Raw genomic sequence first — 60,948 nt, 5'->3', positions numbered from 1 at the left:
TAGAATGTTTTATTCTTGCATTGCAAGGTCTTGACTTTTTGCCCATTGAGACAGGAGTGTGCACACATGCGTGCTCATGCGTGCACACACATGTGCACACATGCATGCTGTTACACTGAAGCTTCCATGTATGATAAAGGTCATTGGCACTGTCTATGAACTGGCCAATGGCAATGATCATTTCTAGCAGGGGTACATGGCACAAAGTCCACCAGGAATAGTTTGGTCACACAAACGGACTCGGCCTGGCTTTCTTTTGTGGGTGAGTAGGCAGATTAGCAGGCCTGGCAGTGTTTGTACTTTTAGATGAACCACCATGCCATGTCCATGAGCGAGGGTGTAAATGGAAAAGGAGAGTTGTGAGGGAGGGGAAAATGAGGACAGTGGGAGAGTAAGCTGATGGTGTGAACAGGGGGGAGGAACAGGGAGAGACATCGGGTCCAATCACAGAAGCTGTGGGTGTGAACATCCTACCGGAGGTAGGAAAAGAGAGACACATGAAGTCCAATCACAGAAGCACCCCCCCTTGCATTCCTCCTCCATTCGTTGGTCCCTCTGCACATGCCTTGCTGTTTCTGGTTTATGACTCTGCTGTTTGAACGGTATGGACAAATCCAGCAGCCCAAGTTCAGATGAGGGTAAGCCCCTGGCTCCTCTCCTGGAGATGTCTGGACTCATTCTGTGTATTGCATGTGTAATTCCTTCTTGTTTACTTGGAGGCTTTCACTCTCTTGCGCTGTTGTGTGCATGGAAATGTTTAGATGTGTGTCTGCAGTGCAGATGCTGCAGGTTCTATACTGTGATTTATTGAAGCTTTCATTCATGTCTCCTTGTTGCCCTCTCATTTTAGTACAGCTTATTATAGTCTCGTAGTCTAGTTTTGTTTTTTGTTTTTTTTTTGTATGTATTATACAAACCTACATTTTAGCCAGGAATGGTCAGCACTTTTGTTCAGTTGTCATGATGCTGGTAGTGCCTGGCTTTCTAATGTGTATAACATGTTCATACTGTCCGAACCCTACTGTCCCTCCTCTCTCTCTCTCTCTCTCTCTCGCTCTCAGACACACACACACACACCGTCATCATCATAAGCCATGGGGCAGTGGTTAAGGTACTTGCCAGTTCAAGCCCCACCACTGCCAAGTTGCCACTATAGGGCCCTTGAGAAAAACCCTTACCCCTCAACTGCTCAGGTTTTGTTCAGTCATAATTGGGCTGCTTTGGACAAAAACAGGCTAAATGCAGTAAAATCAAAATGTAAGCTAAAGCTAGAGGTGCTTACTAAGACTTAATAAGATGTTATTGTACGCTGAGATAGCGGTCTACTTTTAGAATGTTGGCATATTCACAGAATTTTTGTTTGAGAGGAACTTCTTGTTAATCCAGGAAACAAGTTGGCGTCATATTGTCATGGAGGAAAAAAAAACAATAGACATAATTTGGCATGGACACACTCTTTAGCATGCTATCATTTCATTGATGGTGGTGGAGGAGAGTTGGTCATAGTCAGTGTCTGAGAATTGATGAGCATCTGACAAATGTGGACAGGGTACTGCTGACTCAGTCGAGAAGCAGCTAATATGCAACACCTTGTTGTGGGAAACTGGATCACTGTATGACAAAAAGAATGGATTTGGTAATGGGAGCTATTTTGAGCAAATACAGACCCACAAAGACCAGAACTATACAGTGAGTCAACTTTGTTTGTTTTTGTGTTGGTAAGAAATTCTTTGCACTTGTGGAATCCTATGCAAAAACAAAAAGAACCTACTTAAAAAAACTGACTAAGCATTCACCTACCCTGAACATCAGACAACACTTCCTGTCCCAACTCTTACTCCAGCACAGCAACTCAAAATGAATGATTTCACCACGTTGTAATCAATACCAACCATGGCAGGAAATTGTTCACATTACCAAATAAGAATATAATCTTTTGGAATGAGAGTGGTAGAGTTTCAGGCCACTCCCACAAAGGCTGTGTGTTTACACTCCAGTAGGACTGAATGATTTGGGGGGGATATTTACTTGAGATTTTTCTAATTGATATGCTAAGTGCTAATGACTATGATGATTATCTTGAAGCTGCAGCACCACCATTAATAATGTCAGTGATTTGTCAAAAATAATTGCATTTTTAACAAATTAGCTATGTATCACTCTTGTAATAACTTGTTTTTAAAAAGTGCCTTATCCACTTGACAAACTACAAGGTCATGTAATTTAGTTCAGAAGCAGGATTTATTTTATTAATTTATTTAGTAACGTGGTTGAATACACAAGCTGCTTTCGTGGTTGCTTTGATATTTGATTAAAACACACTTTGTCATTTAACATGTTTTTTGTTTCTCTTTCTCTCATTCTTCACCTGTGGTATCCACTGTGACAGTGATGGACAGTAAAGCAGTGTTTTCAGCCCTGTATGAGATGTGTGAGGAGAATGCCATGTTCTTCAGTGGAGGCCCTGAAAGACCAACCGGAGATGCTGCTCAAAGGCTGGTGGACACCATGGTGACCATCCAAGAACACGCTCGCAGTCTGGAGCCTGTTCTGGCTGGCTTCTCCTCCATCTATCACCACTTCGACTTCGACCCTCACGTCCATGCCAATGGATACCGCTCATTAGTGAAGGTAGTAATTTTAAATATTAATCTAATTAAATAGTCATCTAATTAATCATATGGATAGATGTTTTTGCCATTTATATTAGACCTCATAGGTGTTTCATTTCAAATCCAATGTGTTGGGGTTCAGAACCAAAACAACACCAAGAGGAGAGGAACAGGATCTGAGGCTAGCTCTTGTGTTATGGTTAATTCTGAGAAAAAGTTTATGATAAAATTGGTGTGTTTGCTGTAGTGGCATGTTGCTTCTATAGTGAGGTTTTTTGTTTTTTCCCCCCCCTCCCCCTGTTCCTTTCAAATACAAGAAAACAGTTTAATATAACACTTGCTCAAACATCTGCAAATCATTCTCCTCCAGAAGTAAGACATCCACTGTCTGTTGGTCGTAGTGGGTTCAGTTGGTTTTTATAGGACTTGGCCTTGAAGCGAGCACATGAATGTCTTTATTTCTAAAATCTTTTTACAAGTTTGCCTGCTTTACCCTATATTTTAACATTGCATTCTGTAGCCTTGTTGCTGTAAATCCAACTTTAGAGATCTTGCTCACTTTGATTTTAATGATTTTCTTGATTGTGTCTGATTTTGTATGTTGATTTCTGACTGACTGTTATAATTTTGCTGACTGACTGTATTGCTCTCATTGTCTATGTTAATTTTATCTGACTAATGTGACTAATGATTTTGCTGATGGACTGTAATGACTCCACTAGTTGTGACTGAAATTCTCAGATTTCTCCATGTCTGCCTCTGGTTTCTTCAGGTAGTGCGCTGCTGTCTTCTCCACATTATCCAAAAGGGGCGCTACATTGCCTCCAACAGGCGGAGCATCTTTTTCCGCATGGCCCACAGTGCTGGTGAGATGGAGGCGTACTGCAGTGCTCTATGTCAGCTCAGGGCTCTGCTCTACCTGGCCCAGCGCCTTCTCCATGACAACAGCCATGGCAACCTCTTCTTCCAGGAGGAGAGCGGCCTCAGTGAAAGCTTTCTGCAGGAGTACGCCTCCATGCACAAGGCCTGTTTCTATGGCCGCTGCGTCGGGTTCCAGGTGTGTGCGCATCTGTGGGGCTGTATGTCTATCCAGGGCTGGCTGTTGGCCTATCTGTTTCTGTGGCCATTTTCGTTTCCATATAATAAGCAGTGTGTTTATGTATGAGAGGATTAATTTTCATGCTTTTTTTTTTTTTTGGTAATGCTGTTCACATTGTATGAATGCTGTGGTAAAAGGGAACTGATAAAAGGAAACTGGACTCTTAAGAGCCTCATTTTAGTAGCTGTGCAGTTGAAACATCCTGTTGAACTGCAGCTCTTTGTGTGTAATGTTTATGTTGCACTCAGCAGGTGGTTTATGAACCACATAGAGACACGTTGCTCTGGTCAGTTTGAGGAAAAACTGCATGAACTGCTGTCTAGCAATAATCTTTAGTTTTTAATACCCATTATTTCATACACTGCATTTTATTTAGCTTGCTACTTATTTAATTCCTCCCCCTCTTGTTTATTTGTCAGTTTACTCCGGCCATCCGACCGTCTTTGCAGAGTATTACAATAGGCCTGGTTGCCTTTGGAGAGAACTACAAGAAACACCAGTCTGGAATAGGTCAGTTACTTCCTCAATTGGTCAAGCACTTTAGTCCTAAATTAACTGAATCGGGGAGTATATTGTCTTATACTCAATGCTGCACTCTAGTGGAGTCAGATGCTATTATGTCATATGGTGAGTCTTGTACTTAGGTATTATTAGAAAAAAAAAGACTGAAACAACTGCTGCACTTTTAGTTAAATATCTTGCCAGAAACCTATAAGAGGTTACAGTTGATCTTGATGCATCAGACTATCCTGGAATGAAGAATGTGGGGTTTATTGGGTGTTGCAGGGGGAACAAAATGCATGCAGCATTATTTATGGTCCTGCTTAAGTGTGATAAGTGCAGAGTCTAGAATGTTAGCTCTCTAAAAGCCTTTCTGAAGATGAGACAGATGTTTTGTTCATTTCACACATTATCCCATTGTCCCAAAAATGCACTTTAAGTGAACAATCCACATGGCCAGGCTGTTTAGCACTTATCATTTAGAACAGGCTAAGCCAAACCTTAAATCCAGTTCGAGCTGAATTAAAATCCATCTTTGAAGGCCAGCTACAGATGGGAGCTTTTATTCATCATGCACTATAATGCTTTGTATGAGTTGATATCATCACCAGTAGTCCTTGTAATTAGAGGTTTTCATTAGCACTCTAACAGTCCGACCTCAGTGTGATCTCACATCATTTCTGGCAGTATAATTAAGTTGGACTGTAGGCTGTTTCCCTCCTGACATCACACCTTTGTGTTGCTGAGTGGCGAGAGGTCATGATCCAATGTGAATTGGATCTGCAAATGGCAGGGTCTGACCTGGGCCTGCTGCTGTGTGTCTTTCACTAGAGCAACATCAGGTAATTCAAGTGCCTCACGATGACTGAAGTCATCCTGCCATGTTTGTGACTATATAGTATAATCTGAATGGTCCTCTGGTTTTAGGATTTAATTTTAGAATTGGCTTCTCAGGTTTTTCTCTGAGTTCCGGTTTCGTTTTTCTCTGAATTTGGCTTCCATTTTGTGTGTGTAGTTATTGTTGAAATAAGCACCACCACCAAAGCAGTTTTCCAGGACACCTAATATGCAAGTGGAGCAGAACAATGGTTAAAGCAACGCTTAGATCACACACTCTGGTCAAGCACAAGAGAGCTTCATAGCATAAGCCAGTGGTCTTTCAACATGGTCAGTAGTGTTCCACATCTTTGAACATGAGTACAACATGTCGTATGGTGTTAATGGGGAAAGTGGGTCCTCTTGCAGGTGTAGCTGAGATTTTCATTAAACAGGAGAATCGGCGAGCACAGGCATGAGGGCTCCCTCGCATCTCAGCTGTTTACCAGTCACACACGCTGATGTTTACACCAAGTCAGGCCTTCAAAGTCAACTGTCATTCATTCTTACCACAGATTTGTTGAATGGGGAATGAAAAATATAGTTTCTCTAGGCCTTGGTACTATATATTAACATTTAAAAAGCAGCAGACATCAATGCAGATATGATGAATACAGACAACAGTGCAGATAGACAATAAATACAATAAGTTATCAGTAACGATTCTAGATCCCTACCTTTTGGAGCTAGCCTATCCTGAGGTACAGATCAGGGACTTCCACTCTTCCCTTTACTGTTTATTTTAACACTGGGACTGCAATCTTTAACAATTACAGAACAACATGCAGTAACAACATGAAGTCTCCAAAGCTCAAATGTCGTTCTTGTAATACCACACCGACTGGCCAGTAAGTTTATAATAACCACAGAATCAAAGAGACTTGCTTGGTGCCATGATGTACACAGTGAGATTACAAAAGAAAAAATGGAATAACCTTTTTGCTTACATGCTCCTAGATCTTCCTTAAACATGCACTTCCGATTGATCAAATGTAACTGATTAATGAGAATCTATACCTGAGAGGTTAAACAAAATTAATTTAAACATTACAGATAGCTACATGTGTGAAGGGGGGGAAAAAAACCCCTGAAGTGAGATGATATTTATTGTCTTGGTCATCACCTTGGTTCCCAGCATGCACATGCATGCACTCATTCATTCACTCACTCACACACTCCTGCTCTATGTTCTGTACAGCTGTCTCATTCACTGACTTGTGAAATTTACAGTTCATCTTCACTTTTTTTCCCCCCTCATTACTGAATACAACTAATTCCACATCAACTTAATATTGACCTTATAATTCTTCTTGTGAATTTCAGTGGTAAATTGCTGTTCTATCTGTACCCCACACACTAAGTGAGGGGCTATCTGTACTAAATCTCTCTTCACTTGACCTCTGCTTAAAACCAATAAAGATACAGTCTGGAAAACATTACAAGATGGTTATTCTTTCTAGCTGAAAAAAAAAAAATCTATGGATGGAGTCTCCAGCTACCAATTCATATTTTCCAGTCCACATCGGGAAACTTGGTAGCAAACCCAATAGCTTTTGCACTGTGTTATGTGGTATGAATATACTAAAGCAATAGAACAATTATGTTCATGAATTTGGAGAAGGAAAGAGTTTTACTTGTTGGGCTGTTCTTTTTCCTCTCCAGCTCTGTTTCTGTCAGGTTTCTGCTGCTCTTTCTCCTTTGTGACCCTAAACTTTTACGCTACTTCAGGGCCTAACTGGAAACGTATAAGTAACGGATTAATAAATAAATCACTGTTTGCCGATATGTGGTGGTAAACAGTACTAAGACATTTATTTATGCTCTCACAGATAACCCCCCCCGCCCCTCTCCAATACTGTGTTATAAAAATGACATGATGGCAATGCAAGTCATCACACCATTCTGAGGTAAAATCTAGGTCTTTGGACAACCGGGAGCACATTTTGTACTAGGCCTTTTTAAAATGTGTTTATTTTTTAATTTTTTCCTCCCTTTTTCTTAGTTTCAAGTCTATGATGGTATCAATAAAGTGTTAGTGGCAACTTTGCATTTCCCAGCAACATTAGTTGGCTATACCCAAAATGAGATCTTTCTCACACATTGAACCCTTTTGGCTATGATTGTCCAATTTTTGTGCAACTTCTTTTTTTTTTTTTTTAAATAAAGGTATTTTAAAAAGATTTTCTTGCTTTTTAATTATTTAGATAATAAAATTCCACTGTACATTTCCTTCTCTAAACGTCATGTCATTGTAAAACATTCATTTGAGTACAGGCTCCACATGATCAAAATGAGATCTATAAGCAAAATACCAAAAATGCAGATTTACCTTTTAATTAGCTAGTTAGCAGGAGTAAAATGGCACATTTTAACATACTTTTGTTTTGCTTAAAATTCATAGCATCGCTTAGTTTGATTTGTTTTTGGTACAACCATTTACAGGTTTCACATGCAGGCTTTTATTTTGACAAGTCATATGCCTTTTCAGCAACTATTGCTCATTTCACGGATCTTTATAAACTGCTCATATTCTCACTTAACCTGCTCAAACTAACATGGCTGTTATCATGTGACCTGCGGTTACATGGAATTGGTTTTCTCCTGTTGGCCTTTTTTTTTTAGCTGATCTGGAAGCAATACATGTTGCTTTGGTGCCATGTCGTATAGAAATACTAGTCTGCCCCAAATTATGTATTTTAGTCTTCTCTCTCCTCCCCCGCCCCCCTTCTCAAAAACCCTATTCCTTAAGAAACATGGAAAGGCACTAATTAGATCTATGCAAATCCCATGAAAACATGCAAAATTTGGTATACACTGAAGAAATAATTGTGTACCTTTTTAAGTGAAAGGCTAAAGGAGCCATCATCGTGTTTTAATCTTAGGAAAGAAATACAGTGGGTACAACAATCACTAAGCACGGGAGAGTAGACTAGACAATAGGCAGTAGATAATGGGTTGGGTGGATTTGCTATTTTACATATACAGTGCACATTGATGGTTGATGGTAATATACCATAACGGCTTCAACCTCGTCTGAGGAGCAGAAAACGTGTACAGATTAAAGTGCGGGTGTAAAGTGAGTGGGTGCAGTAGGTCGTGCAGGCAGATGAGAGTACAGCTGAGGTAACAGTTCAGTTTGAATGTGCCTGTCTGGCAAATCTGTTCAGCAGTCTGGCTGCCTGCGGGAGGACACTGTGTGAGTCTAGAAGCCTTGGCCCGTAGCCTTCATCCAGATGGGAGCATCGTAAACAGACTGAGGGGAGAGAGAGCCTTCCTGATGCTGCTGGCAGACATCTGTTTTGACATACTGACATTCAGATAGAGATTGTCCTTGTACCATAACTACAGTCTGTACACGGTCTCATCAATGTTGTTAGTAATGTGTCCTGTGACTGTAATGTCATCAACAAACATAGTGATGTGATTGCTGTGATTTGGTGAAGCAGAGTTAAATTAATATCCTGGTTTCTGAGTAATACCCAGAGCCTCTTGCAATGCATTCAGCTTTGTATCCAGGATTCTGACTAATGACTACAGCCTGGGTAATATGCTAGTTTTGTATGCCTCCCCCACAGCCAGTGAGATGAGAGCAGTGTTTACAGCTGTAGCCTCAGGGGCCATTAACAACAAGTACACTTCACGTGTAATACAAGTGTCTGTGAGAGACGACTATTATAACAAGCATGAATTTCATTTACAAAGCCTGGTTTAGATTTAATGAATCTTGTATTCATATCCAGATGTAAGGCTGGCAGTCTTAAATGTGGTGATCTGTGTTAGTGAAGCAAATATCTGAGGTTTTATGCCTTATTACTGGAGTAATAGACACCCTCTCAGTAGGATGGAAATGATGTGACCTCTTGAGGCAACTAGCAGATGGTCTGTTTGGCTGTTTTGGTGCCTGCCAGATTCTGAAGTAGTGTGAGCAGATGGAGCAGATTCCATGCGACATCTCGAAGCAATTGTGACTAACAAATGCAATACTCAAATTATGTTCCTTTTTATTATTATGTGTGGAAAATGTGACCATTTGAAAAGCAAATCCTTCATTACGGTGGTCTCTAAATTGAAAAAGCTACTAGCAGGGAATTGTTTTAAAATAATGGAATGCTTAATTCAGAAGTGAATGTAATCTATCTTGAAAAGCAATTCAAGCAACTATATTGTACTTTACTGTGTGGGGCTTTCAACATGTTAAAGCTAAATGAAATGCATCATTGTCTTTTTCATATGACCCCATAGTCTCTGTGTTTATATTTCCATCAGGCATGTGTGAGTCCAGTCTCAGGCCTCTGCTGAACTCGCATGCATGGTTGTAATCGATTTTAGAGTGTGAAGATGTGATAAGGTGTGGATTGCTTCTAGAGTTGTGAATCTGATCCAAGGTCAGTTTAGTTAGTTTGTCCAACACCAGCTGTCTGGCAAAGGTGCTAAAGGAAGCTCCCATTTGCCCCAAAGAGAAGAACTTGGCACCTCCAGGGCAGAAGAAGCAGCCACAGGGATTGGAGAGTACAGAAATTGATTAGAATTGTAATTTTGTTGTGATCCACATGGGGGAGGAGGATTTATAAGCAGCACTCAGAAATCGGGCAAGTACTTGCATTGACCCCTCTGTTCCTTTGTCTAATTCAGTCTGCCCTCTTTATGGCTCCCTTCCATCACTCTTGGAGCACAAGATGGAAAGAGTAAGATGATTGAGATGATTAACATTTGTGTCTTTCAAATGGTTAACTAGCTGAATCTAAACACTTGTGGAGGAAAAGACTTTTTGTTAATTAAGTTTTGTCCCAAATTATTCTAGTCCTCACCCCTATTTCTCCATCACCCCTAAGTTATGTCCAGCTGGAGCTCTGTGCATGACCAAAAGTGTGTCATCTCGCCCTTTTATTTATTTATTTTTAAAAAGCTTGTAGCCTCATTAAGTGACACACCTATGACCTATTTAACTGAAGGAAATTCAAGCTCTTGGCTGCTAAGGAATTATTTCCCCCCCCCCCCCCTTTGACCATAGTAACGTGAGACCACACGTTGCTGTCACCACTGTGGCTATTATAATTCTATTGTAAATGTGTGCTGTGAGAAGAGTGTAGCTACATATTTGTAATAAAGGGAAAGTTCTGGGTCTGACAGGTTTGTACTTATTCTTTATGGTGCTAGGACTCACTGGCCTGCACAACTTCCCCATCTGATCTGACTGCAATCCAAAACCTGATCTAACTTAGTCCATGTTCGGTAACGAGGTGATGAGTTGCATTCTATGTATTTAAAATGTACAGCACGGTTTAAATCCTGTAGTATTTGAGAATGCCATACACACATCTTTCCCTCACTCACAACTCATATGGATGTTAGAATGTAATGGATTGCAGACAGGAATTCATTCTTTGTTGTGTCTATGCGTCTTGCCCTTGCTCAGGTGTTGCTGCTGGTTCCTTGTTCACTTCTGGGAAGTATGCCCTTGATCCTGAACTCAGGGGTCAAGAGTATGAGCGCATTACTCAGAACTTGGACATTCATTTCTGGAAGACCTTCTGGAATATCACTGAAACCGAAGTTCTGGCGGTGAGGGTTAACATAACATATTAAGCATCACATGTCTTGTACTTAATTCTGTGTCAAGTGCTGAAAGTGAATTCTGATTATTGTTTAAGCATGACACTACTTTTATAGAATCTAGAAAAATTACCATATGGTTTGAGAGAACAACATGAAAATATGATTGCTGAGTCTCTTTGTCTCGGTAATAACAGTAATAAACACTGTGCACTTCATCAGGGCTTGGTCAGTATGACCTCCGTCCAGGTAAAGGTGAATCGTGCCCTCTCGGTGTCTCCTGAGCCCTTTGACCTGCCGATGGTGTCTGACCCCACACGTATGGTTACGATTTGCCCTCCGGCTGCCCACATCGGCCCTGCCCAGATCCAGATGAGGCTCATCTCCAGTGAACTGAGGGAAGGGCAGGTAACGAGTCACAATGCCTTGACGCATCTGGATCTGAGCCCGTTTTAATGCATGCCTTAAGTCAGTGATGATGGTCAGGGTCCTGGCTCAGGTTACACTTACTGCAGTGTGATTAATGTCTACATGCTCCGTTTTGTCTGTGTGTTTTGTCATCCCCTGCCGCAAGCCATATTGTCTTTAATAATATTTGCCCCAGGACAGTGAGAAGCTGCTGGCGCTGTGTCGTTCTGAGGGCGGTCCCATCTCACTCTCGCTAGGTCTGAAGGCTAAAAAGTGCCCCCCCTCCCCCTGGCTGGTGGTGCACTACCACGGGGGAGGCTTTGTGGCACAGACGTCCAGATCGCACGAGGTATCGGACCTGGGCTTTTCTCTTCTCCCAACTGAGCTTGTGATCTGGAATCACTATATACATCTCCATTCCAGTCAGCCACTCCCTCTAGCAGAGTCTGTTCCCATCCAGAGAAACAGATGGAGGTAGTGGAGACTGATCCCTTTCAGAGCAGCAGATGGAGGCAGTAATGACTAGCTCAGGGAGGAACTGATGTTGCTTGTCTCAGTGACTCATTGATCCAGATGCAGCATAATTAATGAGCTCAATTTAATCACAACAACAGGTTTGCTCTATGAGGTTTACCCTCTAGGAAGTCCATGCAGTCTGCTGGCCTTCTCAGCAGACTTGGCTTTGTTAGACAACTTCTGTAAATAATGTTTATTTATATAAGGCTTTTTATACAGCTGTTGTATCAAATGTGCTTACAGGAAAAGAAGGGTAAAAATAGACAGACATGACATAAGAAGAATTAAGACATTTAAAACCAAAAGTATCGAAGAGATAAACAAGCTATGATTGAATATTATCCCGTAGAAAAGAAAAGACACTTAATTAAGGAAAATTTATGTCTTGGTAATGTTTTGGATACTGCCATTCCTAAAATCCTCTATTTGCTGGCATGATCACTTCTATTTCTTTCAAGAATAAAAATGTATCCAGAAAATCTCTAAATCACACAAAGAACCAAAATTTAGTTTTCAGGAGTGATCATCACAACTTCTAGTGATTATAATGGACTTCCAAGTCCATTATATCCAAACCATTCAGTGTTCAATATATGCAAGTTGATATTCAATACCTATACCAGTTGCAGCTTGGTACCATTACAGTCCAGGAGAATGACTTCATCTTGCATAAGGTTGTTTTTCTGTACCATCCTGTATCTAGTGGAGAGACGATGTGCCTTGCACAGAGGTCTCTTACACAGGCCCCTACTCTGTACACAGATAATATTTATAAGGATCCTTTGTTTTGTTGTTAATATTTCTGATTCAATGTTTAAACCTCTTTTTCCTGTGAACACACTTTAATACTTCAATACCATGCAGCAAGACTGAAGAAACAATGACCTTGTTCACAGAGGATCTAATATGGCCCAAAACGCACCAAATCTAATCACTTAAATTACAGTAGCTATAAATTGGTGAGCTAGTGATGTGTAACTTAATTGTTGAAGTTGTTGTTGAGTCCATGGTTGTTGTGTTCTTTTTTTTTTTTTTTTGGCACTTAGCCCTATCTGAAGAGCTGGTCGCAGGACCTGGGGGCCCCACTGCTATCTGTAGACTACTCTCTGGCCCCAGAGGCCCCATTCCCCCGAGCCCTGGAGGAATGCTTCTACGTCTACTGCTGGGCCATCAAAAACCACAACCTTCTGGGTATCTCTCTCTCTCTTTCTCTCTTGTTTGCTTCAATACACAAGGCTATGTGAAAGTCTGTGGAGTCTGATGGCATCTGTGCACTTTTCTGCCTAGAAATGTGTTTGGCCTCATTGCTAAAATTGTTCGATATTTAGGCCGAATCTCAGTCCTGCAGGCTGGCGTGTTCACTCCATTCCAGATGGGGAGGGGTAAAGTTACCTGAGTGCTCTCTGGAATGTCAGCTGACGGATGTCACTGTTGTGTGGGACTGCAAGCCTCAGGTCCCTGCTGAGTCTTGTATGTTTTATATACCTCCTCACTAATGAACTGTCTTACAATTTCTGGAATTGCCAAGTCAAAACCTCCAGATTCCAGAGCCTCGAACTTCAGTCTCACATACTTTGGGGTTATGTTCTGTGACGTTGAAGATCTCGACGACATCACATTGAATCTGCAAGGTTGCATGGCTGCAAGCATATAAAAAGTTGTAGAACACTTAATCTCAACTTGTTTCTATAGCCAAAATAGGACACTGCCGTTGGCACTCAGAAGCAGAGGGTTTGATTACCTGATCCTGTTGTTCAGGCTCTTGTCCTCCAAGACCACTTAGATGTATGTAATTTATCTTAATACAGATTACAGTTACACTCTTAGCCAGTGGACCTACTGTCATCTAAGATAAAAAGTGATAATACAGTTGAATCCACCCATCATCCCATATGTAACGTGTGCTAATTGAATGAAAAATCTGTGATGAAATCAATGAAAGGAAGAATTTATCACATCTGTTTTCAGGTAATACCACGAGCAAAGTTAGCTAAATCCTCCACCCCCACGTAGACTAACTGGAAGTTTGCAAAAAGCATTACCCCTTTACCTAGATGAAGAGGCAATGTCTAGAAAAGTTCAATAAGCCCATTGGCCTTGTGGACATTTTCAGGAACTTGCACATTAAGTCCACAACCTTGCAAGTCTGGAAGGACAAGTCTCACTCCCACTGATCCTACTACACACACAGACACTCTCTGCTGCAGAGAGGGCAGGAAGTGCCAGCCTTCAGACAGAATTAGTAGTTCTATCAGTCATTGAAATTGAGTCATATTTATGGAAATTAAAAGGATCCAACAGTAGAAGTATCACACGACTTTGGTCTTGTGCTGTCTGCATCTCCTCCCTCTCTCTCTCTCTCTCTCTCTCTCTCTCTCCCTTTCCTTATGTCAGGCTGGACAGGAGAGCGTGTGTGTTTGGCAGGCGACAGTGCAGGGGGGAACCTGTGCATCACCGTGTCAATGAGGGCGGTAGCTCATGGTGTTCGCCTGCCTGATGGCATCATGGCAGCCTACCCAGCCATCCTGCTCACCATGTATGCCTCGCCTTCCCGCCTCCTCAGCCTCATGGACCCTCTTCTGCCTCTCAGTGTCCTCTCCCGCTGCCTCAGTGCTTACGCAGGTCTCTCTCTCTCTCTCTCTCTCTCTCTCTCTCTCTCACACACACGCACGCACTCACACACACGTGCACACACATGCACACTGTGCCCCTCCCACCCCACCACCCCTGTATGTTAGACCCTTTTATCTAGACTTGCATATATTTACCAGTGTTATCTTCATCATGTCATGCAATAATTGTTGTAGGTTTGTGTGTATGTAGGTATGGACACACAGGTAGAGAAGCAGGTGGAGAAGGTCAGCACTCTGGGGTTGGTGCGGAGAGACACAGCACTGCTGTTCAAAGATTTGAAGCAGGGAGCCTCTAATTGGATCCACTCCATCCTGGAGTCCACCAGGGCAAGTGCAGGTATGTGGTGGTGGTGGTGTCTTATATTCCGAGTGTTTTTCTGCTGTGGGTGTGTGTATTTGGCATTTTATTATTATTACTTATTAATAATGAGGAGTTTCTTATATTTTCAGTGTTTTTTCAGGTGGGTATGTGCATGTGCGCATTGGTGGGGACTGTGGGGTGGGGTGAGGTCGTGCATGTGTTATGGCGTTGTAGGTGTGTGTGTGTGCGCATGCGTGTGTGTGTTCCCCTGTGAACCCTTCTCCTGCCCCTGGCTGTAAGAGAGATGTATGTTTGTGCTGTGCTCTCCACCCACCTGGTTTAGCAGGCTAATGTTCATGAACTATTGTGATTTGCATCCTGGTACCAATGTGCATTGGAGTTCTTCTGCAATGCTTATTTAGATTTTCAAAAATATCACATCCAGTGTTCCTACTGCATAAAAACTGGCACTTCACTTAGCTTTATGACCATTAACTTCACCTTCATTAACACAGTAGTAAAATGTGTGTTAACAGACTCTGTCCCTTCCTGCCTCCCTTCCTGCAGAGACTGTGAGGAAGAGTGCGTCAGAAGGCACTCTGATGTCCCCCGACTCCGACCCTCCAGTTCTAGTAGAGTTCTCAGTGAAGAGCCACACTTGTGAAGTCCTGATGAACCATACAGCCAGCACACCAGGCCACAGCCAGCCTACTGTAGACAGCCCTGTATCTGACCAAAACACCACGCACTCTGATCACAACAGCACCCTCTCTGCCCTCCAGCATCCCATCCTTGGCTCCACCCCACCTGCTGAGAGTGAGGTACCTACTGAACCTCACTCACTCATGAACGCAGAGCTGTCAATATGTTTTAAAACTCAGGACTACATTTACATTTACGACATTTAGCTGACTACAGAACTACTGCCATGTATTTCAGTACTCCTGACTATGGAGCTAAAGCTTCTCTCACTATTTTTCACTACTCCAGTCTATGGAGATACTATCAGTATATTTCAAAATGAATCTTTGTGACAGCAGCCCTAAGGCAGATCAAGAATTCAAATTGAGGAAGTTTTTTATTTATTTATTTATGTTTTTTAAAGGTTTGGCTCTGTTATTTATGCATCGTTCGTCATCTCAATACATTAATGTGTGTGTGTGTGTGTGTGTGTGTGTGTGTGCGCGTTCTATACTCTTATACCATTTTCCTTGGTATGGAGACTGTAAATTTTTTAATCTCTAAGGAAGTGGATCCCACAGTGAGGGATACAATATCATCCGTGGCCATACCTCCCCCTAGCAGCGAGCAAAACTCTGAAGGTCCACGCGAGTTTCCCGCCAGCTTTGAGCCTCTTCGCTCTGAGCAGTGTGCCGAGATGAAGATGGACTCCTCACCCATCTTCAGAAATCCCTACATGTCTCCCCTTCTGGCTCCAGATCAGATGCTGAGGGGACTGCCTCCTGTACACATAGTGGTAAGACACAGCCATCCTTGGTGGAGAGACTGTAATGGTCTAGGAGCTTCTTGCTGCATCACGGTGTGGATGGCTTATAAACAATGAATATTAAAACATGTGATTGAAAACTTCAGAGTTTGGGTCATGCACCATGACCATCATCTACAATCCAGTAGGAAATTAACCAATCCTGAAACAGGAGTAAATGAACAAATCTGCAGAGACTCAGCATAAGAACCTCTGAATGGGTTCTACACCTGTATACAATAGCCTGTTCCCTCACAATCCCCAAAATGCATGTGAACTGAATAGAGGAATGAGACTGCACACCTCCCACCATTAGCCTGTATTGAGCAGTGGCTACAGAATGGGTTTGGATGTTATTGCCAATAAAGGTGGTTTCATTGGCCACTTAATGAGTTTTTCCACCAGTAATGTCCAGTTTGTACACCATTTGTCCAATAAAGATGTGTGACTGTAAAGTTGTTTGTGTAATAAGACACTCCTTATTTTTGTGACCTGGATAAAGACCAGTTCACATGCTCTTGGGGAAACTTGAATAAGTCAGTTTACAAACCTTTTACCTCAAGTATACATTTTATATCCCAGATGATGCCTTTTCTTGCTTACTGCTGTCATGAAGTTTATGATGTTTGTCCCACACTGTGAGGGAATCCTTAACCGCTTGGGTTCTTTTGAGAAGTATCTGAAATATAATTGCAGCCTGTTTTGTTTATTAAAACATTCTTCTGAGGTTTATGGTATGGACGGGAGTAAAAACATGCATCTGGGTAGGTGGGTGGTGATGTGGCATTAAAGTTGTCTGGCCTTCTCATTAGTGTCAGTCTGTGACAAAATGTTGGAGAAAATGTTCACACTGATGGAAAGGATTAACATGCATTGGTTTCAAAAATGATTTTGACTTCCTAAATGGACTAAAGCCCCTTATTGATTTGTGTGTACCTTTTTAGGCGTGTGCTCTGGACCCCATGCTGGACGATTCTGTGATGTTTGCCAAGCGCCTGCGGAATGTCGAGCAGCCTGTGACCCTGTGTGTGGTGGATGACCTCCCACATGGCTTCCTTAGCCTATCACAACTGTCCAAAGAGACCCGTGAGGCTTCCAACGTCTGCCTGGAGAGAATCAGAGAAATCTTCACCTCGAAAGACCCACCTCTGGAGATGCGTGAACACCGTAAGCTCGAAAGGACCAATCACGGGGCTTCAGGTGTTAAGGGAGATCCTGCTATGCTGTTTGAAAGGTCCAGTAAGGAAGAACATGGACAGGCTGTTGTTTAAAGGCATTAAACAGTGCTGCACCCATGCAATAAAACACTGAGGCACTTTAAAAATTTTTTAAGGATTTAAGATAAGCAGATACTGCCTATCCTGGAGAGAGAAAAAAGCAGAATCCCGGAACATAGAGGAAGGTAGGTCTTAAGAAAGAGAACAGAAGGCTTATTAGGATCACTGTACAAGGATACAGTAGCTCGAGGAGTAAAATTGTGCAATAGTGTAATTTTGTACTTGAGAACCAAAGCAGCAATATGTATATAGAAGGAAAGATTGGAGAAAGTGTGTTAGATGCATGGTGAGCTCAATATTCCATTATTCTGCTGCTTACATTTCTGCTTGAGACAGCTGCAGCACATTAAAATTCAAGCTTGCATAAACATGTACACCCTTTAACATGAAATATTACCAGTTGCCTTTTCAGTGTTGCTTTGCTGGATAAAAAAAAAAAATCTGAACTTGTGGAGATACTGTAAATACCCACACAGACAGTGATGTCTGCTGCCTTTATTTCTGTAGCTGTGCTTTGATTCTCCTACTGTACTGCTTAATTCAGGTCTTTAACAAGCTTTCTTCTCATTTTTAGTGGGTCAGCCAAGTAGAAAACTGGTTTAATGTAGTATACACGCTCTCTCACACACACACATCAGCCATAATATTAAAACCACCTGCATAATATTGTGTGGTCCCCCTCATGCCACCAAAATAGCTGACTGAGACATGGACTCCACTAGAACTCTGAATGTGTCCTGTGGTGTCCGGCATCAAGATGTTTGCAGCAAATCCTCCAAGTCCTGTAAAGTTATATTTGGGTCTCATGGATTGGGCTTTTTTTTCCAGCACACACACTCGTCAGCGTGACCCATGATGTTTTAAAGAAAACATGATTCATCAGACCAGGGCACCTTATTCTATTGCTCCATAATCCAGGTCTGAAGCTTGTGTGCTTGTTGATGGAGCTTTTGGCAGAGGATGGGTCAGCACAGCCTTTTTGCCTGCTCAGCTATGCAGCCCCTTTTACATCAAGATGTAATGCACTGTGCATTGACGCCTTTGTCATAGCCAGGATTAACTTTTTCAGTTTGCCGGTTGTCCTTCCTCGGACCACTTTTGGTAGGTACTAACCAATGCATACTGGAAACACCCTTACCGTTTTGAAGATGCACTGACCCAGTCGTCTATCCATTATAATTTAGCCCTTGTCAAAGTCACTCAGATTCTTGCGCTGGCCCATTTTTCCTGCTTTCAAAACACCATCTTCAAGAACTGATGGTTCACTTTCTGCCTAATATATCCCAACCCTTGACATGTGCTATTGTAACATGAGATTACATGTAATGACCGGTTATCCATCTGTTACTGGTTTTAATGTTATGGCTGTGCGTGCGTGTGCACGTGTGCATGCATACATGTGCGTGTGTATTTGATAAGAAAAACACTGATAATATAACTGACCATAACATCACGATTGGGAATTTGTGCGCCAATTTTTCAAAGTAGGTGTTGAATGTGGTTGTTTTTTGAGCACTACATGAATATTTGAAATGTTTATTAGAAAAAGAGACAGTCTGGACTTTCTCCCAGTATTGCCTCCAGACTGACCATCACAAGAGCCTTGCAGTCCTTCTGCCAAGGGAAGCCATAACATGTCACTCATTGTGCCTGGTCTACTTGTACGTTTTTATTCCACCCATTGCGATGTTTACTAATTAGTCATGCAAAGGTGAATTTACATTTACTTTACCTGGCAAGGAGTCCTACTGCCTCAGAACACTAGCTCGGGTTACGTCATTATATCAAAAGCCTGTTGAGGATACACGAATAGTAAATGTTTTATGCACTTCAGTTTATCATGTTCTTCCCTTTTTTATTTGTTAGTACATCCCCTCTCCTCTCAAACTCTCTCTCTGTCATCATAGTCGCAGGCCGAGACCTCTGCACACTGACCCATTTCCAGTATTTCCATTTCCCTTATTATCCAAGTGATATTTTAAGCCAAACCTCTCAACAACCTTGGACCAGTGATCCATTTCACCATGTATGAGTGCTTCTTCCTCGGTATGCTGGCAGAAAGGACTGAAATCAGGTCATCACATTTCTGTGGTATAAACCATTTGCTTTTTCAAAACCAGTCAGATTTTAGTCAATTCAGTTGCACAGTGAAACTGCAGCAAATCCTCTCCAACCAAAATATTCCTTTGGGTGAAGCCAAAAATTTTTTCTCCACAAATGCTAATTCAAAGGTTGAACTTTAGCATTAGAAGTTTTGGGAATGCTGTTTATTGGTTAGTACAGACTGTTCTTTATCCAGCTCTCTGGAATTTATGTGGACAACTACTGAAGTCCTATCATCTGATACTGCTACTATAGTCAAATACACTTCAGAGATTATAACTCAGTAAGTGACTATACATGTTTACATTTGACCTCAGATCAGACACGGACATGGTAATGTAGGTATGCTAGTCCCCTGTAGGACCAGCATGGGTCCATCCTGTCTCTCTTTTGTCTGTCCATTTTCATGATCAGTCTCTTGCTCTTGTTACTGTGGTGCCCAATTCAAATCCCCCATACCTCTTCACTGCCCAGGACACTGCATGCTGGCTTATGCAGTACTGCTCACATCAATGAGCATTAACTCCACCCTCATCTTTAGTCTAGAGTCTTTAACTCTGCCTCATGTTTAGACTACAATAATTAACTCCACCTTCATCTTTAGACGATAAATTAGAGCTAGGCTGCTAATCAGGGGTGCAGACATGCTCCAGCAACAGCAAAGCAAATTAATAGAGCCTTGTTGCTGGAATGGCTATTCACTGAACCAGAACTGTCTGTAAAACAGTTCAGTCTGTGAAGCAGAAGGGCCACATGACTGGAGTTTTCACTCTGAGGTTGCTAAGCTAAATAGATGTGTGCATTGTATGTTTAATAATACAAATCAGACATTTTGCCAAATGCCAAACAAACTGCACAATCAACTCTGTAATGAAGACTACTGTATTTCCCATTCTCCCATGAGAAGAAAATTTTTTTTTTAAATCACATTCAAAATGCATACTTCAGTATTTGACCATATAGCTTTGACCATGAAGTGCTTGTTTTCTAAAGGTCTATAAAAATACAAGTACAAGTGTGTAATTGGAATGCATAAGCATAAATATATTGGTTGGAAATGTATATAAAGTATTTTTAACTTCTCTATTAGATTTATATTCTCCTCTGAGACTGGTTTTATGCTGAATTCACTTGTATTGTTTTGCATATATTAGACTAACTTTTCTATATTACATACTTTAAAAAAATATTTTGATGCTACCCAAGTTATTTTCTTATCATGAACATTTTTTGTAATTAAAATTTTTTTTTTCAAAATGCAGAGTCTACGCCACTGTGTCAAAGCTCATGTTGGTTACATTTCTAAATGTTCGTGCTGGTCTAGGATCAGTTCTGTCCATGGGGAGTTACTAGTAGTTTTTGTTTAAAACGTGAATAAATAGTCTAAATTAAAAATGTGCTCAAGCTCCTCATTTCTGATGTGTTCAAATGCCTGATATTTTTTCAGTATCTACGCTGGCAGAATTATTTTATTTTATTTTTTTTTTTCCCCCCCAAGAGAATAATAATGATGATGATGATGATGATGATGATAATACAACTTTTCTTTTATTCATGTTTAGTTGATGGGTCAAGCCATTTATTATCAAACAATTGTTTTTGCCCTTTTTAAAATCATAATGACAACAGAAACTACCCAAATGACCCTGATCAAAAGTTTACATACCCTAGTCCTTAATACTATGTATTGTCTCCTTTAACATCAATGACAGCTTGAAGTCTTTTGTGGTACTTTTCCCAGATGGTAAAGCTACCCATTCTTTATGGCAAAATGCCTCCAGTTCCTGTAAATTCTTGGATTGTCTTGCATGAACTGCACATTTGTGATCTCCCCATAGTGGCTCAATGATATTGAGGTCAGGAGACTGAGATGGCCACTCCAGAACCTTCACTTTTTTTCTGCTGTAGCCAATGACAGGTTGTCTTGGCCTTGTGTTTTGGATCATTGTCATGTTGGAACATCCAAGTGCGTCCCATGCGCAGCTTCTGGGCTGATGAATGTAAATTTTCCTCAAGTATTTTCTGATAAAATGCTGAATTCATCCTGTCATCAATTTTAACCACGTTCCCTGTGCCTGTGTAGCTCACACATCCCCAAAAACATCAGCGATCCACCTCCATGTTTTACAGTAGGGATGGTGTACTTTTCATCATAGGCCTTGTTGACTCCTCTCCAAATGTAGCGTTTATGGTTGTGGCCAAAAAGTTCAATTTTGGTCTCATCACTCCAGATAACTTTGTTACAGAAATCTTGAGGCTTGTCTCTCTGCTGTTTAGCATATTGTAAGTGGGCTTCTTTGTGGCATTGTCGTAGTAAGGGCTTTCTTCTGGCGACTCGACCATACAGCCCATTTTTCTTCAAGTGTCTCCTTATTGTGCATCTTGAAACAGCCACACCACTTTTTTTCAGAGTGTCCTGTATGTCAGCTGATGTTATTTGTGGGTTTTTCTTTGCATCCTGAAAAATTTTCCTGGCAGTTGTAGCTGAAATTTTGTTGGTCTACCTGACCTTGGCTTGGTTTCAACAGAATCCCTCATTTTCCACTTCTTAATTAGAGTTGGACCACTGCTGATTGGCATTCTCAATTCATTGGATATCTTTTTATATCCTTTTCCTGTTTTATAAAGTTCAACTATCTTCTCCCAAAGATCCTTTGATTATTATTTTGCTTTCCCCATGTCTTATGCAGGGGTCTGTCAGGAGCCCAGTAACTTACTGACTCTTTATACACACACACTGACAAGCAAACAGATCACAGGTGATGCTGGTTACCTTTAGTAGCCATTTAAACCTATGTGTGTCAACTTGTGTGCATGTTATCATGCCAAAACAACATCCAGGGTATGTAAACTTTTGATCATGGTTATTTGGGTAGTTTCTGTTGTGATTGATTTTAAAAAAGGGCAAAAAACAATTGTTTGATAAATGGTTTGACCCAACCACTAAATAAAAGAGAGGTTTTTGCATTATCATTATTATTCTCTGAAAAAATATCAAAGAAATCACAAATTCTGCCAGGGTATGTAAACTTATGAGCACAACTGTATATGTATTCTTTTAATTATATTTTGAGTGTTTATAATTAATTCAATACATTTTAGTGAGCATATATTTTCATGTGCCACCGTTCTGATTCTTTCTGCACTACATCTTTGAGCTCTGATCATGTTGCATATTACACCAGTACAACCCCAGTAGCCAGTTGTCAGACATCATGAAGGATTTCTAAACAAGGCATACAAGCCTAAAAAAGTCTTGACCATGATGGGTCAGAAGTCTAAACAGCAATTCCATTTCAAGTACCATTTCATTGTGGATAAATAATTACTCAATTCAGTAGTCATTTACAATTATTTTATTAATGATCATTTATTTCCATAGAATATCCTCTTATGTCTTATCAGTTGAGTAAGTATTTAGTGGTGACTGGGTAGGAGAGCTACACAAAATAGTTCATCCCAGCAAACAGCCAAAGCACTCAAGGTTAATATAAAAGGATCTACTAGGATTTCTTGCCTTGATGATAAATCAATGTGAGTTAAGACCCACTTTATTTACCACTGAACTGAACTCTTGGGCTAACTGATGTTCTTTTATGGTTAAATGAAACCTTTTTCCTCATTAATGTGAAGATATTGTCCACATGAGCAAGAAGGACAGTCTTGTGATCAATGCCTTTGTGATTTACAGAATTCTAATAGCATCGTTTACTACTGATACTTCCTCGGCATCACCAAAGATCTGATGAACGTGTGTGTGTGTGTGTGTTCTCTCACATGGTCATGAGGAAAGATCAAGAGCTCAATGCTGAGAGGATTACTGTTTGAGAACTGCAATTTAGTGTCTCAATAACTGATAGGCTATCACTTCTATGTGGAGTCTCTGTCTGTAGGTAAATATCACTGGAAATTTAGAACTGGGATGCATGGCCAGATGAGAACAAATTTCTTGGCCAAAAACGTATTGTCATACAGAAAAGAATCTCTCTACTGTGAAGTCTGTGGTGATTTTATATTTTGATTCTAAAGGCTTTGAAAAAACTTATGGCACACACAACTCTCACTAACCGCATACCATTCATATTGATCACTTCAGTGCAGTGAGCTGAAGAGTTCATTGTCTTTGTAGGACCCATGTCTTTATATTAATATTTTAGAAATTCAAGGGATTTTTTTTTTCTACATATATAGTGTGTGTTTGGAGTATCACTCTAATCATCATACGCTTGGTGCCAGAATATGCAAGAAATGGGACATTTCAGCTGTTTCAAAGTTTAGACTGAGTGTAGTTTTGTAAGCAGAGCATTTTGTTCCTGTGTAACTTCCTGCAGCCATGGAACTGGCGAAGGCTGTACCACAAAGCTGTATATCAGAGTTTCTCTCAAGCTGCTTCGAAGGATTTATAGACAGTCTGGCAAAGAGACTGACAAATATGGAATAAATGATCACAAGAGTTCCTTTTTATGATCATTTGCTGTATGTCATACATCAAATGCTATAAACAGATTATGTTCATGAATTCATGTACAAAAAACACGCCTCTGTGTATCTCAAAAGGCCAAATCGAATGTGCCCAGTAAATGCGCATACTAAACAGTGCAGTTCTACCTGAAATTTTAAATGATGTGCTTAGACCTATCCACCTTACCATATCGGGCGCTCATACGCTTTCAGTCACGTTTCACTTACGAACGTCTAGTAAATAAAACAATAATAACACTAGGGTTTGTTTGTTAGTTAGATGGTTTTTTTGGGGGGGGGGGGGGGGGAGGGGTTGTTTTATTTTTTGCCGATAGTAGCTTTACGAACGTCATGAAAGCGCGTCCTGGCCTATAGTACTGGGGATACATGCATCAGCTGGGACACGGGAACGCGCACTCTGTCTCCGTGCAAGGCAGATCTCACCGTAAGCTTACCTGCGCACTCGATATTGAAAGGAGTACGGCGGTCCTCAGAACCGAGAGAGCAGTTCAAAATGGATAGAGTTTTAGGACTTGCCTTCCTGTCGAGTATCTTATGCATGGAATCTGTTTGGGGAAAATACGTCAGGGGTATCGTCAATACCAAAGAGGTGAGATGTTTACGTCGCGATGTTCTGTTTTGTGTTTTTGTCGTTCTAGAGCAAAAGGTTTATGATTAATTGGATTCCACACGTGTAACAGTTGCTTAGATTATTCGATTTGTGTGTATTTGCGGTTGTGGTAACTGCTTGAAACAGATACACGAGCTGCTTCAGTGAGAACACTGCACGCTTAGATTTGCAGCGGTAGCCTGACTGATGTCTTGATTCTTACCTGAAGGCCATCGCCGTAACCAACTTAAGCTTTATACCCGATTGTTCTATAACACGTTACAGGTGTGTGCTGACATAACTATTGTCTTTGGCATGATTTATAATGTCATATGTTGTAAAAGGCAAACATTTTCGGCGCGTTTCTTAGACCTCGTGCTGTGTTTGAATATTTGAATTTTCTGCGTGATTGTGCACACGACGCAATGTCCGATAGTCTATTTAAAATGTAATTCTACCAACACACAACCCATCTTAAACACTATACACGGGCGCGGAGGACACACATCAGATCCAAAATGTATTGTCATTTAGCACATAATGCTCACAAAATGCACATATTTATCTTCTTTCCCATGAATTTTATTTAAAAGTCATGTTTAACTTGTGTAAGTGAACACCTATGTCATGGTTGTTGTGTATTTATAACTATACAAACGCATTTTTTTTCCAGTTGACGGACCAGTTAAATAGTTTTTTAGTGCGGCCAGACAGTTAGATCTTCACAGTTAGATCCCAATGGTACGGTACGGTGTAGCATCTGTACCTACCCGTCTTTAGGAATTATAAACGTTCACATTGTATCCCATTTGATCTACATTGTATTTTCAAGTTTGAGCGGTATTCTGCATTTAGAAAAAGCGCACAATGGGCTTCTACTGCAGGACATTTTTGTTTACTACCGTCCTACTGCCTATATTAGAGACGGGAAATAAAGCCTGGTTCTAAGTTTATTCTTAAAATTCGTTTAAAACATTTTGATGATTGAGTTTATCCCTGATCCATTCTTGTCTTTGGGATTTTTTGCGTCATGGTTTAATTCAATACCGATAACTGACCTTTATAAGTAAGTTACTACAGCCCCAGCTGTAGTTATGTGACCTGCCTAGTTCATAGCAATAAACCACACTTCACGATATGTTTAGGTTTAATCCCCCTTATGTTTTTATTCACTACTTCATCTCTTATATAAAGGGCATGTTTATCTTGTTTTTATCATAATGAGAAGAATGTCCTTTTTTCAAGCCCTGTTTAATAAATCAACTTTTAAATATGGAACACAAAATGATGTAGGCTTATATTTATGCTGTTGTTCACCCTTTGTTCGTTTCCCATTTAATGCTTTTATTTGCATTACATGTCATAACATTACATGTATATCTAAAAGCTGGACTTCAGGTATGCAGGCCTTTACACTCTGGGCACATTTCGCCACAGCATTTCAGCAAGTCACTATTTCAACTCAGTTTCATAATTGTAAAAACACATCGAGGGAAATACTGAAGTCGGGACCCCTGTATCCTCACAGCAAGTTATGGGCCTGAGGCATAAATTATTTTTTATTTTTTTGCTGAAGAATTGGTGCCCTCTGCCAAGGTCAGGCATTTGGGTCTTCCTCCCCAAGTTCTTACTGCTTTGGAATAGGAATCCAAATTGCCTGCTAACTGGCACTTGATCCTGAAGATGTGTTAGCTTTAAGATGCTTCTGTGGGTTCCTTGATCAATATAAAGGAATTACAGACATGCATTTTACAGCTACATTACGTTCTTGTCATTTCTCATTACAGCTGGTTGCACATATAGAGTTTGAACCCATTATCCATTTACTCCACTCTTCTGCCCTTCAGTTCCCACCAGTGCTCCTAATGAATAACTATACAGTGCAAGTTCCTACTTGTATTCTCAATCTTGAATCTGTGATGAACAGTCAACTACATATCTTTACAGCAGAGAAATATATTTTAAATGCTTTTAGTGTGGCTTTGGTCCTGGGGAGCACAGTGGTACATTTGTGTCATTATGCTATACTGTCCTGGCCTTTTATGGGTAAATAATTAAATAATTTAGATAGTAATAATTTGCCAATTTATGTGGTAAACACCTTTTGTAGTAGTGTGTTCTTTATGTGGTACACACCTTTGTAGTAGTGTGTTGCTTGAGGTTGTTTGAGTCTTGCCATGCACCAGACAACTGTACAATCTTGCTGTACACTGAACATCCACACAGTCTTGCTGTAAACAGAACAGCCGCACAGTCTTGCTGTAAACCAGACTGTGAGAAGTTCTTTCCAGCTTACCCCAGAGAACCTTGATCAGCTTGATATTCAAGGACTGTGCAGAGCACTGAAGCAATGAAGCAGTTCTGTTCAAATGCACTGAACTGTTTACATCCGCTGAGAGCTTCACATATGCTGTGCTTGCCTTGCTGTTAAATTCTTCTATGGTGTTCAAGCACCCTAAATTTGTGTGATGGAAAACAATCACACCACTGTATTGGCACTACTGGCTTGCACTGCTGAACCCACACAACATGAATCCATTAACACATGTAGCTGAATGCAAAAGGAACCTGGTTTTGTCCGTCTGACTTTTCAGCGCAATTTTCGATGCTCCTGCACACACTACAGATGAGCTTTCTTCTTCTTCATAGGAAACGATGCTTGCTTCATTTCCAATTTATTAGGTACACATCTTTGTAGTAAAGTATTGTATGAGGTACACACCTTTGTAGTAATGTGGTGTTTGAGATACATGCCTTTGATGTAACGTGGAGCGATAGAGAGGCAAACATAAACACTCAGAAAATCGAGATTTATTAAGGACAAATCAATAAACAGGGTCGTTAAGACAGTCCAGAGAACCAAAAAGTGTAGATTCGGAGAACAAAACAGACATGATGCAAAGAATTATGCAGGTCAAACAACAAAACAGGCAAATGAGCAATGAACAGAACACAGACAGAGGCTTAGGACAACAAACATGACAAGGCTTGAGCCATGAACATGACAGAGGCTACATACAATGACCAGACACTAGACAGAGAAAAATACAGGGTTTAAACATACAGACAAATGAGAAAGAAACAAGGAACAGTGGAAATCAATGAAAGATGGAACCGAGGAAAACCAAAACCAGGAAGTAAAATGAAATAAGTACAGGACAGGGTAGCTAAGAGACTGAGACACCAGACCTCCCTGACATTTGTAGTAATGTGTTGTTTATAATGTACATACCTATGCAGATTATCTTAATTCTTCTTCGCTGACAGCACAGGCACCCATCCTGGTCTCTGGAAGTCCAATAAGTGGTTAATTCAGAGATGGCATTCTGCGCACCATTGTTGAATTCAGATGTGATTTGCTGTTTGCTTGCATGATTCTCACCATTCAGCTTTGAACCCTATGATCCATAAGTTCACAGTTTTGACCTTTTTACTTATTCTTGAGAGGGTTGTGTACCAAAAGACCATTTGAAGGAATGAATCACAAAGCCCGTTTTCTCTCTCTCTCTCTCTCCCTCTCTCACCCTCTGTTGACTACTAACGGGTGCTGGAAATACTGGTCTGCCTGATTTATTCCAAACACCACACTCATGTGATGTATGACTTTTTGCAATCTACAATTTGTGTAAAAGTGGTGGGTGGGGGAGTGTGTGCAAGGTGTCCCACTGTGAACAGTGTCCTTAATGTCCTCTGTAATTTGTAACTCTGTAAATTGGGACTGGGTGCATGGGACATGGAGAAGATGCTAGAGCACACCATTAATCTCCATTGTGTCCTTTCAAGGTTGCATAGTCACTTTACGTACTGTAGGCCCTCATTCTCTCACTCAGCCACACTCTCCCTGACTCACTGGGCTGATCACTTTAGTTAGTGTAGAGTAGAGTGCTACTGCTGGGCCCAGAGTTTATTTAAGCTTGTTCTCATTGGCTGAATGTCAGCTCCACTCACACCATAGATGTATGTATTGGATCATGAACTAATAGAGGCCATGCGACAAGAGTTAAATGGTGACCTTATAGGCATTCAGTAGATGCGTGGGTGGGTCTTTAAAGCTCAAATATGGCTTTGAAGGGCAGGCAGATGGAAACCTGCAAATACCTAAAGGCTAAGCAATTCTTCCTAGGTGAGCAGACTTATTTTAGTTTGTGTACAGAATATGACAGTGCTCTGATGTGTTGCATTTTCTTTTTCCAAGGAAAGTCAGATGTACAATGGGCTGTTCTATCAGAGACAAAAAGTATACTGTTGGGGGTTTTTTTGTTGTTGTTTTTTTTAATTTAAATGAATCATTGTTTAGTTGATTTTGGTTGATTAAAATGGATATCACTCAAGACAAAAATGACACATTACCATACACTGAAACTTCAGTGTGTTTCACATATAAGGTAGTGCAAATTACACTATCTGTGAATACTTTGCTTTTACCTTCGAGTCACTTTGCTAATATTTGCCAATGTCTTCTCTGTCCATGAAGCACATAAAAAGCATGTTGACTTTTTGTTGTATTGTCCTTCTAGCACTGATATTAAAGTTTTATATTTTGTGGTGTAAAATTCTAAATTCTGCTGTCAAGTTTCTGTTAAGAGCTGTCATGCAGTTGATTGCTGAACCACTTTGAGGTAGTCATTTCAGTGGTAGTTCAGGCCAGGTTTCCATCAGACAGCTCTCTTGCTGATTGTGTCCTCAGCCCATTCGAACCCTTTACAACCATGCTCAGACACAGATGGCAACTTTATGGCAAAACACATTTGAATGCAAATCTGTGAGCATTTCAGGTAACTCAGAAACAATGTTCTTTCCTTGTTAGATTTAGCATGTGTTTACATTTTGTATAGCATTAAGAAACTTAGAAGTGACCAGAGGGAACATTCCGTTACAGGAAACAGAACTCGGAGTAGTACGCAAAAACAGATCTAAAGGCATTTATAGGAAGCTGAAATCATCAAATAATTATCATCTATCTATCTATCTATCTATCTATCTATCTATCTATCTATCTATCTATCTATCTCTCTCTCTCTCTCTCTCTCTCTCTCTCTCTCTCTCTCTATATATATATATATATATATATATATATATATATATATATATATATATATATATATATATATATATATATAAATTGCATCTCAACTAGTTGAGTGTGTGATTGTGTGAGTGTATTTATATGCTGCAGATTGTGTAACTACAGTAATGAATCATTTAAAGCCACAGTAGTTGAGCTGACATGAGTAGCTGATTAGTAATTAATTCTTAATGAAGCTTAGCGAGTGGACAGAGATGTGAGAGAGAGGGAGAGAAACAGAAACAGAAAACTCCAGTTCTGTGAGGTAGTCACATGCTGCAGCTTGTCTTAATGTTAATTAATCCGGTCGCATACTATGGGACAAACAGGACTGGAACTCTGTCATCTCTCTCTTCTTGTAGTAATGAGGCATTTGTAAATAAATTTGTATGCTGAACATCCATTTACCCCATAGGTGTAACGTACACACGATACGTATCCTCACCAGTTTATGAAATGGCTGACTTTGTGCCAACCACTTTTTGAAAGTGTATTCTGAAAATATTTTATTTAACAGTGTGCAGTTTGTGAAAACCTCACTGAGATCCTGTGGAAGAGTTTATTTGGTCAGTCTATGCCTCTAACATAACATGACCAATGGCTGTCATTGCATGTGAGCTTTGTGAAAAAGCCCAAAATAGTTGCAGGAGAATCACGTGACTTTTCTGTCAAAATAAATGTTGTCATGACCACAAACTGCTTTGACAATAGACAAGTTCAGAATTTATCAAAGTGTACTGTAGTAATGGAGGTATTAGATTTAAAATCTGCAGTTGTTGCCCCTGACCAGAGGTGAATGGAGTGAATGAGTGCTAACTAATGACAGATTATTAAGAAAAATATTACTATTTACCAGAAAAATATTTTAAACTATAGTGTTGATACTATGGTTCAATGTTGATAGGTTTGACAAACAGCCATAAAACCTTTCGTGAACCTCTTCCTTTCAGTCCCAGTATGGTTTCTTTTCAGCAGACATGCATGCCTGAGGACTTGATTTCTTAAAGAGAGAAATATTGAGATACTGCATATCATACTCTCGAATATGCACTTTCAGACAGGTTTGCTGTAGAATTTGTCTGAGAACCCATGAGCATGTATATGTGACATCAGCAACAATTTAACAACACACTAACCCTTACAAGTTCAAGTTCGGTTTATCACATACATAGTCATACACAGTATAACCCGCAGTGAAATGGCTTGAGAGTGCTCTGTCGAAACTGAGGAAAAAAAACAGGGGTGCATAGGGAAATCTATCTATCTATCTATCTATCTATCTATCTATCTATCTATCTATCTATCTATCTATCTATCTATCTATCTATCTATCTATCTATCTATCTATCTATCTATCTATCTATCTATCTATCTATCTATCTATCTATCATACATTGTTAATATATTTTTGTATATATATATATATAAAATATACAAAAATATATTAAAAATGTATGTACAATATATGTATAATATGCCCTATTCGGTCAATAGGCATTGCCAAACCTTTGCCAAAAACATGTGAACATGACATCAGCAGAATTTAACAATGCTTCTGACTACATTTTCAACCTGAACATACTCCAGACAGACTGCTCATCAAGTGGAAGGTTTCTTGGGGTAACAGTAATATTTTTACGTGCAATGAAAATAATAATGTCTCCACTCCTGTAGATTTTTCATGCATTCCCTTAAATTCCCTTGAATATTTTTCATTTAAAATTTTTTGAAGTAATTACATTCTAATAAAGTCAGTATCTATAATCTAAATTATAATTTAATTTGCAATACATCACAATTTTATAAAGATTACAGCACATTCTATGCTATAGCTCTTAGGTAGACATATTACCTGTGATAGAAGGCTACTCTAGAGACCTCCTTACAAGCAGGAAGCTGTGTTTACACAGATGGGGTCTTGCTCCTAGGCCAGACTTACGCTGTAGCACCCACACAGCTGTGTTTGCAGTTCATCAAGTGAGATGGTCAGTAAGAGGAAGGAGTCTGGGATGAGGTGGAGAATATTAACAGGATACTGCCATTCTAACCTGGACATGAAGGTTCGCTTCAGGCCCCTGAGTCTGCAGACTTGTCCACTGCCATGTCTTGGTGTCACAACCATGCAGCCACTGGGAGGAAGGTATAACATGCTTGAACTTTCTTGGTCTGGCGTTGCAGCTTCTCACACACTTTTTACACCTCTGCTGAAAAGGTCCTCCCCAGGGCAATGGCTGAATGATGTAGCAGTGCTTTAGCCCACAACACAGTGGTAGACTGTAGTGGTGGTATGCGGAAAGGATGTAACCCTGCTTCAGGCTGTTATACCATCCTCAGTAAAGTCCAATCCACCACTGAGGATTCCAGCTACTTCTGCCTTATTCTACAGTGTATTAAGGCATGGACTCAAAACTGCTTTTTTCCACCTACTTAAACAGCTAACCCCAATGACTCAGACCTTTTGCCTATTTATGCAAAATATTTTCAGTTGTTTTGCTTTGTATGATATGGCGTTGCCTTTTGTGATTATGTGAGAGTATTTTTAATGTCTAGAATGGGAACTGTGGACACTTTTTTAAAAATAGCTGGAAATAGCCTTATGTGTTCCTTTTTACCAATACAGATAATACATAGTCATTTTACCAATCACAAACAAAAAGCGTTCCATTCACAGGATGGTTTTTGACTTTTGTAAAAAAGCACTCTATATAGATATCATCACAGGCACTGATCATATCTTGTTGGAGTGGATACAACTACAGCATTTATCCTGCTACTACAAATGAATGATTGCATCTTTGCTTGGAGCAATACTGCAACTTGGCTTGTGTAACAACAGTAACATCATTCATTCTTTTCAAATATAAATTATTTCCCAACCAGAAGAGCCAGACGTAGCGCTGATTGAGGTCCTGATTCCAGTCGGAAAATACAATATAACCTTAGAACAACAGCAGGCCTGCAGCTGCACCAAGCACCAATCAATCATATGACTGGACAATAAATCATATGTCTGGACAATTGGATATATATATTTTTTTTTTTCTATTTGCTAATAAAAAAGGAGAAAAAAGAACAAATATGTCTGACGTGCCATATATTCAAGAAATGAAAGTGATGAAGAGCAGGCAGTAAAGGAGTAGTGTTCAGATTTCTGTCATTAAAGAGAAGTGTGTTACAGGAGATCTACTGGCATGCTCTGAAACTAACCAGAGAGAGGGGAAGGTTTAACCTGGTGTCTCAAACTGAGACTAACTGGAGAGAGGGGAGGGGCTAACATAGTGTCTCAGACTGGCCCTAAGAGGAGCACTTCCAAGGTTTCTATGGCAGCTGCAAAGTGCAGCATGAGGTCGTTGCTATGACAAAGGCAAGAAATTGAGTTTTTTTGTGAATGTGGGTGGGATTTAATCTAAATGCTGACTAAGACTGACTGTATCATATACACAAGTTGGTGTATTGGAAGGAGAAATATAATATAATATCCTTATCTGCTACTGCGCAGTCGTTGTGTATGTGTGTGTTAGGAGGAGAGATATAATATCCTTAGCTGCTACAGAGCAGTCTGTTTGTCTAAGTAGACTGGTTCTGGGTCAAAGAGGCTCTGTGTTCTATCCTCAAGGACTCCTAGGAGTCTTGAGCAGTTGCTATGGAGACCACCCACACTGGACAATGCAAAAAGGCAATATGGGAAATGGGCTGAAAGTTGAGTTGCCACCAAATCACTAAAACACACAGTCTGCAGTATTAGGACAGGGAGGTTTACATTGGCATTTTAGATGTGTACCTCAAAGTTTGTAATTGAACATTTAGAGGCACTAACAAAACTATTGCAAAACAACTTCTTTGGGAGATATTTTAATTTTGGAATGGAACTATTTTCTACAGTATAATTAAGTAAACTACTCAGTGACATCTGTTCAAATCTTCTTAGGGAACCCTAACATTTCTCCAGCATTGTGGTCCAGATTACTGTGTTGCATAATTAAGTGCCAATAACCAGACACCTCCAACTAAACAATGGAGATTGAGCTAATGGTGATGATTATGATGATATATACTTCATTATCCCACAGAGAATCAACACACAGAAAAACAATTATGTGTTCACATGCATAGTGTTAACATTTGATTTTCAAACAACAGTATTTCACAGCCTATCAGTCTTTTAAAAAGCCCTCTCCAGTTATTTGCACAGGCAAATTCATTTACAACTGTTAATTATTGCACAATTCAATAACTATAGCAGTTTCACAGTTATTGCAATTACTGTAGTTTTACAATTGGTGCACAATCACGTTCTTACTGCACAATCTTGTTATTTCAAAAGCCCTCAATTGTTGATTTCAGACACAGAGAGAATGTCCCATTTTAGGAAAAGAAAGAAATACCATGTGACCTCTTTAATGTCTTAGCACTTAGTGCTCTGCAACTGGAGATAGATGCTGATCAGCTCACCACAAAGGCCAGGGGTAAAGAAGTATGTATGGAAGGAGTAAAAATAACCGGCTGAGCTGTTAATAAATTGAATTTGAAGGGATTTTGTTAAAATTGAATTTATTTACCATGGATGTAATGAATTTATACTGATTGTGTTTATTTTATATTTAGAAATATTTAATAGCACATTTGGTGATTTCATATTTAAGTTAATTGATTAATGTAAAACTCCAAGTACTCTTCCAAGTCCACATTCAGCTTTGAAAATTAAGTTTCCAAAGGGAAGTAAGGACTAAAATTAAGAGACATTCTGGGCTTTCATGAATCAATAGTCAAGGCTATCACCATCTCCAAGCTTCGAGAATCTGTTATAAAAAGAGATCCTTTTATTTATTTATTTATTTATTTACAAATCTAACTTCTTAGTTTGGTGCTGCTAAACTGTGACAAGTAAAAATGGAAGATGAAAGCAAAAAGATGAAAGAGGATGCTAGCCCATCAGTAGGATATGTCCAGCAACCTACATACGTCTCTTCTATGTCCTGCAACCAACACTGTGTTTCACTACCTGACAACATTCATAGATTTCAGCTTTGTACATGAAAGAGGACTATGATTATTTTCCAACATGGGCAGATGAGATAAACCCTGAGAAATGTCTCAAACCCTGCTGTAGAAGATTGGCCGAATCACACTGAAGAAAACTGATGAGAGGTTAAATGTATTTTCACCCTCTCACTTTTTATCCTGCCTCATTTATCCAACTCTATCATTCTGACCCTTTCTTACAGGACTGGGTGTTTCTGACAAGGTTTTGCTTCCTCACCGATTTTGGCCGACTGGACTTTAACTTCAGATACCCCAAGGTACGCTTACAGGAAATTCAAGAAACCTACGTTTTCTTTATTTTGTATTGGTTTAGACTGCTTTGTCATCTTTTTACCACTATTCTTGAATATGAAAATCTTGAAAAGTCTATCCCTGATGGTAAGCCATAGGTTTAGGTTTAAGACTGGGGGCTAAGGATTCTAAGGATTCTACCAGTTGTCTCACGATTAGTCTCTAAGCTTTGTGTAGTGAGTCACCAAGCTTTGTGTATTGCACTGCGGCAAAGCAGAACTGGTCAGATTTCAGATGTAGAGGGTTCGTTTAGACAAAATTGCTAATGTATCTGGAATGCTGATTTTGTCTGTCACAGGAAGCTAGCAGGGCATGAAGGAACTCTGGCATAAAAAATGTTCTTCATTAAAATCAAATTCTAGAAAATCACTGCTCCCCATTACCATAAAGTCCTTTTCTTTTATACCCTCTTTCTTTCTCCTTTATTAGTTCCTCCAGTTTCTATCCCCTCTAGAGTGGCTTCAGTGTCTCATTCTGTCAGTCTCTCAGGTTCCTTTCTCCTTCGCTGTCACCTCCTGTCTTATTTGCTTCATGAGACTGGGTGATGGAGATGGTTTGTCAAGTGCATCTATCTGCTGTCCTCCCATTTATCTCTGGTTCTTTCTCTTCTGGTCAGTCACACTGCTGTCAGAACATATTGCTCTACTTTGATGAAAGCTCGCAGTGGCCAGCTGTGTACAAGAGGCCGGATAAGGTGAGGCAGATGCTGATGTCACAGTCTGCTGTGTATGTCTGGAGGGGAGGGGATGGGTTGCTTGTGTGTTATAGAAAAGTGTGATATACAGCTTGCTAGTGTATCTAGTGAAGACACCCATCTTAACTGAGCAGTTTCAGCAGTACTGATCTGGTTAGCAGCAAGCATCAACAGCTGTAGTCTTCAAAAGCAGTAAGCATGACTTCCTTAATGTGTTTGAATGTGGACATCTTTATCATCCTCTATGGGCATTCTCATTCCTAATGAATTAGAAGCATAGACAGCCTAGTGTGTCTCTTGCTTCCAATGTATGTAATATGCATGTACAAAACTATGTTCAAATGATGTCTCTGAACAGGACTGCTATCAGAAAGAGGCAGTTCTTAGACCTGAAAACAACCAAGTCATTAACCTCACCACCCGCTACACCTGGTCTGGATGTGTGGTAAGAACCAGGAGGCTCTCGTCTTGCTTATTTTTCTGACTTTGAGAGGTGTGGGGTAAGGGTGTAATTGTCTTTGTCTCAGGTGGAAGGAGAGGGAGAGGAAGAAATGCTGAACTGTGTGGGAGGACGTAGTTTTCGTTCTGTCAGAGAGAGATGGTGGTACATTGCCCTCAGCAAATGTGGTGTGAGTATTCACCTTCGGCTTTTGGCACAAAATATACTGCAAATGCAAAATTTACTACATAAAACACACAGTGCATACGTTTGGAGTGATACGAGTTTTGACTGCATACTCCATCACAATCCAGCACATAAAAGACTTCAGAGACTTTTTTGCACACTTCACAATGGTAAGGAAATAATTGAGCAGAAGTTGTAATAGCTTGACTTTGTAACCTGACTTGGAGACAAAATGTATTATTTTAAATAAGGTTAGCTCTTCACCAGGAAGGAAGACAATGACTCTGAAGATGCAGCTAAAGACATCATGGAGTTTACAAGGTCATACACTAATATATTCCCTTTGGCCAAGTCAGTCACCCAACCCAAATCCCACTGAGAATCTTACTGCGGACAAGACTCAAGGCACAAAGCCTCCAAAACATGTGCCATAAAGGGATATTTTCCTGAACATGGATTAAGTTTAGTCTTGGATTAAATAGCAGTGACAATGGTGAATCACTTTTGGAAGTCGGGATCAAAGAAACTGGCAGAGAATTTTAAATGATAAACAAATCTAATATCCTTGAAACAAGAGGATCTATTTATTATGTGCCTAGCATTTTCTTCACTAATATTGTCATTCCAAATTCAGCTCACTTCTGCTCCAGCGTTCAATTTCATACCCTTCTTACACACTGGTAGAGATGACAAAGTGGCCAAAAGCCATTTCATGGTTGGTATAGTTGGCAAAGATTGATAGGGTTGGCAGAGTTAGATGTGTTGGGGAAAGTGAGAAGAATCTACAGAGTGAGCAGAAATAGTAGAGTTGGCAAAGGTTGGCAGTGTGGACAGAATTGCTAGAGATGGAAAAGATTGACAGAGTTGGTAAGGGTTGCAGGCAGAGTTGGAAGGGTTGAGAAGTTTAGGGGAGTTGGGAATAGTTGGCAAAGTTGGGAGGGTTGAGAGGGTTGGGAGAGTTGAGAGAGTTGGGAGGGTTAGGAGAGTTGAGAGGAATGGAAAGGTTGAAGTACATTGGCAGAATTGGCAGTGTTGGGAGGATGGGCAGACTGGACTGGGTTGCCAGAGTTCGCAGAATGGGCACAGTAGCAATGTAGGCAGGTTTGGCCAAGAGGGCAGAGCTGGCCGATAGGGCAGAGCTGGCAGTGATGGCAGAGTTGCCAGGGTGACCGGAGTTGGTGGAGTTGGAAGCGCTGGTGATTCATAGAAACATGAGGTGTAGCAAACCTTTGAGAACTGTGGTACGCATAACCACAGTTTAACTGCATATTAGCAGTGGTATGATGTGATTGCTAATGTGAGAGAGAATAATGTAAGTAGTATTAGTGCAATTGTATGGGTTAGGGAGCCTATATTGTTAAGGGAAGAACAGGGGCAAGAAAATATTGAGAAGTAAACCATCCACATTAATTCAGCCAACTAGATTGAACCATGCAACCATATTAAAGCAGCCAGCCAGATTGCTAGAGATAGCCAGAGTATGAGTCACTATGTCTTTGTTCAAAAAGGACCAGGATGGGAACAGTGCCTAATTTTGGGAGACAGCCCTAGAGAAATGACATCGTTGTAGTGGAAAGTTAGTCTGAACAGCCCTATAGTGGGAACTGGGTCTGAATGGTGCTGGTGTTTTGTTACAACCTATTTCTTTTTAAATTGCTGTCTATAATCTTCCCTGGAACTATTTGTCTATTAGCAGTGTCATATAGAGCCGGTCATACTGGGTGGATGTCTGCACTGATGGAAGTAATCTGTCTAGAGACAGATTAGACAGATAAGATTCTTCAGACTAGATTCTTTCTCCTCCTTTTGCCTACTCATTCTCTTTCTACCTGTTATGACCTTTTCTTTCTCTCCATAGTTTCTGATACCCAAATTAGTAACATCATACCTTATAACTTTTGTATACTTAGTTTCTGATTAATAATAAATACAGGAAATTATTTTCCTGTATTATCCTATGTGGAATGGTATCCTTTATTAATGTTGTGTGCTTTTAACAAGCCATGAACTGGAGCCAGTCAGAAATGGCTCTGAAAATCTCTGTAGTGGGAAATGGGTCTAAACAGATTAATACAGATGCACATAGATGTGTACAAGATTTTTTACCTTTTCATTTACCTTTACCATTATCTTTTACAATCTCATGTCTTCACCTATTTACATTTCATTGCATTGCCAGTAAGGCAGACAGGCCATTAATCAGTTGGGTTGATGCAGACAGCCCACATCATGTCTCTGTCCCACACATCATGTCTTTGACAGCAGCCAGCAGTTCATTTCACAGACCTCGTCATGTTCCCTGGGCTTTTTTAACACATGTGGCCTTCATAGTTGTCAGCGCTGCTTACGCAGAAGCATCAGTGACATTCCAGTGTACAGCGGGTGAAACAAGTATTGAACGTGTCACCAATTTTCTAAGTAAATAAGGTGCTATTGACATGAAATTCTCCCCAGATGTCGGTAACGACCCATCCAATCCACACATGGAAAGAAATCAAACCATAGATGTCCATAAATTAAGTTATGCGTAATAATGAGAAATGACTCAGGGAAAAAGTATTGAACACGCTGGTGAGAATTTCATGTCAATGAAATTGACATGAAATTCTCACCAGCACCTTTAGAAATATATTTACTTAGAAAATTGGTGACATGTTCAATACTTATTTCACCTGCTGTATGTGCCACTGTGCTGTGAGAACACTGAATATCACCCTCACCCATGAAAGCCTTTAATTAAACACCCTGTTCTGTCCAGCGAGGCTGAAATCTGCTTAAGGTCTCATGAGCCCCCCCTGGTGGGGGCACATGCTCCTATGCTTTGCAGACTAGGTCCTAGGGTTCTAGCTGCTCTGTGTCTGGCAATTTTGTGCCTTCATCATATCTGAGAATGCCATTTCAAAGAACTTGGCCATTGGGGCTGCTAGCCCATCTCACCTGAAATGCTCCTGCATTAACCATGACATCTGTGATGCATAAACAATAATTTTCACCCACAGCTGTTATGAGAACAAATAAACAATGTGATCCAGACACAAGAATATTACTTAAGAACACAGTAATAAAAGATTATTTTTGCTGTGGGGACAAGGTTGACCTACCTACGGACCCTAACCTACTTAACCTATCTTACCTACCTAGCTACAGGTTATTTTACTAAAATAAATAGATTAGAGTGCATTAGCAGTGAAATCAAAGCAGCATTGCCTGTTCGCAGTCAGCATATGGTGATATGGGCGGTATGAGGTCATTTAAGGGCATATGGTGATGTCGGGTGATTATATTTTTCCTGATACTGTTCTCATTTCCTCAGACTAGCGTCATCTCTACTGCATTGATTTTGTGATCTTGTAGCATTGTGCTCGTATACATTCGATGTGGATGGAGGAGTTTACACTGCCAAGTGTAATCAAAGCAAAACTTCTGGTCTCTAAAGTTCACCTCAAATCATCTCTAAAACTAGATTTAATGCTTTGAAGTGCTATATAGATCTGTTTGTGTTCTCAATGCTTATCTCTTTCCTCTTTCTCTTTCTGAAACACACACACACAGGGCGGGGGGCTGCAGTTGGAGTATGAAATGAAACTGACGAATGGGCAGTCTTTCTGGACACAACATTTCTCTGCAGATGAGTTTGGTAAGACCTGGTTGTGCAAGACATATTTGTTTATGTAAGACTTAAGTGTTGTAATTTTAGACTTAATACATGATATTGTAACATAATGACTAAGATGTTGATTTGATACTTTTTCTTTTTTTAAGTGCAGTTATATGCATTTATGTTATTTCGGAAAGTTGTTGCAGTTTAAAGAAAGTGGAAAAGGATTGAGGTTGTCCACTTTTTGGCTTAATTATACGTTTAACATTGACTTCTTATCTTCTGGGTAAAGATTATCTAATGTGTCATAAAATTAAATCAGGTCAAATATGGAGAATAGTGCTAATGGCATAAACATAGTGACTCCTGTAGCATTAGTTGCTGTCAAACATCTGTCCCTCTTATTTTTGTCTGCATTAGGAATTTTGGAAACAGACATCACTTTCTTGGTTATATTTGCCACAGTGTTCACTCTCTCCTGCTACTTTGCATGTGAGTTTATATTTCATTGCTGAATCATTAATTACACTGTACACTAATTTATTATTAATGACTATTATTAATGGCTTTCAGAAAGTAAATAGTAAACATGATTTTACAAAACTTTTCAGATTTGACTGAAATCACAGATCACAATAAGTAGAACTTTGCCTCTCATAAAATAATTTATTGTCAATTTTTATTTATTGTGTTATTTAAAAGTGTAGGGCAAGTTCTGTGGTGTTTGTGATTCTGGCCTTTAAGAATATTGTTTTCTCTTTTCTGTCTGACTGTCTCTCTCTCTCTCCCTCCCTCTCTCTGTAACACTTTTAGATCATCTGAAAGGAAGACAATTGCTCCATACAACCTATAAGATGTTCATGACTGCAACTGGTGTAGAGGGTGAGAAAGGGAGACCTGTACTTCATACTGCTACACAACAAACACTACTACCTAACTCCTAATCCTAACCCTAAAATGCACACACACACACACACACACACATACACACCTCTAAACCTAAATTTAGCAACTTAGCTTTAACCTCAGAATTGTCTGTCATTTGATCTGTTTTCCCTGTTTCTTGTACTCCCTATATTATTTAGTTCCTCTATTCTTCCATCCTTGGCATCTCCTGTATTCACTACTTTCTTACCTTGCTTTTCTCATTTTCCCCCCTCTTGTCTAGTTCTCAGTCTGCTCTTCTTCTGTATCTACTGGGGCCTCTATGCCAGAGATGGCCTAGGGAACGGAAGTCTGAAAATACTCGGTGAGTGAGGCAGTTCTGATATTTGCACGTTCATCAGTTTGCATATCCATATGATCACTCATGCTAATGGGTAGAATATGAGGAGACACTATTGACCATGGAGCCAAAGGAGGAAAATTGGGATTCTGGACCCAGTCTGCCTTAGACATCTCACCTCCCTCTCACACCCCTGCCATGGCTTAAAGGAATTATCTGAATTAACTTCCCATGTACTTCTGTTACCAGCTGTGCCCAAAGACATTGTCCACTGTTAGGGACATAGTGCACTCCAAACGAAGATCTCTGTTTAATGGTCATCCACATCCACCACTCTGCTGGTAACCCATCTACCAGAATATAATACTATAAAAGAATGCAGAACAACAATGATAACGTGCAGTAATGACCGTTCAATATGTAACCAATGTGCTTTAAGTGTTCACAATCAGAACATGATCACAAAACATGGGCAATAATTATTTTTGAAAATGGTTTATAAATTTATAGTCATATATTTAGTTTCTTTCTTATTGTTGCTACTTTATTATGTAATGTTTATCACTGTAGGGTACTGCACCTCTAATCTCGTTGCACTGCTGCACAATGACAATAAAGCATTCTAATCTAATATAATGTAATCTCTTAGGGACATACTTCACTGTTAGGGACATAACTCTTTTTCTCAGAGGGGGATTTGAGCTGGTGGCCTTCTCCTTATGTCATTAATAACACCGGGTTCCCACTTTCCCCCCACCACTTTGTTCATTTTTAACATACCATGTATCATCAAATACCCCCCAGAATTACTGCCTTCTAGGCCGTAATGAACTGCTGGAGAAAATGTTTGTTTCAGCCAATGTGTTCTGTTCTTTATTCTGTAGGGAAACTATCATCCTGCAGTAATTGCACTGCACAGAGAAAATTCAGAGCAAAATCTTTAAGTTTTTTTTCCCTTCTCTGAAGAAATCACAATTATTGCTAGCCCTTAATTTAGAATTTGGGACGCCCTCCTTTTCAAAGAGAACAGCACCAAATATCTTACAGAGACCCTTGGGAATATAAAACTGCAGCATTTCTTTAAAGTAATCGAAGAATAAGGTTTTATCTTGTATCTGGATAAAATATTGTCTACAGAGAAAAGGTTTACAGATATTGGTTTGCCTTTGGGCTGTTGGGTGGAATTATATACCTGATGAGTGTACAGACCAGAGAGACTTGCCTTTCAGGTGCCAGAACCATGTCACTAAAGCGCCATTGTATCTTTGTGTTTGATGCTACTCTTCAACTCTGAAGAATCTGCGATGATCACAGTAAACATATCATTCTGTAGTCAATCACTTTTCTGTGGTATATGAAACACTTCTCACCTTGCTATTCATGGCAAATATGATTTTAAGAAAAGCCCAGCTTTTTCACAAATACACAATGTTTGAAGGCTACTCAGGGCTATTCCTGACTGAAAGGATTTGTACATATATGAAAGATTTGTTTGCCTCTGAAATTTATAAAAATATTTCTGCTGTTTTATGCCCTGTAATGTTAGCATCACATCTTGTTTACTATGTGGAATTTGAAGGCTAAACAGGAATTAAATTTAGCAGATGTAACTAGGCCATTCAAAATATCCCTAACCTCTAATGCAGAAAAGCTACAGACAAAAGTACAGCATTCTGAAATACCTTTAGGCCACCAATGAAAATGATGCTAAAGTATCTTAGCAGGCCAGTGAGGGTTAACCTGCTCCAACAAGAAGACCACGGTCACATCTTCCCTGCTTCTGACTTTGGTTCTGGCTGCTTCTTGTCCTGTTCCCTGTCCAAACACCACAAAACTTCAATTGCATTAAGGGTGCACCTCTGTTCTGCCAGTCTGCACATGTAGGGCCTCACTGTGTAATAATGTGTTTTTGAAGTCTGTATAATGCTGAAAGATTTTTGCAAGTCAAACCTGGGAATTTGCGAGGTTGGGAACCAGACTTGTGTTTGTGTATAGTTAAAGTATGTTTTCAATAACAGTAGATCCTAAAATCACATTTTTGTTTATATTTTTACTTACAGTTTGTGCTGTACATTTAAAGTTAAACTAAATTTGCATGACTGTAGTTTGGGTTTCCCATGTAAAAAGAGTTTAGTTGATGGGATACCACAGCTTGAATAAGATATGAGTTGGAAAATAGAAACTGTATCATTTAAAAAATTAGACACCAATTTTTAGTATATTTAGTAAAGAAGCATCTTTCTCTTTCTTAATAATTTTAGGGAAATTGCTCTTCTCTGTTAGCTTCCTGATCTTTCTTCTGATGTTGATTCTCTTGGGAAAGGGCTTCACTGTCACACGGTAAGGGCCCAGCCTTCCCCTAATGTGTTCCAGAATTAAGTAGACTAAGATTGCGGGCAAGAAAATAACATCAGCAGAGACATGCATTCAGGGCTCAGCTCAAGGGTGGCCTAATCTTTTATTAATCTACTCATTTATTGAACTAATGATTTACCAGTCTAATTATAGTGATTGCAGGGTCTCTGTGCTTTGGGATTTCTACATTGCATGTATTGGTCATATATTAACGTGCAAATTATGTCAGTAAGAAATATTGTTGGTTTTTTTGGCTTACATTTATTTGGTTAAGTTTAGAAAGGCTGTAGAATGGAAAAAAATATTAAAATATGCTGCATTGTAGTTAGGTATATTATTATTATTATTATTATTATTATTATTATTATTATTATTATCACCTATAGTCAGTAATAGAAAATCTGTAATAATGAGGAGATATGTATCATCAATATATTATTGTTGGGGATTTTGTATTCGCATATTTATTTTGAGTTAGGTAACATCACTAGTGTACCTAGCATTAAATGGTACAATGCACCATTATCGTCATGACAACCCATCACACACTCCCCTGCAGTGTCACCTCTGGCGTATATGGAATCAGCATGCACATTAACAGGATGTTTGTCATTTAGGGCAAGAATAAGTCATAGTGGCTCTGTCAAACTGTCCATCTACATGACTGTCTACACAATTACCTACATTATCCTGTTCATCTATGAAGCTGAGGTAAGAAATGTTTATTTTTCTGTCTACTGGAAACTCACTAATTAACATTATATGTTAATATGTCAGTGTAAGGCTGATAACCAATTGTCAGGTGGCAGTAACCGCTAGACTACTTTTATTTCAGGTTCTTTTTATTCTACCATACATGCTCATCTAAAATATTGACTGTAGACCACAAAAATATTATTATCAAAAGTTTTTCTACTTGAAAACACAATTTGGAAACGGAGAAGTTGGAAACGGTGGTTCATCACTGTTCCAGATGTCTGGGGCTTCTTTTTATTTATTATTTTTAGTGCTGGAGTATTGGAGAATTTGACTTGTGATGTTTTCAGATTTCATAGCCATTACCTGACTTTTGATGATAGGTATTTGTGATGCGGGGCCAATACTGAGCCTTGTGGAACACCAGTGGTTTGGATGTGGATCCTCTCCATGTCACCTGATAGGACCATCCCTGCCCTATAGGACCGAATCCATCTCCAAGCAGAGCCAGTCTCACCAAGCCTGGAGAGAACATGGAGAAGAATGTTGTGGTTCACTGTGAAAGGCCGCTGAAAAGTCTAGAAGAATCAAAACAGATGACAATTTGGCAGCTTTAGCAGCATGAAGTTTCTCAGTCACTGCTATGAGGGCTGTTTCTGTAGAATGTGCCGGTTTGTAGTCAGACTGATTGGGATCATGCAGCTGGTTCTGGGTGAGAAAGAGAAAATTGATTATAAACTGCTCGTTCGAGGGCTCTTGAGAGGAAAAAGAGAAGTGATACCGGTCTGTAGTTGGTAACGTTGGAGCTGTCAAGTGTGGCCTTCTTGAGGATTGGTACCACCCTGGTGGTTTTGAATGAAGTAGGCACGTATCCAGAAGATAAGGAGTTGTTGATGATGATGGATGAAAGGAAGCAGATCTTTTGCAATTGTCTGGAGCAGAGTGGAAGGAATTGGATCCAGTGGACATGTAGTCGGAATGCTGGATGTCAGGAGTTGAAGAATTTCATCTGAGGAGAGAGGAGAAAAAGAAGTCAGAGAGTTGGATGTTGGGGAATGCACATTAGTTGGAGGAGTGAGAACAGAGGAAAAGGACTGGTGGATTGCTGCAATCTTCTCCTCAAAGAAGAAGATAAAATCCTCTGGAGTAAGAGATGAGGGGGGAGGGGGAGGATTAAGGAGAGAAGAAAAAATAGTGAAGAGTTTGCGTGGATCAGATGCTGATGATTCGAATTTCTCTCTGTAGCAGGATGACTTTGCAGATGTTACTTCCAGTGAGAACTTGGAAAGGAGAGACTTGTATGAGCTGAGGTCTGAATCTAGGCGAGATTTCCTCCACCACCTCTCTGCAGTCCTTAGTTCTCTCCTGTGGCAGCAATGTGTTTCTGTTAGCCAGGGGGCAGGTGAGGAGGACTTAGCAGGTCTAGAGGAGAGAGGGCACCGAAGATTCATTGATGAGGAGAGAGTAGAAATGAAAGAATTTGTAACTGTATCCAAAGAGAGAAAAGATAGAGAGCCAGGGTGAGGAAGGGTGGACAAAATAGTAGAAGTAAGGGAAGAGGGAGTTATTGAGTGCAGATTGCGTCGGAAGGAGGAGGAACATGTTGGAGAGGAAATGGATGGAAAGAGAAGGAAGGGAGAGAGAGAGAAGGATAGAAAGTGATGGTCCAAGAGTTGGATGGGGGCTGACTGCGTTGTCCGATGTTGTGGTGGTACGGGTGAAGATCAGGTCCAGAAAATTGCCCACCTTGTGAGTCGGAGGAGAGTGGTTGAGGGTGAGGTCGAATGCGGTCAACAGCGGAAGGATACAGGAGGAATGCAGCTTGTCTGATGGAAGGTTGAAGTCACCAAGGAGAATGAGTGGATGTCCTTCAATGGGGAATTGACTCAGGAGGATGTCAAGCTCATCAATGAAGTGATCTAGGGAACCTGGAGGCCAGTAGATGACAATAATAAGTTTGGTGGGGAAAGACACTAATGGCATGAAATTCAAAAGAGGAGATGGAAAGAGCACAGAAGGAAAGTGAGCAAAACGCCACTCTCAAAACAATAGTAAACCTGTGCCACCACCCCTGCCGAGATGCCTCAGAGAATGGGTAAATGAAAAGGCAGAGGACAGGGCAGCCGGAGTCATCGTGTTCTTGGGGTGATCCATGTTTCTGTTAGAGCCAAGAAGTGGAGGGATGCTAATGCTGAGATGAAGTCAGCCTTCTGTACAGCAGATTGGCAGTTACAGAGCCCTCCTCCCAGCACGATATGTGATGGTGCCGAGCGTTGTAAGTGAGGTTGCTGAGATTGCGACATCTATGATAGTGTCGAGGAGATCTGTGGGATATATGGACAGGAAATGTGAAACACATTTCAGATGCTTGATTTGTGGATGTATGAGATAAAAGATTGAGATAATATGAGAAGATACTTAGCTGAGTTTGTGAAGTCCAGTAGGTGAGATATAGATGAACTGATTTGAGAGCACCACCAAACCTCCAAATGTTGATTGAGTCATCCTAATTTAACTCAGTGCAATAAGTGCTGAGCCTGCCCCTCCAGTCACACCTAAGGCCAGGGCGGAACTACACCGGTAGTGAGTAATTACAGCTAACAAGCAACAAACAACAAGGTTTAGACAACAAGCCTTGAATTTCACAGAATCTAAGGCAAAAGTAAGTGAACTCAGAGCCTACTCTAACCAACCAGATGATAATCCAACGAGACAAACCAAAGCACACTAAGAGTTTTATCAATTTTAACATCTACCCTCCATTTACATTTACCTGATGTATACTGTCATATAATGAGAGTAACTGCAATGTACTGTGTAAAAATGTAGATGTAGTAAAAATTGTAACCTTTCACAAGGTTTGAGAAACGTTTCCAGAGAAAGACATCCATCATAGCTGTGCAAGCAAAGTGAAGGTTTCACCTCCTCTCTCTCTTTCTCACTTCACCCTTAAAGCTGATATTAATATTATCTATCATTTCAGTGAAAGGTTAGACATGTTTTTAGTGCCAGTTCAAGGTTCAAACTGATAAACAACCAAGACTTTAAAAAAAAAAAACTTTCTTACCAAAGGTTTAAATATGTACAGCTATCCTGCAACTCAAGGGCAACGCACCATCCATAAAGCTCATTTGGTATGACTAAGGTCCATTCCCAGCTCCACCCAAAAGCCTTATAGAAGCCTTCCTCTACTGGAAGGGCATTGATTCCTGAGCCAGTGTCACTCTCTACAGCCTGCAGAGCAGCATAGAGCCCCTGATCTCCCAGAAGCTCTTCCAGCTCATCGTTGAACCACACAGAGACCTTAGGCAAACCTGCATAAAAACTAGTGGCCAATTCTCCAGCCAATTTTTGTACAGCTAAGCATAAAATCATATAGCCCCCTTACATATTTCAATAGGCTCTGTCAGTTCTTGCCCTCTTACAGAGTGCAGAGAATGAATAAACCAGCTAAAGAAAAATGTTGTTGGGGCATACATCTGTGTCAAAATATGGAACTGCGATTGAACCAGGGCAGAAAGAGAGATGGAGAGAGTAACAACTGTGATGTCACTAGGTCTCATTTGAAAAGTTTGATTCTAACAAACCAATCAACCAGTATCTCAACACAGAGACTTTGCATAACTGACATGGCATTATAGATGTTTGTGTGTGTGTGTGTGGGGGTGTGTGTGGTTGTGTGTTTAGTTCTTTGACCCAGGTGAGGTGCTGTATGCTTACGACAGTCCTGCTGGCTATGGGTTAATGGCTCTACAGCTGCTGGCTTACGTATGGTTCTGCTATGCAGTGTTGGTGTCTCTTAAGCATTTCCCAGAAAAACAGCCATTCTACATTCCCTTCTTTGCTGCATATACTCTCTGGTGAGTTTAACTACAGCTACTAGTAAGTACTTCTCTACTAATAAGTACTCCTCTACTAGTAAGTACAACTATACTAATAAGTACTACTCTACTAAAATGTATTGCTCTGCTAGTAAGTACAGCACTACTAATAAGTACTGTTCTACTAGTAATTACTGATCTACTAGTAAGTACAACTCTACTAATAAGTACTCCTCTACTAGTAAGTACAACTATACTAATAAGTACTACTCTACTAAAATGTATTGCTCTGCTAGTAAGTACAGCACTACTAATAAGTACTGTTCTACTAGTAATTACTGATCTACTAGTAAGTACAACTCTACTAATAAGTACTTCTCTTCTAACATGTACTGCTTTACTACTAAGTACTGCTCTAGTGACCTGCTAAGCTGCTCATACCAGAGCTCCCCACTGACGATGAACCACACTGATATATGGACAGAGTGGAAGCATTGACTACCACATTTAACCCAGCTGTGTGCTATGTTCCTTGAATGCTGTTGTTGTGCTTTTGTTTATCCTAAACACTATAACAGTAGGAAGCAATACTGCTGTTTATTCATTTCACACTTCTGCATTTCCATGCTGTTTGTGTGATGTACATTCTCCACATTTTCTATATTTATCTTTCAGGTTTTTTGCTGTGCCAGTCATGGCTCTCATTGCCAACTTTGGTATCTCTCGCTGGGCCAGAGAGAAGATAGTGAATGGCATTCAGCTTGGCATTCACCTCTATGCTCACATTGTCTTTCTGGTAAGTTTCCTTTTATATGTGCTGTAGCTCTAATTATATTAATACTATGGTACAGTAAGATAAACTTACATGGATCAGGTGTGTGAAATCAGGTCCGACCTAAAGAAGTAGATTAATCTGGTTTAATTATGTGGAATGATGTTTACATAATTCATCCAATAACATGGATTACATCCACCATATCCAGCTATATCTATCATATCAAATGAATTAATATATTTTAATTTACTTCATTGTTTTCAAAAAAGCTTGTATTTTAAGTTTTGCTCTTTCATTTTTCCATTATACCTAAGAATTTGTATGTCTAGAGAAACCAAAGGAATTTTTCCATTAAAAACTAACTTGTGCTTTTTGCTAAAACCATACACACTAGAAAAACTGTCATCTCTTTGTAGCGTTGACATATTTGCTCCAGATATAATTTAGTTAATTAGTTGAGTAATTAGTAATTAGGTTGTTCAAGATATTTGATTTAGCAGGCCTATCACAGTTCAACTTTAGTAATTTTAATAATTACATTAATACCAGACCAACTCATATTATGTTGCATAAGTTAATAATGATTTCTGTTACACACTTTCCGTTACACACATACAGGTTTAAGGTTAAACTGTCTTCAGTTGCCAGCTCATATTCATAATAAAAAGCAAACCTCTCCTACCATTTGAATATTCATGATTCATTCATGTCAGAGGCATCTTTTGTGAGGTTTTGTTCATTCTGCATTTGCAGAACTAAAGGAGTTGTCCATGTAGTCCTTGTTCTGTGTTTTTGTGTAGCTTTCCTGTTCTCTCTCCTAAAGGCCATCACCCGTCCATCAGCAGCCAACAAGAACTTCCCATACCATGTGCGAACATCTCAGATCGGCATCCTGCTTTCCAGCCCTAAAGGAATGGGCAACGAGAACTTCCCACACCATGCCTACGGAAATACCTCCTTCCTGGGAGACTCCCAACCAAACTTCACGGAATTATTCTCCATCCACTCAGTAAGAGGCAAGAGGGATTCCACAGCTGATGGAAAACAAAATGAGAAAATAGTTTGGAAATAGGAAATAATCAGGAAATTATTTGTTCATTTACTTGACTCACAAAAGAGTTGTGCAGTATCATTCAGAATTATAATATTTTAAGCTTTTCAGGTTCTGATATGTTATTTTTATATAATAATATATAATTTTATTTGAATTTAACATTTATTTTTATTGCATTTTCAGCATGTGTTGTGACAAAGTAACATTACCTGGCTCATGTATATAGAGATTCCAGTCCCCTGATGAGCAAGTGAAGGGGATGCTAGCAAGGAAAAATTCTCTGAGAGCAGAAATGTTGAGAGGAACCAAAGCTCAGAAGGGGAACCCACCATCCTCTGGTCCAAATGGCAAACTAAAAACTCATAATGAATAAAGTTGCTTCTGCTTTTAATTTTAACTTGCTACAAAACGTATGAGTTGCTTAAAAGCCTTAAGAAATTTTGACAGAGATACACAGATTACTCAGTGAGAATCAATTCAGAATGCAGAAAGTAGAGAGATGATGATGAAGGGCTCTTCAGTAAAGACTCCATGGCACCCAGAAACAGTTTTGATCTCTTAAGGAGAGTAGATGGAACATGCAGATACATCAGGTACAGCTGGAGGACCCATGGTGGTCAGGCTGGTCTGTAGGCCTGAACTCTCCTTCAGGATCAGCATCTCAAGAGACAAGAGGGGCATACAGCTCAGCAGAGCAAAGAAACACGGAGATGGTTAGTTGTGTTTGGAATGACCTGAACAGTTACATATGATTACTATAATGCAGCCCGGCTCTGGCAGATCTACAGCTATAACAGCTTAGCTAAAAAAGGGAGAACCAGAAGCTTTCACAGACACAAAAGCTCTCTGAGACATCAGTGCCCCTCCACTCCACTGTAAACAAACCTTCATGAAACAGCACCAACATCTCAATTTACTTTAACTCTCTCTGTCCATGAACCCTAAGATCTGCACCATTTGTCTTCCAGAAGCTTTACTGTACAAATATTTTAATAACCTAGACTTTAAATGAAAGTGTCTGAATTGCAAACACTGACTAGATTCAAATGTAATTTTATCAAACAACTAGTGATGATCACTGATATTTATAGGGTGGACAAAAATATGGAAGCACCACATAGGAAAGTACTTTAAGATTTCTGTAAAGCTACTTTGTGACATGTTGTATAAAGCAGTATACAAATAAAATTGAATTGAACTTAACTATGAAAGTAAGTAAATCACTTTTACGGCACATATATTTTTTGTTACAGCCAGACTAGATTTCCTGATTGAAGCTTCTCAAAATTAACACTTATAATACCTTTAAGGTTACTAGTCAACTGACATGTTTACTCTTCATCTGAGTTTTTACAATTAGTATGACAGGCTTCTCTTGACTCTCTGACCCCAGTTTTATACAGGTATTTCAATTGTGACCTGTATTAATGCAGCATCACTGGTCATTGCGCTATGTCCCCTCTACCTGGGTGTTTAACTAACATTTGTGCTGTGATTTTTGTCCCTGTGCATGACTGATTTGCGTGTGTTGTTGCTATGAGTGATGCTGCCTGACTAGCTGCTGCATCACTCATAGCAACAGCACATGCACAGTTGCTAAGATAAACTAAGTAGCAGGGTTTTTTTTGTTTGGTTTTTTTTTGTGATAAGCCCCAGGTTTGAATGATTTTGAATTATCTTTTCTTATTACTTGTTTAGGTTTTTTACCTGCTGTGAGCCTGTAATACTACATCACAAGCTAAAAATAATTTACTTTTCTAGCAGTTATAGAACTTGACTGGGATGTCAGTTTCTACTGTGTTCTTACTGATAGACAGAACAGGCTAGCTTGGATATGCTAACCTAAATCTGTAGAAGTCCCTTTAGTACTTTATACAGAATGACCCAAACAAGATTATTAACAACACTGCTGGATGTTTGGAGAGTTGTGAAGTTTATTTTCCGGAAATATAAATCCTGCCATGACTTTCTCCCAGCCACTTTGCTAATTGGCTTAAGCTAGTAGGTAGAATTGAGTGAAACCAACTCAACATAAGAGTAAAAACATAATGAAATTGCTTTAAAATTTCAAACTTTTACACTTTTTCGTATTTATGAGACCAACCTCTGTAAATACTAACTAGTAACTGAGTCCAACTCTAATGTCTCGACTCAACAGCTGTGCAGTCTCCACAAGATCTTTAATTTTTTTATTTTTTTTTCATAATGCTGTTTCTGTTCATCAGGCTCCTGTGAAAACCATGGATGAGTCAGTGGGATGGAAGGGACAGCAGAAAGTGGCTCGGAACAGTGAGCAAAAGATCATCACCACGACAACGGACTTCTCATCTACATTTACTCCGCCCCCTCCTCCTGTACCTCCACGCAACTCCACCCTCTCGCCACCCCCTCCCAGACTAGCGTCCCACTTCACAGAGTATTTCAGCATGCAGGGTGAAGGAGGCATGAGCTCTGTAGCACAGTGAAGGAAACAAGGGGTGCTGAGATTTTGAAGACCGACAACTTGAGAGCATCCTGCTCTGGTTTTGAACATTACGTTTCAGGTTTGAAACCAACAAACACTCCTTGCAGTGAAAGCTTGCAGCAGGATTAGCCACAGAGGAACTTGTAATGGGATGAGAAGGAAAGCTGAGATCACACATGAATTTTAAAAAAGCAATAAAAATTTCAGCCAGATGAAGGAGATTTTTGGGAAGACATTTTGGATGTAGGTAGCACAGTATAACAATGGATGGTAACTCATACAGCATTTTAAATACTGAGATTTTTGTCAAAACACAGAAGTATAAATAATAGTCAAGAGCATTCAGAGTGTGCTAGCAATTTTTTTAAAGCTTTTGTTGCTCTTGTTTGTTTACATATTGCTTATTTTCTAAGTGGTGCTGCTACCAACATTTGAACTGTAATGCCATTTTTTTAACTAGAGCAGAATATTTATCTCCCTAAAGGGATACTGATATGATTTAGGCAAATAATCTCATGTTTCAGTTGTTTGTTGTGCCTGAAGGACACAAATGTTTTTGGGTTTTTTTTGTTTTGTTTTTCACGAAAAGCTGACTGTAGCAGAGTAACTGAAGTTTAAAACCCCAGAGAATATTTGCTTCCACAGTTTGCGATCCTCCATAGCCAAACCCTTGGATTAACCATAAGAAAGAAATGGCAGAAGGCAAGATTACCTTAATGCAACAAGTTTAATGTAACAATCCAAAAAACAGTCCAAAAGACAGATTTTTTGTGTCTGGTTTGGAATTTTAATTTCTTTCATGAATGCATTCATTGCACGTTAGTCAAATGAAACATGAGATCATTTATCAGAATGGTAGAGCTGTCCTTTAACTGAGATTACAGCACATTTTTGTGTTTTACATCAAATTTTGATATATAAAAAAGTTGTATCCTATCTATATTGTTTAAAGAATACAAGGTTTATATTTTTATTCACATTGAATGCACTTGGGAGATATAGACATGTGCAATGGCAAGTTAAGTGTGGACACCAAGGCAGTATTTGTAAACCGTGCATGTCTGCGCTGTGTCTTCATATTGTCTTGAGTGTAAACAGTTGTTTTGCCCAGTTTTAAGCGCTAGTGGTCTAATTTTAGACAGTACACATTATGTAGTTTTAAAGAGAAAATCTAGTTTATGAGTGAGACATTCTAATGCAGCCATTTTCCCCCAACACTCCCTGCAGTAGGAGTCTCAGTACTGTCTGGTCACTGCAGTAGGATTCTCAGTACTGTCTGGTCACTGCAGTAGGAGTCTCAGTACTGTCTGGTCACTGCAGTAGGAGTCTCAGTACTGTCTGGTCACTGCAGTAGGAGTCTCAGTATTGTCTGGTCATCGCAGTAGGAGTCTCAGTACTGCCGGTTCACTTTACAACCCCACTGCACTTTTTTTGTGCTTGTTTCTCAGTTCAAATTCTGTTATGTTGAACAAATTAAGTTGCATTCATTTGTAAGTATACATAGGATGTTTCATATTTGTTTGCATTCTGAAGCAAACATTTAGCAGAATTTTACCTCAGTAAGTAGATTAAAGGCTGATTTGAAGACGATCCATGTAAGACAGTACATAATGCAAATTGGGAATCACAGGCTTATAGAGGCTTACACTTTGTGGACATGGCTATCAAGTGAGAATGCATATGCATTGCTTCATTATGTAACCATGAAGGGACTGTTCTAACACAACCCCAGTGCAGCACACCAGTGCTTATCTGCATGTTTTAGTCTTAAAATGTTTTCTCCAAAACAAGATGTTTGGTAGATGTTATCAGCATATCCTGAGGCAGATTGGTACATGATGTGTAGGTAGTAAAGATTATATCCAGATATTTTTAAATCATACTTCATTTACAATATTAGATACAAACAGTTCCAAATGTTTGTTTCCTAAACTGTTGTATAACTTTCTTGACAGAGAGCCCAAATAGCAAGCCATTTGTTCAGTTCTGGAAGATTGTGGGCATGTATAAGTATTCATATTCTGTGGTAATTTTAGGCTCATGAAGACTAATAAAGGACGATTTGAGCTGGACCACACTTAACTGAGTGCTCCATATTGAGCTCAAACATAAATGCTTATGTCCTATTGGGGCAGCTGCATTTTAAATGGCTTAGGTGCATAGGTACGATATATAAAAATATACATCACATTTTATAGCAATATAAACATTTCCTACATACTCAAAATATGATAAGGTCCTAATATCTTTAAGGCTGTAATTAGTATGTTTTATAGACTAAATCATGTGTATTAGGCAATGTTACATTATTCATTCTTTGTGCCATTAAATGCTGATTATCTGAGATAAATAAAATAGAATAAATTTAGTTCCTGGATGATATATAAAGAATTATGGTCTTCTTAAAATCTGTTGTGACACTACTGATCAAAGATGGCAGTGCCTATATCTTTATATACCATAAATGTGTGCTCTTGGCCTCACAGTTCTGCAAGTGGCCTGAATTGCCCAGTTCTTAAATACAAGGTTTATGTACCAATAGATTTTAAAACTTTGAAAACAAAGCAGATGCATTTTTGATGAGCACAACAGATTCAGTAAAGAGCACAATTGTTGCACTGTTTAAAACAAATACATTTGAGTAGTGTTCATTAGATTACTTTAATCTGCTATATATACTGTTTTGCCAAATTAAATTAGTCTGGTTTAATAACTTGGCTCATTGGTTCTAATGGCTTTACCATATTGATGACTAGATGGTTGTTTGCCCACAGATCTGTACTTTTCTCTGCATTCTGTGTGCTTCTCTATAACTTGCCAGTCTCAAAATTATGGCATTCCATATAATGTGCATTTCTATTTAACAGATTCCACCTTCCTTCAGCAATACAGCTATATTTTAAACCTGGGGGTGATAACTGAGTACTGAAGTAACACATGTGACAACCCACATAAGGCAAGCTGTTTCATGCCCAGCTATCTGACCAACATGACCCCAAGCTTCCCATCATATGAGCCTGACAATAGGCTACACCCATACACCCTTATCTACTATTATTTAACATTGATAATCATGTTTAGAATTGAATTAAGGTGTGGGTTTGACCTAGTCTGCGTTTGAAACAAAAACACCACCATACCACTCAGTTTTATTTTCCTGCGCTTTACAACACAATACTGTTCAGGTGCAACATGGTGAGCTCAAAATAAATTTCATAGTTCTTGGAAGTAAAGTTGAAATTTATAAGCATTGAAAGAGTTACAAAATATTTGTAAAGACTTGGATCCCCATGAGTTCTGTTACACAAATATTTTACAGATGGAAATAAACTACTTACTGAAGCCTGGCAACAACTGAAGTGGCACATTCATAAGATCTTTAACATGTCTGAACCCTTGCACAACACATAATTGGGTGTATTGCTTTTTATGATGAAAATAAAAAGTTCTCACTTCAACTGCCAGCTGGAAAGTAACTTCATTGTCTCTGATGCCCAGAAATATTTATTTTCTTAGACCAGTCGGCATAGTTCCAGTACAAGATATGCTCAGGAGACATGAAATCAGAAAGACACAAACTACTACATTTATTAAATGAAAAGTAACATGGTGAATGAATCTTCTACGAGTCCCTAATTTTAGTAGCAAGTTGTGCTTTCTCTTCTTGGTAGCCCTTTAGGAGCTGATTAATCAGGTTCAGTTCATTCTTATGTCTGACGGGAAACGGGGGAGGGAAAGGGTTGCCCTTGTACTCGAGTACAGCCATGGCTGCACGGTCCAGGTTCTCCCGGTTAGGAATACGGGCCATGTGCGTGTAGCCGCTTGACTGGTTTTCAAACCTTGGAGCAAGAACTTCGAAAAGCTTTGGAATCAGATCTTTCTCCTGAAAGAGACAGATGCATGTTGGATGGTTTCTTCAAAAACCATTATTTTGTTGGAATACAGTGCAATATTTATCAGTTTTCCTTTAAAGGGCAGTAGACAAGCAGAACATACCGTAAGCCAAAAATCCACCATCTTCCTTGCCTTCTCATCAGTGACTCCTTTTTTGGCATAGTCAATCAACTTTGAAAACAAACACACAAACGAAAAGACAACATTCACTTCAAAAACTGCATTACAAAGAATTTCTGCAAATGCCAAAATTAGTCAAAACCTTTGGAAGATCATGATATAGCTAAACACAGCAAAAAGTGTTTCAGGACTCCTGGACAGGTCAACCAGCCGAGGTGATGTTTCTGCTCATAATACTGCAGCCATACTTAAAACATCGTATCTCACATAATAAAAACGGTAACTACATTATAAACTGAAAATTAAACAGACGCTGATAACAGTGGCAAAGTACTGACATGATATACAAGAGACAGATCATATACAAACGTGGAGTTTTTTGGTGTGATCAAGATCACGTTTAAAGTTTACGTCTTTGCAATTTAGCGAAATTTATACTGCCCTCTTCTGGTTCACGCCGGTATCACGTTGTGTTCTTCGTGCGAAAACGTCATTAATAAAACAGTATATATACAATTTTATTTTTTATTTATTTTTTGACGCACAAAGAAATTCTTATGTATGTCTAATATTTTATCTTGTTGTGCAAATGCATTTTTGAGGATGTGCTAAAGCTTTGTTTTATGTTGAAGTTGATAGGACCAAGCAGAAGCTGCTAGCAAGCGTTAGCTAGTTATGCTAGCTAGCTAGGTCTTACCTTTTCAGCGTAAAATCGGACCTCATCGGCTCGGGCTCGAGTAGTCTCAATCCTCTCGTGTCGAACCAAGCCCGTAAGAATGTTCCGAAGCACATTAATTCGGGACTCGGGACCAAGACCAATTTTACGGGCCACTCGTCCATGAGATATGAGTGCTCTAACAGTGAGGCGCATTTCGCAGATGAATCGTGAAGGACACCCTTGTCCAAATTCCCAGCTGCTAACTTATGATACGTATTTCCTAAATATAGATTACACCTCGTTACACTTATGCCGAGATATCAATACTAAATTATGGGTTATTTTTGCTATATGGCTAAACCTGGTGTATATATAACTAACATATAGGGGATTGTAACGTGCGTATTATTAAGTAGTGAAACTAACCTCCAGCAGCGGAAACTTCCGTTCACAGTATATTTCAAAATAAAAGAATTTAATATCTTTCAAAACGTTGTGACCTTTACTCAAAACTCATTATTGGCAAAATGTATGCATTTAATTATGCATTTAATTGTTAAATTAAATGTATGCATTTAATTATGTCATATTCCACAAAACTACAGATAAAATCTATATTTATACACATTCCCCAAAATATTAACATTCACAACAAATTAGCAAATTTTTGATGAAGGAATTTTTTATAAAACTGATTATTAATGAATGATTTATTAAATCGTTTCATAATAGTAGTACACAACCAACCCAGTTCAATCACCAGGTCTGTAAGTGGAAAAAACACTACCAACACCAAGAGACCTTGGGCAAGATGCCTTATGCCACAAATCACATACGACTGAGACATGAGAGAACAAACTAAGAGTCATGCCAGCTCAGATGTTGCCCATATTAACAATTCTATTCCGAATATTGAGGAACCAGAACAGTTCGATGATAAATGGGTTACTGGAAGAAAACATAGATGGATGAGCTTGGACAACATGGAGCTAATGGCTATTGCAGCAGCAAGCCCAATTAAAGATGTTACATGAAGTGTGTGAGGGAACTATAGATGAGAAGAAGGCCTTCATTCACACTCAGACAAACAATTAACCAGCACTCAAATACTGTCAAGCAATGGTTCCAAACACAACTGGAAATGGATGAAATAATTGGGAAATTCCATGCCGCAAATACAACACTTGCAGCATCTGAGACAGAGCAGTCAGAATACAAAATGAATCCAAGATTACTGTAGTGTACAGTGCACAGATTGTCTGGTAGATGATGAGAATTAAGAAACTACTGTCAGCCACCGACTCAGTGGCAAGTTACTGTCAGACAGAATGCTTGCAGATTTATCCATATGCATAATACCAACAACCAATATATCTGAAACCAACAAATGGTATATGCCGCTGCAGTAGTCATACTAGGCTACAAAATACAAGCCACAGGCCACAGGGCACTCCTGTTGCCCCCCTTCGAAAATAAACAACATATGAGGTTGGAGGCTGGAAAAGACAACTTGGATAGAAATCAGTAAACTTACAGGGTTCCAGAAGGGTATAAAAATCAAAGAAGGTTCCTGGCTACAAAAGAAATACAATGAGTAAGTGAGGTTCTGAAGTCTGCTAAACAAAGTTTAACAGCACTAGCAAAAATACACAAAAGAATCAGTAGCCAAAAGAGTAAATGTCCTTTGTATCTATACCCTCTATATAGTGTAAGGGAGACAACTGACAGAATTCGAACCTGATTAACACCAGCTTGTGCCAAAAATATAGCATTGTGAACTTTCATGGTGTATTCTATCCGGATCATCAACAAGAAGTAGACTACAGGTACAATCACAATGTATTGAAGTAAGGCAGTTTAGTAGGTTTTACAAATGTGTTATGCTGTGACTTTTCTAATATCTAGCCCTACAGCTCTGTCCATATTACCACTGTATCAATAAAATCTACTGAATGAAAAAGCTTATTTCTTCAGAACAAGCATTGTGTATTCTGGTTTGCAAAACATTTTGTGAACGTTAATTTTAGACTCACCTAAAATAGCACTAATGAACCTGTCAAACTGTCTTTTCTACTGGCAATCCTATAAATTACAATATTTACATATGCCATAGAAAACCACTATGCATTATAATATTCTGTCTGTAAACGGTGAACATCTGTTGTTCACTTATTTTATGGTGCACTATGATAATATAGTGAACTATATAAGAAATCTGAATTTTCCACTGAGAATCTAGACAACACTACAAAAAGGATGACACTCTAAATAGAACACAAAATAAGAAGCAGGGTGTGATTTCGAACACACTTCTAGAGACCTACACAGTCACCATAGAAGCAGAGGATATGCCATGGCAAGATAAACCCTTCAATGGAAGGTGCCCCTCTATGGAATATACCATAGCAGAGGAGGCTGACATAAGAGAATCATATTATTCTCTGGAGAAAATGACTGAAGTACAACATAGAGGTACATTGTCATTGTCATTCTCACATTCTCACAATGTCATTCTCACAGACCTCTGTTTGCAAACCTGAGGAAACTACCACTGGGAGGGAGAGAAAGGAATTGATAAATATATATATTTATATTTTAGACCTGGTTGCAACATAAATGGTTTCTTCCTTCCTCTGACACCCTCCACCCCAGCTTCTGTAGTGTTTTGAGCTGAAGTGAGTGGCTGCAATGATTGAGGCTCTAGTGTGTGGGATTGCAGTGTGTGTGACTGTGTGTGAGAGAAATTTAACAGGATTCATCTGTCTTTTTTTAATGTCTCTGTTCCCTCCATCAGTCCTTTTCCCCCTGTCCTTAGTCCTCTTATTTGTTTCTCTCCTCTGTCTACACTTCCTGACATGCAGCAATCCAACTACGTTCCTGCTGGAATCCATGCCATCCACATTGCTTCAGTCAATCTTCTAAGACCTGCTTCCCTTCACTATTCCCATCAAAAACCTCTCTCTGTTATTAGGTCATGTACCATCTACCTTGAAGACCATCAGGGTGGAACTGAAAAAACCTACACTAGACCGTTCCAACTTCAACAGTTACAACCCCTGTTCTCTTGTTTCCTTTCCTCACAAAGATTCTTGTGTGCTATCCACAGCCAAGTCTCTCTTTCTCAACCATAACCAGCTCAAAGACCATTATCAGTCTGGAGTCACACTGGTGCACTCTAAATTACCCTGCTTACATTGATGGAGAAGATCAATGCAGCTAGATCAGTCAAACTGTCATCAGACCTGTTTATTTTATACTTCTCTGCTGCTTTCAACATGGTGGACCTTTCTCTGACCTATGAATCACAGGAAAAGTATAGAAATGATTTGAGTCCTACCTAGAGGGATTCTTTTATCAGGTAACATGGAGGGGATCCACATTCTTTCGATGTAGATACTCCACCAGCTTCCCACCAGGATCCTCTTCTCTTTTCTCTCTACACTTCCTTGGTGATGTAACATCCTACCATGGATTCTTCAACCATTACTATCCATTTAATCCTGTCCTTTCCACCTCCTGATATGCAGATTTCTAGCCACATCTGAGCAACATCTCATCATGGATAGCAGCACACCACCTACAATTGAATTTTGAAGCCTGAGCTGCTACACACCCCCAGAGCAAATGGTCTTCACAGAGATCTCTTTTGAGAATCCTTGATGACTCTGTTCGAGAATGCAAGAAACCTGTAATCGCAGATGACCAGTTGCTGTTCTCTGATAATGCCACAAACTGGACACGGTCATGCAAGTTTCTCCTCTTCAACATTCCTTTTCTCTCTAGGGAGGCCACTCAGGTGCTTGTTCAGTCTCTTGTCAGGTCCAGACTTGACTACTGCAATTCAGTCATGATGGATCTTCCATCAAGCCCTTGCAACTAAGCCAGATCATTGCAGCCTGGCTGATATTCAGTGCTCCTAATTTTCCTGTCACTCCAATTTTTTTGTTCATTTCAGTTGTTTCATATCTTTGCTTATATCTGATTTAAAGCTCATACCTACAGGAACAAAAAACTCTGCTCCCACCTATTTGATTGCAGTTGTCAAGACTGGATCTGAACCATGACCCCTTTGAGCCTGTGAGCCTTTTGAGCTTCATAGAAGACAAGCAAGACTCTTTCCATTGTATCACTCTG

General features: G+C 39.6%; 3 protein-coding genes across 4 annotated transcripts; 2 read left to right on the top strand and 1 right to left on the bottom strand.

The window, feature by feature from the left end:
• The first annotated feature begins 540 nt into the window (after positions 1–540).
• Positions 541–20,758, top strand: lipeb (lipase, hormone-sensitive b). Its single transcript, XM_027001159.2, is given in 14 exon segments — positions 541–638; positions 2,390–2,631; positions 3,385–3,669; positions 4,131–4,221; positions 10,505–10,650; positions 10,864–11,049; positions 11,246–11,398; positions 12,612–12,756; positions 13,960–14,187; positions 14,389–14,535; positions 15,067–15,320; positions 15,722–15,976; positions 16,930–17,076; positions 17,078–20,758. Coding segments are annotated over 14 exon segments (2,532 nt in total). The 5' UTR covers positions 541–604; the 3' UTR covers positions 17,297–20,758.
• Positions 20,759–24,223: 3,465 nt separating this feature from the next.
• On the top strand, positions 24,224–55,511 carry tmem145 (transmembrane protein 145). 2 transcript variants are annotated; one of them, XM_035526444.1, is made up of 16 exons: positions 24,224–24,436; positions 34,727–34,801; positions 35,452–35,529; positions 35,888–35,974; positions 36,057–36,158; positions 39,707–39,791; positions 40,173–40,244; positions 40,566–40,634; positions 40,921–41,001; positions 43,239–43,317; positions 43,950–44,043; positions 47,716–47,888; positions 48,525–48,645; positions 49,448–49,633; positions 50,242–50,391; positions 51,904–55,511. In XM_035526444.1, the coding sequence occupies exons 1-16, from the start codon at positions 24,341–24,343 to the stop codon at positions 52,141–52,143; spliced, it is 1,788 nt and encodes a 595-aa protein (XP_035382337.1). In that variant the 5' UTR covers positions 24,224–24,340; the 3' UTR covers positions 52,144–55,511. The 2 variants fall into 2 exon arrangements, with proteins under 2 accessions (XP_035382337.1, XP_026856961.1); XM_027001160.2 differs by lacking the exon at positions 50,242–50,391.
• mrpl17 (mitochondrial ribosomal protein L17) lies at positions 55,372–57,254 on the bottom strand. The gene is made up of 3 exons (XM_027001165.2): positions 56,854–57,254; positions 56,139–56,207; positions 55,372–56,025 (listed from the first exon to the last, which is right to left on the bottom strand). Exons 1-3 carry the CDS (start codon positions 57,025–57,027, stop codon positions 55,765–55,767), a joined length of 504 nt encoding a protein of 167 aa, XP_026856966.2. The 5' UTR covers positions 57,028–57,254; the 3' UTR covers positions 55,372–55,764.
• Positions 57,255–60,948: the final 3,694 nt, after the last annotated feature.

This window comes from Electrophorus electricus, chromosome 5 (genome assembly GCF_013358815.1).
Source record: "Electrophorus electricus isolate fEleEle1 chromosome 5, fEleEle1.pri, whole genome shotgun sequence".
Classification (NCBI taxonomy): Eukaryota; Metazoa; Chordata; class Actinopteri; order Gymnotiformes; family Gymnotidae; genus Electrophorus; species Electrophorus electricus.
This window is presented reverse-complemented; position numbering and strand designations above follow the sequence as displayed.

Excerpts from the sequence above, each read along its gene's own strand:
- tmem145 (XM_035526444.1), top strand. The coding sequence starts at position 24,341 with ATGGATAGAGTTTTAGGACTTGCCTTCCTGTCGAGTATCTTATGCATG. Across the intron at positions 36,159-39,706 it reads TTGCCCTCAGCAAATGTGGT|GGCGGGGGGCTGCAGTTGGA; the intron begins GTGAGTATTCAC and ends ACACACACACAG. Across the intron at positions 47,889-48,524 it reads TTTGCTGCATATACTCTCTG|GTTTTTTGCTGTGCCAGTCA; the intron begins GTGAGTTTAACT and ends TTTATCTTTCAG.
- mrpl17 (XM_027001165.2), bottom strand. The coding sequence starts at position 57,027 with ATGCGCCTCACTGTTAGAGCACTCATATCTCATGGACGAGTGGCCCGT. Across the intron at positions 56,208-56,853 it reads TCCGATTTTACGCTGAAAAG|TTGATTGACTATGCCAAAAA; the intron begins GTAAGACCTAGC and ends TTGTTTTCAAAG. Across the intron at positions 56,026-56,138 it reads TGGTGGATTTTTGGCTTACG|GAGAAAGATCTGATTCCAAA; the intron begins GTATGTTCTGCT and ends TGTCTCTTTCAG.